The sequence below is a fragment of the Plecotus auritus genome, assembly GCF_963455305.1.
Source record: "Plecotus auritus genome assembly, chromosome: 2".
NCBI classification, from domain to species: Eukaryota; Metazoa; Chordata; class Mammalia; order Chiroptera; family Vespertilionidae; genus Plecotus; species Plecotus auritus.
Genome location: NC_137771.1, coordinates 189,356,730 through 189,413,955, shown reverse-complemented (window position 1 = coordinate 189,413,955; position 57,226 = coordinate 189,356,730). Strand labels below are relative to the sequence as shown.

Here is a 57,226-nt window from a genome sequence, read left to right as displayed (position 1 = left end):
ATATTAGCTTTTTATTATATAGGATGATAATAATAAAAGCATAATATGCTGATTAGACTGGACATCCTGGACGAAGCAGGGCTGCAAGGGAAGTCAGGGTCCCGGATGCCAGAGGAAGCCGGTGCTGGCAGCTGGGGGAAGGAAGGCCTATTCTTGCACGAATTTTGTGCATTGGGCCTCTAGTATTTAGATAAAGGAATTAAGGCTGAGCATGACATTGGGCTTGGAGTTTAGTTCTAAGACTTAATGTTAAAATCTAAATTTGACTTAAAATATGCCACATGAAATCTGGTTAAAGTACTTTATTGATTACAATATCAACTCACAGCCAACATTATTTCACAGAGCTACTGTACAAATAAAGGAATGAATCACTGTGCAAGAAAGATCCAAGAATACCGTTAAATCATGGAACAAATCCATCTTTTGTTTGGTTTAAAGCTCTTACAAGAACTTTAGTATGTTCACCTCCCCCATAGTTATACTGCTGACATCCCAAGTCAATTGGCTACAAGTGTGTAAAAAACCATTCTAAGTGGAAAAAAAATTTTTAATCAAACTTTAAAAACCCACTTAGATGTGAATGCCTTTGGATAAGAGTATGCAAATGCAGTGTTCAGATGCTTCTTTGTAAAGAAAAGGATAGAGCACCATTGTGTGACTCATCAAAGGCTGGCAATACCAAGTATATCTCCAAGGTTCTTTAAGAAATAAGTATTGTATGATTTTTTTTTGTCAGGCACATTGAACACCAGTTAGAACACAACCAGTTTTTTTCATAATACTGCATTATCTTTTACAGGGTAATTGGATTAAGAAAAAAAAAGACTGGAAATTTTATCAACATGCAAACAAATTTGCTAAATACAAGTTGTACCTTTACTCTTTAAAACAGTGCTAGCTAATACATTCAAATACAAACCATTTTCATGAGTACCTATGGTAACCAATATTTTTAAACTTAAGGCAACTCAGAATGAACAAGGGAAAAACTAGTAAGTATAAAGTACTTTACATTCTACTTAATCAAATTTAAAATGCCAATTTTATCATTTTGCTCCCTTTCCTCACAAGAAAAGACAGTTTAGCTTGTGGGTCTTAAAAATTCTAACATGATGAGAGAAAGTTTAAAATTTTGCTTTCCACAATGGCAAAAGGGGAACTAGAAGCTGAACATAGTAATTAACTTTAAAAAAAAAATTCTTTAAGCCTGACCCACACCCTAAAGACTCTAGAAAAGAAAAATTGTGGAAATTATTAAAATAAGCTTTTGGGAGGTTGTTTAATCAGTTTTCATACGTTTATATACAACAAATAAACCACAATTATTCAATTTTGTTAGTTTTTTAAAAATATATTTTGATTTCAGAGAGGGAGATAGAAACATCAATGATGAGAGAAAAATAGATTGGCTGCCTCCTGCACGCCCCCTACTGGGGGTTGAGCCCACAACCCAGGCATATGCCTGACCAGGAATCGAACTGTGACCTCCTGGTTCATAGGTCAGTGTTCAATCACTGAACCACACTGTCGGGGCTTGTTATAGTTTTATAAGGTGAGACATTCACAGTGTTCAAAGCATAAGCTTCCCTGAAGGTTTTCACTTTTAAAATGGTCAGTCGGTATTATTAAATCTAAGACCTCAAAAATGCTGGGTAAGGTCAATTATATAATATTACACATTATTTTTTTTAACAGTAATAAAATTTCAGTTTCTCACCTGGAGAAGGCAAGATCTATCAGGTTAACTTTTGTTTACCCCATACTCCAGAAGCACCTACATCCATTATGTCTAGCAGACTACACTTTTGTCACAAAGTATTCATCAGTTCAGCTGAATCTAAATTAAAAGAACTACTTGTTAGTCTCTTATAGTTGAAATATTAATCCCAAATCTTTGCCTCTATGAAGATGGAACTCAATATGGTGTGCGTAACCTTGGAGTCACAAGTGTAGAGGGACCTAGCTCATGGTAGCAAGAAGTCCTTTCCTGAGCAGGTTTTTGGGTGATTTAGTTAACCACATGGCAGGTCACTGTTTTAGAAAAGAATATATGTCTTTAAAATATTTTTAAAAAATTCTTGTCAGATCTCTAAAAACAACTTTATGAGGTGATTAGAGAGTCTACAAATAAAACCTGTTTCTTACAAGGTAAAAAAAATATAGGGTTTAGTTAACTCCAATATATTTTTTTTAATTCTCACCTGATTATATATTTCCCATTGATTTTTTAGAGAGGGGGTGTGAGAGAGACACCTTGATTGGTTGCCTCCCGCACATGTCCCAACAGGGGCCGAGACCAACCTGCAACCAAGTTATGTGCCCTAGTCCAGGAATCAAACGCGTGACCCTTCAGTTGGCGGGCTGACGCTCCAACCCCTGAGCCAAACCAGCCATGTTCTTTTTTTTAAAATATATTTTATTGATTTTTTACAGAGGAAGGGAGAGGGATAGTTAGAAACATCGATCAGCCGCCTCCTGCACACTCCCTACTGGGTCCATGTGCCTGCAACCAAGATACATGCCCTTGATCAGAATTGAACCTGGGACCCTTGAGTCCGCAGGCCGACGCTCTATCCCCTGAGCCAAACTGGCCAGGGCCATATTCTTGATGATACAAGTTCTTTAAAACTACATTTGGCCATTTTTTTAGGTCTTCAAAAACTAAGATTCAAACTACAGTGTTTCTACGAATTATATATTGTTCTTTTGGACATTAGGAAGTCTCATGAACAACAGAATTAATCAGCTGAACTTCAACTGCAAGTGAATATATTTACCAACTGGAAACCATATTACTAGAAAGCAAAAGTTTAGTAAGTAAATGTGGTAAGGAGGTTATGTGTAATTAGCCATAATCTTATGTTTCAGTTACCTGGTACATATTTAATTATGGAAATTGCTTTTCAACTATCCACATAAACTAACAGTAAAATAAATCATTTTTATCAACACGTTTAAGACCATAGAACTATAGTTTGTGTGCCTCTCACTAAAGTTCCTAGAATAACTTTTAAAGTAGAGGGGATCCGCTCTCTACACAAGGCTATTTTGCACATGGCAGAAGTGCTTTCTTAAGATTTTGGAATGAATTGCTGAATTACATGGCAAACCTTCACCCCCTTTTGGAAATGAATATATTGCTTTACAATACTCTTGCCTAATCTCAAAGAGCTGCTCTTTACGAAGTGATATAGTCCACAAATATTAATAGCAAAATGTTCATAGAAATCTGTGTATAAATGAATATACGTTCATGCCTGCCATCTACAAGTATGTTTTTTGGACCCATATCTTAATCTTCCTTTATTCATTTTATTCTCTTTTCAATATCAACTGATGTTAAAACTGACTTTATTATAGTTGGTGCACTTACTAGCACATTCACGATATAAAAATGAGAACTGACATAAAAAATGGGAGTATTTAGGATTCCAGGTGATCAAAAGTTAACAGAGACCTATCTCAACAGTAAGTGACAATTTATTGATTTAACAGTACACTTCTATAATGTATCAGGATAACCCATGACTTCACCATCAAGCAAGACTAACAATCTTCCCATGTCATTCATTTAGATTTATTTGTAGGAGAAATTCCAAGGGGGAGAGTATCTTTGTTTAAATCCAGGAGGGCTCATTCTAGTAATAGATATAATTTTATTATACCACTGACAAGCAGATGAATGAATTGCTTAGTATTTTCCTCTGACTCCTTTAATACTTACTCTTGGAATTTTCCTTTTGGCTTTAAAATGGAGTCACTTGGATCTAGCCATTCTTCAAAGCAGAGCCACACCACTAAAGAAACAAGTATTTTGTGTGAAGGAAAGAAATGTTACAGAAGAGCAGAGCTTAAATGTTTCCTTTTTAAAATGTGACAGTTTACATCAATTCTGATTTCATATGTGTGAATATGAATTCATAAAGCCACCCCGTCACAACTATAACTACTCAGATCTAGTGACTGGTTAGATTTTACACTTTTCAAAACAACGCTGTCCTATTTCCTTAGATCTAGATGCATACTGACAGAACACTGGGAAAGTTCTTCAGGTGCAAGAACAATCCAAGTGTTCATCCATGTCCTGGAAAAATGAGTATACTCTACAAACTCAGTTCTGGAATATGAAATCAACAGGAAGTCCAACTATTTAGAGGATTACCCAGGGTGTTATTATATCATAATCTGCTTTTTAAAATGCCAAGAATCATTTACATGAGATTATTGCTGTCTACCTATTAATAAAGTTTCTCACGTATGTCTAAAGTTTCAGAGTGAAATTTCTATCCCCTACCCTTCAGATTATCTTCCCCTCAAAAGACTGAAAATGAGCACTTATTTAAATTGATAGGATGGCAAAGGATGCACCAAGAAACTAATGATACTCAAAAGGGGCTCTCCACAGGCACCTACCTGTCAGCATTCTTAATACAGTAAGCAACCAGGATCTTTTAGATTAAAAAGGGAGGTCAGAATTCAAGGAGACTCTTCAAACCTAAGGACAGACACATGGTATTACCTCCATCTATTACTGTGCCTGGTGCCCCCATTGCAGACATAAAAAATGTGACATTTCTGGTGTATACGAAGTTTAAAATGAAAATAAATGAAAGCAATCAAACATGACAGGTTGCTATAATGTGTACATTTTGTTCTACACAAAGAAAACAATTAGACAGTGAAAGCAAAACTTCAAGGTTAAATGAGCTCAATGCACTGGTCCTTTTGATCTTAGCAAGCACCTTTGCCTTTTTTTTTTTTTCATCCTTTTCTGTTTTGTAGTTTACTGAAAGCTTCCTTTTGTATGTAGTAATCTCAATAGAAAAATTTTCAACAGCAAATATAAGACAGAATTTTTTTATCACAGCTATAGGCTGTAGCACTGATTTCTCCAGATATCAACAGAGAACAGCAAAATTGTATGCACTGTTAATTCCAGATTCTAAGAAAACTGTCCCAAGAGCCTGTTGCCACAGCCATGCCATCATCAGTTACACCCAGACAGCTGACGCGGTTGTCATGCCCAGCAAGAACACCTGAAAAACAAAGCCAGTAAATAGCAACGGCAAGTTTTAAATTCAAGCATATGTAGAAAACAAACACAGTTTTGTTTTGTTATGGATGCTAATTGATTCAACCCAGGCAAAACACCTAATACTTCCACAAAGTAATTGGCTTTGGGCAACAGAAAGCTCCAAAATGCAAACTGTGAACTTTTCTACAATGTCTTAAGAGAGGTTGTAGAAAATTATTCCTGGGAATGTGCATGTTGTACTTTTACTCCCTCAGAAACCTCAAGAACTGCTTAGGAATTTAAAAGGTTAAGGACAAAAGACAATGAGGGTATGAAAGCAGGCAATGGCCACAAAGCTGGATGGTGGGGGCTGACTTAGTGGACCCTAAAATGCTCAGTTCATAGCAAATGGTCTGGTAAGCCCAGAAACAAAATTACACTGCAGAACCTCCCAAAGGGGCAGGTCCTAGTGAGCCCAGGCACCTCGAACCAGGTGGCCGCAGAGCTGGGGTGAACTAAGATGCTAGAAAGTGTTCAGGAATCGGGCTTCCCAGGTGTCCTGCACTGCACTGACTCCAGCGTGCACCAAGACATGAGGCTGTAGAGACTTATTTGCTGCAGAGTAAAGAAGAATCTCTTCACTGGAAGAAAACAGGCCCAGTTGAGATTGGTGAAACTGCTGAAAATGGGGCATAAAGTTGACTTGCTAATTGTTTTACCACCCAGCTTTCCTCCTGAAATCAGCCCTAAACTGGCAGCCAGTTTATCCATTCCAGGGAGGAAAGTGGAAAATCCACCTCAGAGAACACGGCAACAATGACCATGAGTAAGAATAGCTGGGCTGCCATTCCCTAGATCCAGGGTATCCAGGAGCCTCCAACAACAGTCGGCAACCTTTCACGTTCCCTGACAAAACCCAAACGTAATGTAGACGTAGGTACTAACCTGCACGATCTCCTTTTAGTGTGTCCCACACGTTACAATTAAAGTCGTCATAACCAGCTAACAGGAGGCGCCCACTTTTTGAGAAGGCTACGGAGGTGATCCCACAGATAATATTGTCATGAGAATACAATAATAACTCTTGGTCTGCACGAAGGTCAAAGAGACGGCAAGTGGCATCATCGGAGCCAGTGGCAAAGGCATAGCCATTTGGAAAAAACTAGAAAGAAAAGCAACAAACATGTATTCCATGGACATGTACAAAAACCACGTGAGACAGTGTAATAACAGGCTCTGGGGTAAAACAGACCTAGATTCAAATTCCAACCTGGCTTCTTACCAGTGAGTGCTGTTGGGCACTAAAGATTCTTCAACACTTTGGGCCTTAGTTTCAGTTTTAGAGTGTGGGTTAAGATTGAATGAAATAACATATGCCGAGTACACAGCCTATTGTTTAACACATAGCAAGTAATTCAGTAAATATTAGCTCTGGTCCTCCATATGTCTTATTAAAATATTTAAGTGTAAATATTACTATTTAAAGAATCTATATAAGTGTACTCTATTTTTTTTAATATATTTTATTGATTTTTTTTTTACAGAGAGGGAGAGGGAGAGAGAGAGTTAGAAACATCGATGAGAGAGAAACATCAACCAGCTGCCTCCTGCACACCCCCCACTGGGGACGTGCCTGCAACCAAGGTACATGCCCTTGACCGGAACCAAAACTGGGATCCCCGAGTCCGCAGGCGGATGCTCTATCCACTGAGCCAAACTGGTTAGGGCTCTTTTTTATTTTTTTAATACTCACTCGAGGATGTGTTTTTACTGATTTTTAGAGAGAGGAAAGGACAGGGAGCAAAACATCGAGGTGAGGGCAGAACATCGATCAGCTGCCTCCTGCATGCTTCCTACCTGGTATCGAGCCCACAACCTGGGTGTATGTCCTGACTAGGAATTGAACCCACAACCTCTTGGTACACAAGATGCACCCAACCAACTGAGCCATACTGGCCAGGGCTGGTTTTTTCTTTTTTAAATCAAACCCTTACTATCAGGGAATTCAATGTCATAAGGGCCCATTTTTTATAAGAATTTATAATTTGTAAGAATCCTTGAAGGCAATGTGTTATGAAAATCATGCTACAGAGTTCGTACTTTAAATGCACAATAAATGTCCCTGAGAAATGCTATTCACTTACACTGACAGCATTAATATCTGACACATGTCCGGAGAAAGACTGTCTACACATTCCATCTCGAATATCCCATAACTTGGACGAGGCATCACAAGCACCAGAAACAAAAGTCCTCATGTCAGGACCCAGAGAAAGACTCATCACATCTCCAGAATGCCCAGTGAACGTGGTGGTCTGCTGGGCAGTTTCAATGTCCCACAGGGCACTGCAATGAAAAATGAATAAAAATAATGGCCATTATATCTTCTTACAGTAGTTCCTACTATCAACCTCAACACCCAAATCAGTGTTCTTCTGAAATAAACTTACCAATTTGTATCTCCTGAACTTGTAACAATTTGGCTGTCATCTAAAAAACGGCAGCAGGACAAGTAGCCTACAGGATAGAGAGTAACATTATTTTAGGTTATAATTGATTAAATAACCCAATTAGCATATGAAATATTAATAAACATACATAGTGAGAGAGAGAGGAACTTCAATTTGTTGTTCCACTTATTTATGCATTCATTGGTTGCTCCTTGCATGTGCCTTGGTGTATCAGGACAACACTCTTAACAACTGAGCTACCCAGCCAAGGACAAACACGAATATATATTGTTAAGTATATAATACCTGGACATTTTTTTAGTACATTCTACATTTCAAATTTTAATTACTTCAAACTATGCTATCTGAAACTAAATTTTATCAACTAACTCTTTCTTAGGTATTTACTGTGTCAATGACATCATGTTGGGCACTCACTAAAGTTACAACCTGAGTAAGACGAAGTCCCTCCCACCTACTGCAATGACCTGAGAGACATACTCCTCTCGAATGTCTACAATATATGGCAGGTGGGATTAAGTATCTTGCAGAAAGATTAAAAGTATTTTGAGAAATTAGAACTACCACCCCAGTGAAGGCTTCATGAAAAAGGTAGCATTTTAATGTTCAGAATTCACCAGTATTTCAAAATATGAAAATGGCAGGGAAATGCCATTGTAGAGATTTTGTAAAAAGCATGGTCAAATAGTATTGCAAGAAATTCAGAGAGGCAGAAACCCGATGAGTGGCCAAAAATCCTAATAAACACTGCTAACCAAATGCTGTACCACTGAATTATGGTTTCGTGAGCACTCTGAAGAATAAAGCAATATGCCTGTGGTCGGCAAACTGCGGCTTGCGAGCCACATATGCCTCTTTGGCCCCTTGAGTGTGTCTCGTCCACAAAATACCATGGCCTGGGCGAGTCTATTTTGAAGAAGTGGCATTAGAAGAAGTTTAAGTTTAAAAAATTTGGCTCTCAAAAGAAATTTCAATCGTTGTACTGTTGATATTTGGCTCTGTTGACTAATGAGTTTGCCAACCACTGCAATATGCTATCACAGTGAAAAACACTTTATAAATGTTATCTTATACTAGAGGCCCAGCACGCAACTGAAATTGCACGAGGAGGCACCCCGTGGGCTGCCACAGGAGTCAGGCAGGACCGGCGCCATGGGCAGCCGGGACCCACACCTGACTTCCGCCCCAGGCGCCCCCTGCCTGTGTCCACTCCAGGCCTCCGGAGCCAATGCGTCGGCTCGGGCAGGCCCCCCTGTCTCTGTCTCCATCTCCGCTCCGGGCCTCACCTGCGTGTGCAACCTCCTCCTGTCTGGTCATGACCCATTACGGCGTCCCGGCCTAATTTGCATATTACTTCTTTGTAGATATAGATAATAAACTAGAGGCCCAGTGCACAAAATTCGTGCATGGGGGGGGGTCCCCTCAGGACACCCTGTACTCTCTCCAATCCGGGACCCCTCGGGGGATGTCCGACTGCTGGTTTAGGCCTGATCCCTGGGATGGGGCCTAAACTGGCAGTCGGATATTCCTCTCACAATCCTGGACCACTGGCTCCTAATCACTCACCTGCCTGCCTGCCTAGTCACCCCTAACTGCACAGCCCTGCTGGCCTGATCGCCCCTCACTGCTCTGTGTGCCAGCCTGATCGACCCTAACTGCCCCCCCTGCCAGCTTGGTCGCCTCTAACTGCCCCTGCTGCTGGCCAGGTCACCCCCAACTGCCCCCTCCCTGCCGGCCTGGTCACTCCTAACTGCCCCTCTGCCGTCCTGGTCACCCCCAACTGCCCCACTCTGCCAACCTTGTTGCCCCTAACTGCCCTCCCCGCCAGCCTGGTTGCCCCTCACTGCTCCCGCTGCCAGCCTAATTGCCCCAACTGCCCCCCCCTGGCCTGGTCACCCCCAACTGCCCTCCCTGCCAGCCTGGTCGCCCCTCCTGGCCCCCCCACCAGCCTGCTGTTCAGTCGTTTGGTCGTCCCTCACTTAGCCCCCCTGCCGGCCTGCTCATAGGAAGCCATCTTGTGAGGCCATGAAGGTTAATTTGCATATTACCTCTTTATTATATAGGAAGCCAAATATGCTAAGTGTCTGGTTGACCGGTTGGTCATTCAACCAATCAAAGCGTAATATGTTAATGATATGCTAAGGCCGCTCAACAGCTCGCTATGATGTGCACTCAACAGCTCGCTATGACGCTCCGACCAGGTTAGCTTGCTGCTGAGGTCTGGCCGATCACGACTGAGTGAGATGGGCCGGACACACCCTGGAGCCCTCCTGTGGTCGCTCCCAGCTGGCCAACCTCCCGCATTCCCCCCCACCCCGTTCATGCATCGGTGGGGTCCCTTGGCCTGGCCTGCGCCCCCTTGCAATCCAGGACCCCTCAGGGGATGTCAGAAAGCCAGTTTTGGCCCGATCCCACAGGCCAGGCCGAGGGACCCCACTGGTGCACAAATTCCTGCACCAGGTCTCTAGTCTTAATATAGTCTTTCAGTTACATAATCAAGTATATATGCCAAAACCCTGTGATGTTATATAGTTGTACAGAATACAGAAAATAACATTTGCTTTCTTTTTATATTTTCATTATTGTGTGAGTTTTTTGCAATAAATTTATCACCTTTACAAAAATAATACCTTTTTAAGAAAAACAGGACAATATTCAGTGGAGCTCACCTATGTGACCCGGTAACTCTCGGCTCACTCTCACATTTCCCTCTCTGGTCTTTAAGTTATATATAGAGCAGATGTTGTCCAGTCCTCCACAAGCCACATAATTACCAGAGGGGGCGTAAGCACAGGTCATTACCCAGGAAGACCTCAAAGGAATGGCATGCATCTGCAGAACAAATGGAACGCATAAAATCTTTCACTAAGGAACAACAGTCATTCATCTTCCTACCTATTTACAAAGAAGCAAATATTATGAAAAATTAAATGCATGTAAAAATTAAGGTAAAATAAAGAATGCAATGGATTGAGATAGAGAATACTGAAAAATAAAATACTAATGCACACTGAAATACCTATTATTTTTTTCTGAATTATAAATAATTCAATTTAACTGCTCTTTTCAGAAATTATTATTTTAAGAGAAGCAACAACAAGGTTATTTTAATGTAATATAACAACTTAAAATATTAAATGTAAAATGTTAAAGATAAAAAATGTAATAAAATTCTTTGTTTTTGCAGTCCTGTGCAAAATAGGAATTTCCTCCGACATAACATTGAGTAATATAAGTATCAGAGTCTATTAAAATGGTTCTTCCATGAAGAGATGGTTCCTCTAATCATAGGGCTCAAATTTAAACAATAGGAAGAGTTTCCACGACCTACTCATACCACTGTCTGGTGCCTTCTTACCCAACACCAATCATCTGCAGGTCAGGCAGTAAAATCTAACGTGTATGGGACTTGAAAGGCTAAGTGGTCCATACAGAGAATCAACACATTGTGTGTGACTACTGTGCTCTCACTTAACTTAAAATAATATTTTCAATACACATTTTTGTTTTGTTTTAGGAAAATGTAATTGAAAGACCCATGCTTATTGTCTATTAATATAGAAGAACTGTTATATTGCAAATCTGTCTTGGCTACTTTTAAATTCTCAACAGTCTGAAGATACTGTTTACTTCACAAAGTAATACTTTTTAAACTTTAATAAAAGAGTACACAGAACCTAAAGGAATTTGACCTGTGAAAGTTTTCTGAAGCTTTTCCACTACCACTGAGCACCTGTGCATCAGGCATTCTTTCCAGTGGACACAGGAGGGGGACCTGCTGGCTTCCCTAGCAGGGGCTCTAAGCAAGTTGTCCACTGTCTCCTCCGAGCAGCCCAGACACACATCAATGCCTAGAGTGGACCAACAAAAAGCTTCCTTACCCACAGCTAGAAATGAGAATCTCAGGGTCGTGGTCTCACTGGGGAATGGGAATTTGTTTAGAAAATGATTTCTATGTAAAACACTCTTTTCTAATATTCAAATATGGAATATGAAAGTCTAGTAAAACACATTGAAAAATATTCCTGCAGTTGTCCTTGGGCATGAAAAGGGGGCTAAATATTAAAATAAAGCCTAAGCTTCAAGAGAGGATCTAGATTAAATAGAATAAATTTATCTTAGAAGAAAATTACAGTTGGAAGCAACAGAATAAAGGAAAGAGCTGATGAACATCAAATCAAATAATAGGTTACTTAAGAGAATGATTAAGAAATTCTACCTTATTTGTTGTATAGCTATCCCAAATAATTAATTTTCCATCTTGGGAAGCACTGACTAGTAGCCTAGAGGAACAAACAAAAATAATTTGACACTTAGAGGAAAAAAGTAGTTTAGATTAATTATGCATGGCATTAATATAGAACAGTTCAGAAAATATATATATATATATAATTTCTTGAATTAAAAACTTGATACCGGAAAACAGCCTTCCAACTTTAACAGAAATGTATCCTGCATGCCAAAATTTTCATCATAACATAAACATTTAGCAAAATTTAGACATTTTACTAAAAATGTCTGGTTATGATTCAACTTTTTCATGGTGATAGCATTCTGGATTCTTATTCAAGATTCTGGTAGGTATTAGCTGACTGTTTTGTGTTTAGTGATATAAATTTAATGACAATAGAGTACATGTAAGCCTAAAAACCATATTTCATTCAATCGAAAAGTATCAATTGAAATGTGAAGGTAGTGTTATGGGTACACACAGAAAATACTTCCTACCTTTGAGGCTTCCACTACCTGGTAGATAAGATATTTACACACATAAGAAATCAAGTAAGTGAAAACTGTCAGAAGAGTAGCATAAAACAAATGACAAACCAAAGTAAAAGATGGAAAAATAACTGCTATTTGAATTAACCAAGCAGTCTCACAAAAGAGAATGCATCTTGAAAAATGCAATTTGTAGATACATATGCATAACGATACATATGTACTTCCATCCTTTGTGAATTTAGGTAATAATTACAGCAATATCCAAGAACTTGTACATAGCAATATTCAACAATATTTGCTTATTAACTGAAATTGCAAGGTTAATATACAATAGAACTGCTTTTGGCATAGTAAACAACAGTATTAACACCCCACTGCAAAGAAAAGAAACCCTAAACAGTTTACCTGGATAATTTAATAATGGATATTTTTGAGAGATAAATTTATTTCCATAGTAAAGGTTTCTAAACTTTTAAAGTGTCACTGATTATTTTTAATGAAAGCAAAGTCTCATACTGGATGCATTTTCTGCAAACATTTCATAAATATAGTTTGTTTACAAACTGTAAAATTATTTGTTTTAAAGGAAATGCAAATGGAGATTCTTAATGAATATAATTCTGTGGATAGTTTGGAGATAGCATGTACAAACCTTGAGTCATAGCCCCAATGCATGGCATAGATTTTAGCGAGGTGCCCCCTCAGAGTACGTCTTGTTCGCATTTGTATCCGACCCACGGAATCCATATTTGATGTGATCTTTAGAAAGTGACATGAATGTTATTCTTTACCTTAAACATAGCTCGGAAAATAAAGTAAAAACAATTAATAGGCAAGAAATCAGGCATAAGAAGGGATAAAAAATGGCGGCAGAGTAGGAGGATGCTACATGGTCATGCTCCCAGCAACAAGCTGGAATTAAACTGAAATGCGGAAAGGCTTCCTGAATAATCAACGGAAAACTCACAGGAGAGGACCCTGATACCCAAGGACCAAAGGTGGAGACCGCACAGAGACTGGTAGGAGGGGCGGAGGCATGAAAGGGCTGGCCAGGCACTCACAGACGGCAACTGAAGCCCCAGAGAGATATTTCTTCTGTGGGGGGGTAGGGGGGTGCCACTGAGAACTCTGGGATCTAATCCCCAAGCTGGGCTCCCCAGCACAGAGCACCAAACTGAGGAGGTTACCCACATAACATCTAGCTGTGAAAAGCAGTGGGGTGCTGTCTGCCAGGGAGTGGCAGCTGAAAGTTCGTGTACCCCCTTAAAGGGCCAACACACTAAGTTCCCTCTGGAGCCACCCACCTTGTGCTCCAGCAGAGGGAGGGTGAAGTGGACTGGAGCTGTGAGAGCAGAACCCAGGACTGGGGACATGGGGGATAAAGCTAAGAAGGCAGACACCCCAAGTTTCCTGGGCTGAGTCATTCCCTCACACAGCGGAGGACATCTTTCCCACATAGACATCTGCCTTGCCTGGGGGGAAGACAGTCAACACACCCAATTGGAAAAGATCTTGCCCTGAGGCCACTTAAGAGATTAAAAGTAATAATTAACCTCCAGGCAGAAGCAGCTGCCCCACCCTGCTGAAAAAACTCTCACCACACCTGAGGATGAATGCCTGGGGGCAATTCAAGTCGGAATCCTATTAGTCTGTAAACAGAGGTGGTCTCTGGAGGCTTTGAGTCTTTGCCTGATCCAATTAGTCAGAAACAGCCTTTACACTGTCCTGCACTAGAGATTGAGAGTTGTAGAGGATCTATCTAAAACATAGTCACAAACCCAGACAGACAACCAAAATGAAGAAACAAAGAAACAACCCCCAAATGAAAGAACTAGTGAATTCTCCAGAAGAAGAGATAAATGAAGCAGAGATAAGAAATTTATCTGAAACAGAGTTCAGAGTAATGATGTTAAAAATGCTCAACAGTATGGAAAAAGATATAGGAACTATGAAAAAAGAATCTGAGATCAAGAATGACATAACACAAATAAAGAACACACTGGAAGGAATACACAGCAGATTAGGGGAAAATGAGGATCGAATCAGTGAATTTGAAGATAGAAGTAAAAATATCACTCAATTAGAGAACCAAAAAGAAAAAACAATTAAAAAAACAGGAGGACAGCTTAAGGGAGCTGTGGGACAATGTGAAACATAATAATATTAGAATAGTAGGTGTGCCAGAAGAGAGAAAAGGAGAAAGCAACAGAGAAGGTATTTAAGAAATAATGGTAGAAAACTTCCCTAACCTGGTAAAGGAAAAAGTCACACAAGTTCAGGAGGCACAGAGAACCCCAAACAAGAAGAACCCAAACAGACCCATGCCCAGACACATCATAATTAAAATGCCAAAAATTAAAGACAAAGAGAGAATCTTAAAGGCAGCAAGAGAAAAGAAAACTGTTACCTACAAAGGAGTTCCCATAGGCTGACACCTGATTTCTCATCAGAAACTCTACAGGTCAGAAGGGAATGGTATGAAGTACTCAAGGTAATGGAAAGCAAGGATCTGAGACCAAGATTACTATATCCAGCAAGGCTGTCATTCCAAATAGACAGTCAAATAAAGAGCTTCCCAGACAAAAAAAGGTTAAAGGAGTTAATCACCACCAAAGCCAGCATTACAAGAAATGCTAAAGGGATTGTTGTAAGGCAGTGGTCGGCAAACAGTCAACAGAGCCAAATATCAACAGTACAACGATTGAAATTTGAGAGCCAAATTTTTTAAACTTCTTCTAATGCCACTTCTTCAAAATAGACTCTCCCAGGCCATGGTATTTTGTGGAAGAGCCACACTCAAGGGGCCTAAGAGCCGCATATGGCTCGCGAGCCACAGTTTGCCAACCACAGTTGTAAGGGATTGCTGAGAAGAAGAGACACAGAGAGAAACCTAGCCATACAGAATTAAAATGGCTATAAATAAGTACCTCTTAATAATAACCCTAAATGCAAATGGATTAATTGCTCCAATCGAAAGGTGTAGGGTAGCTGAATGGATACAAAAACATGACCCCATTATATGCTGACTACAAGAGACCCACCTCAAAACAAAAGACACACACAGGATGAAAGTGAAGGGATGGGAAAAATTTTTCCATGCAAATGGAAAAGAAAAAAAAAAAGCTGGAGTAGCAATACTCACATCCAACAAAATAGACTTTAAAAGCATCATGCTAAGCAAGATAACCCAGTCAGAGAAAATAAATATCATATGATCGCACTCATTTGTGGAATATAATGAACAACACATAAACTGATGAGCAAAAATAGAGCCAGAGGGGAAAAAATATTCTAGAATAGAAGTAATCTTGTTATTTGCAGATTTTTTAATATTTCCTACAACTTTTGTGATATCATACTATGTTAGTAGAGTTTTGGTAATATTATTATACTTCAAATCCTTTTATTCTTGAAATATTAATGTTTATTGCATGTAATATTATTATATGTAAGATCATTTTTCTAGAATAATTGGTGTTTATTGCATGTAACATCATATTTAAAATCATTTTCTTGAAATATTAAGGTTTATTGCATGTAACATTATTATATTTAAAAGTTTTTCTTGAAATAAAAAAAACTAAAAAAAAAAAAAGAAATCAGGCATAAAACAAATTTAGAGCGATTGAAGGTAATTCAATATAAATAATTCCACAGAGTAATTATAGGATCAATATGTAGTTCAAGAAAAAGTATAACTGATTTAAAATTATGCTACATGCATGCTTTCTAATAAGAATATCTTCTGTAGACTATTAACTGAAAAGAATAGATATACCTCCCAACTTTAGGGAAAAAACCAGCCCAAATAAAAATCTAATGGTAGATGATCAAAGAGTAAAACATTTATAATTTTAACTGCCTATAAGAAAGCCAGTTTTATGTTTGTAAAGCACATAAAACATTTCTTAATGAAAATTACTAATATTAACCTAATAAAAAGCTTAATAGAGTACATCTAAAAGAATCAAGAAGCTCCCTAAAAAGAAACAAAAGAATCTACATATTTTGTAGTATTTATTTTCCACAGCCTTCTATTTTAACAAGTGTGCTTTTAAAAGCACTTGTACAGCATCTGACAAATTATGAAGTGTTTTTAGAGATATAATTTTTTCAATTAAATACTAATAGAAAAGAATCTGAATGTCATTTGCCTTGGTGCAAAGCTGGTTCATGTGAATTACTAAAGTAAATAGGCTGGGGGCTGGGAGCTGGGGCGGGGATGAAGACTTTACCTGAACAAGTGTTGCATCATTGCATGCTTTCCTGGCATCCTGAAGAAAAGAAAGAGGATGATAAAACATTTCGACATGGAAATCACTAGGTACAACTTAATATTTTCATTGCAAACGTAGGTTTGCAAATGTGTTCTTACTGTACCACATAATCTTTATTCAAAACAACGTTTATTGAGATAAAATTCACATAACACAAAGTTAACCATTTGAGTCATCTTGAAGGTGTATAATTGAGTGATTAGTATATTCACCATGACCACTACCTAATTCCAGAACATTTCCATCACTTCAAACCGAGAAACCCTCTTCCCTCATCCCTTGGTAATCACTAATTTACTTTTCTACCTCTATGGATTTGCCTATTCTGGATATTTTATAAAAATGGAATTGTACAATAGATGACCTTTTGTGTCTGGCTTCTTTCACTTAGTATAGTGGTTGGCAAACTGCGGCTCGCAAGCCACATGCGGCTCTTTGGCCCCTTGAGTGTGGCTCTTCCACAAAATACCACGGCCTGGGCGAGTCTATTTTGAAGAAGTGGCGTTAGAAGAAGTTTAAGTTTAAAAAATTTACTCTCAAAAGAAATTTCAATTGTTGTACTATTGATATTTGGCTCTGTTGACTAATGAGTTTGCTGACCACTGACTTAGTATAATGTTTTCAAGGTTCCATAGGGTGGCACATATCAGCACTTCATTTCTTCTTATGCCCAAGTAATAGTCCATTATATGGGTATATCACATTTGTTGATCCATTAATTAATTGATGGACATTTAAGTTATTTCCATTTTCTGGCTTTTATGCATAGCAATGCATTGAACATTCATGTACAAATTTTTGTTAACTTGAGAAACTGTCAAATTGTTCATCATAGCAGCTGCCCAACAGGGAGGCTCCAATGTCCTCACATCCTCACCAACACTGTTGCTGTCTTCTTTTTTTAATTTGTATTGTTACAGCCATCTTAGTGGAGGTGAAGTTTGTATCTAGCGGTTTTGATTTCACCAATGATTAGTGATATGAGCATCTTTTCATGTGGAGAATCTTTACATGTGCATACCTGCCATTTGTGTATCTTCTTTGGAGAACTGTTTATTCAAATCCTCTGTCCATTTTTAATACAGGTAGGGTTGTTTATTGCTGAGTTGTAGGGGTTCTAGTATTCTGGATACTAGGCCCTTATCAGGGTATGATTTACAAACTTTCTCACATTCTGTAGGCTGACTTTCCATTTTCTTGATAGTGTCCTCTGACATACAAGTTTTTAACTTTTTATGAAGTCTATTTTTTCTTTAGTTGCTTGTGCTTTTAGTGGCATATTAAACTGTTACCTAATCTAAGGTCACAAAGATTAACAACTATGTTTAACTTCTAAGAATTTTACACTTTTAGCTGTTATATTTGGGTACCATTTGAGTTCATTTTTATACACGGTGTGATGTAGGAGTCCAAATTCATTCTTTTGTGTGTGGATATCCTGTTGTACCAGCATCATTTTTAAAAGGGCTTATTCTTTCCCTACTGAATGGTCTTGTTACCCTTGTTGAAAAACCATATATCTGTAGCTAATTGACTTACTTATGGACTCCCTATTGTATTTCATTGTGCAAATATACACTGACTTTATGACTAAGAGATTTTTAATTGTATTTCCTGAGTAACAATGAACTAGGTTGATTTAATAAGGCCACAGTATCCACAGTTATATTTGTTACTAAGCTGCAGCAAAAGCAAGAGATCTGAGTTGCCCTTCTGTTTGTTCTGGCATCTAGAAGTCGAGGTGATAGGAATGATATTTATAGTATAACTCAGGTCATTTCAGGAAGGTGTTTAAAACTACATAGCACTTCTATGGAAATGATTTCCAATACACTGGATACAGATGCTATTAGAAATAAAATATTTTAGATTCAATATGAGAAAAAGACATGACATTTCAGGAAAAACAATGTTTATACAATAGCCACAGTTTATACTAAGTTGCACATCTATATATTTATATTAATAGCATTAATTAATAGCATGTAAGCTGGTGTTTATGCCTAAGCATTACAGGGTAGACTTTCAGAGATCTTAAACTTTTACACAAACTGAAGGGAATTATCAAAAGGAAGATAATGAAACAAATCAATATAGCAAAATAAGGAAAGAGCATATATATAATAAGCAAAAAATGTTTTAAACCAAGTGTAATAATAAATTTAGAGACTTCATATACATGGGAAAATCAGAAGTGCAATCAATTCTTTCTACTAGACGTGAAACATTTTCCCCTCAAGTATTAGGTAGTATCCTTTTCAACTTCGTTCTTCCCTCCTGTGCTTAGCGTGCTCGCGTAAAGAGGAAGCACACAGTATTTGCTGAATGAATGTGCCAGATGGACGTGTTCCGCAGCCCAGGGGAAAAGGCCTGCCTCCACCTGCAGCAAAGATCAGGTGGAATGCATAATCTTTCTGGCTGCCCTTTGCACCTATTTATAAACCCTTAGAATATTTCCATGTCAGGGTGTTCTAAGTAGTATACAAACATACGATTTGATTCTCTCATTCTTAGTCAAATTGTGGGTTAAGAAACTTCATTTGGCAAGGAATGAGTTAGCCCACTTTCCTGCAATGAAAAGAATTTCCAGAAATGACAGTGATGGCCTGAACCATGTTCCAAAAATGGTGGACTTGAAGACTAAATTCTAAAAAAAGGGCTCTCTGATTTTAAGTTTTTTGAAATGAACTATATCATTTAGGTCATCTTCTTAATCCAGTCATTCAATTAAAAAATCAGTTGCCACCCTGGCAGGTTTGCTCAGTGGTTAGAGTGTTGGTCTACAAACCAAAAGGTCATGGGTTCATTCCCAGTCAAGGGCACAAAACTGGATTGCAGGTTTGATCCCCAGCCCTGGTCAGGGCTTGTGTAGGAAGCAACCAATTGATGTGTCTCTCTCACACTGATGTTTCTCTCTCTCTCTCTCTCTCTCTCTCTCTCTCTCTCTCTCTCTCTCTCTCTCTCTCGCGTGTGTGTGTGCGCGCGCTCTCCCTCCCTTTCTCCCTTCCACTCTCTCTTAAAATCAGTGAGGACTAAATGAAATAAAATAAATCTGTTGCCCTGGCCAGTGTTTCTCAGTGGTTAGAGCGTTGACCCAAGCACCCAAGGGTTGCAAGTTCAATTCCCAATCAAGGGCAGGTAACCGAGTTGCAGGTTTGATCCCAATCCTGGTCGGATGCGTGCAGGGGGCAACCAATCAATGTTTCTCTCTCACATCTATGTTTCTCTCTCTCTCACTGAGGTTCAGTTTCCTCAACTACAAAATGTAGTAACACCATCTACCTCACAGGGTTGCTATGAGGATTAAATGAGATGGGCAAGTGGCCATGTGCTTGGCCAGTCATTCCAGACAAGAATAGCATAAGTCAATATCCCTGGATGAACATAGATGCGAAAAATCTCAACAAAATATTAGCAAATGGAATTCAACAATACATCAAAAGGATCATACAGCATGATCAAGTGGGATTTATTCCAGGGATGCAAGTATGGTTCAATATCTACAAATCAATGTGATACACCACATTAACAAAATGAAAAATAAAAATCATATGATCATCTCAATAGACTCAGAAAAAGCATTTGACAAAACCCAACATCAATATATAATAAAAAAATCTCTCAACAAAGTGGGCATAGAGGGAACATACCTCATAATATATATGACAAGCTCACAGGTTAACATCATACTCACTGGTGAAAAGCTGGAAGCTTTTCCTCTATGATCAGAAACTAAACAAGGATGTCCACTCTCTCACCACTTTTATTCAACATAGTACTAGAAGTCCTTGCAAAAGCAATGAGGCAAAAAAAAGAAGTAAAAGGCCTGGCCAGCATGGCTCATTGGTTGAGTGTCAACCTATGAACCAGGAGGTCACAATTTGATTGCCCATCAGGGCACATGCCTGGGTTTCAGGCTTGATCCCCTGTTGGGAGCCTGCAGGAGGCAACCGTTCAATTCTTCTCTTGCATCATAGATGTTTCTCTCTCTCTCTCCTTCTCCCTTCCTCTCTGAAATCAATGGAGGGAAAAAGGGAGAAAACAAAAATATCACTATTTGTAGATGACACAGTATGGAATATAGAAAATCCTAAAGACTCACCAAAAAAGCTGTTAGAACTAATAAATGGATTCAGTAAAGTTGCAGAATACAAAATCAATATACAGAAATCTGTTGTGTATCTATATACTAATAAAGAACTATCAAAAAGAGAAATTAAGAAAACAATCCCATTTATAATTGCATTAAAAAGCTAGCAATAAATTTAAACAAGGAGGTAAAAGATAAAACACTAAAAACTATAAAACATTGATAAGTGAAGATGCAAATAAATGAAAAGATATTTTATGCTCATGGATTGGAAGACCTAATATTATTTAAATGTCCATACTACCCAAAGCAATCTACAGATTCAATGTAATCACCGTAAAAGCCCATGGCATTTTTTAACAAAATAGAACAAATCCTAAAATTTGTATGGAACCACAAAAGACACTCAATTAACCAAAGAAATCTTGAGAAACAAAAAAAAAGCTGAAGACATCAGCTGCTCCCTGATTTTAAACTATATTCCAAAGCTACAGTAATCAAAACAGTACGGTATTGGCATAAAAACAAGCACATAGATCAATGGAACAGAAGACAGCCCACATATAAACCCAATACAACTCAACAATAAAGTCTGATTTTAAAAAATGGGTAGAGGATCTAAATAGACATTTTCCAAATAAATGTAAAAAAGTACATGAAAATGTGTTCAACATCACTAATAATCAGGATAATGCAAATCAAAACCACAATGCAATATCACCTCACATGTTATAATGGCTATTATAAAAGAAAAGAATAAATAACAAGTATTGGTGAGGATGTAGAGAAAGGGGAATCCTGGTGCCCTGTTGTTGGGGGGTGTACTATGGAATTGGTGCAGCCGCTTTGGAAAACAGAATGCAGGTTCCTCAAAATTTTTAAAATAAAACTACCATATGATTGAGCAATTCTACTTCTGAAGAATTGTATTTGTCTGAAGAAAATGAAAATACTAACTCAAAAAGATACAGACTTCCCATGTTCATTGCAGCATTATTTACAACAGCCCAAAATGGAGACAACCTAAGTGTCCATTGACGGATGAATGGATAAAGTAAAGGTGATACCTCTATATAATGGAATATTACTCAGCCATAAAAATGAATGAAATCTTGCCATTTGCAACAACATAGATGGACCCTGAGTGCATTATGCTAAGTGAAAAAGTCAGAGAGACAAATACCTTATGATCTCACTTATTTGTAAAATCTCCAATAAAAAAAAAGAAAGAAACTCATAAATACAGAGAAATTTTCTAAAAATAAGATGGGCATGTGACCATGTGCTTGGCTAATCAGTAGATTTTGCTCAGCACATGGAGCACATCACAAAAAGTAGAGAGAGAGGGAATCCTTTCTGGTGGTGGCAACAACATCTAATCCAGAGATTAGCCCATGGAGCCTTCCCTGTTCATTCCAGGCAAGATAAATCCCTCTTTGTTTTGTCAGCTTTGTTCAACACCTAAGGTATCAACTCCAAGTTCTTATTCACATCTAGATCTTTAACTTCTTTGCATTCCTGGCAATAAGACTGGTTATGATTTCAATCCACTGGTTATTTCAATCAGTCTTTGCCCATTCCTTGTTTTCCCTGCTCCTTTCCCTCTTTTCTTGTAATATCTTTGTAGAGAGCCTGTACTTGTTCCTTTTTTCTTACTCTTCACTTTCAAATGAGATGAGTTCTTCCAAAATACCTATAGCAAAAGCTCATATTGCAGAGGGCCACAGCAATAGTCCAAGTTATTAGAGATTCTCCCTGCTTCGTGCCAAAGGTCTTCATTTACATTTGTAAGTTGTTTTAGCCCTTACTTTTTCCCTGTGAAAAGAAGAAAGCAGCGCCAGGCTACCCACAATTAGTCTCTTTCCTCCACTCTTCAACGAGAGGCTTCCTAAAAGATGGCAAGTCTGTATCCTTTCATTTTTTTCTCTGCCTACCTTGATATTCCTCAGTCCAGAGAAGCATCTGTTCCCATTGTTCCAAAGAAAGGATTATTGGCGTTGTCCCTGAGGGAGTGCCACCGACTTTGTCTGAGATTCACAGCTATAGAAAACCCTCTCACAGCCTTGCCCCGCCCCCTGAACCATCACTATATTTGACAACTTTCCCATCCTATTATGAAGTTCCAAGTGTCTTTCAATTGTGTTAAAGATGGAGCTTGTATTTGTTTCTTATGCTCTTTACTGTTTTGAGTTGATTTCCAAGAGTAAAAGATGACACGTCTTTATTATGCCACTAATAATTTTTAATGTTTTCTGCAATGTAATGTTTTACAGATGAATAATTTTTAGTATATTACAATGTGATAATCTGCCTCATCGTATTGCACCAAAAAAATCAAACTATGATTCCAGGTTTGTGACTAAGAAGAGAATTATGCTTGTCTTTCAGGAAGGATTATGATATTCACTTCTTTGGGACACAGAGGCCATTAGTCCAACATATGTATTTGTTAGGAATGATTTTTAGTGAGTTCTTTAGAGATATGATAAAAACAAACTGACCATTTCTAGTCTCATAAATTACTTAACATCTCTAGACTGATGACCTAATAAACAAATCTGGTTCATTACTGGTACAAGATAAAAATGTTAAAAATGCTTTTGAGAAAATGAAAAGGATTGCTCTTACCTGGATCTGATTCCGTAGTTGTTCGGCTTCCTGCCTCAACTGTTCCAGTTCACTCATTTTTTGAAAATTTTTACTTCAAAATTAACAACACAAAGCAACTATAAAAAATAGAGAGAGATGAATTCAGTTCTCCATTTACATGTTAATGTACTTTAAAAATATTGACATATAGCTTCTTTTTATTCCTTCTGAAACACCAATGAGATAGACAATTATTACTAGAATGTAAAATTGCTTAGTAAATATAGATTGAGATTATTTATAAAGGGTATTATGGTGGAATGTGATTAGAGGATGGAAGCGAAATCTTGAGTTGTAGTTTTCAAGACTAAATTATAAAGAATTAGTACTGAAGATGGCGGCATAGGTAAACACCTAAACTGCTGCCTCGCACAACAATTTCAAAACTACAACTAAAAGACAGAACGGACACCATCCAGAACCGCAGGAAAGCTGACTGAGTGAAAATTCTACAACTAGAAGGATAGAGAAAAGCTCACAGAGAATTGGAGGTAGGGCAAAGGGTCTTTGTGCGCGCAGAGAGGAAGGGCGGCTGAGAGCCTGGCTGACTTTCTCTGGCGGAAGGGGGAAGGGAGCCCCCGACCGAACTGAACCCCGGTTCTGACTGCACTGAAACCCTGTTCCGGGCGAGCCCCTGGGGACCCACGCTTTTGTGGGGGGAGTCTGGACTCTCGGGCGGAGACTCAGGAGCCGGGGAAGGCGGAGGACTGAAAGTCCGCTCGTGCCAGTGCGCACAAAGGCTGCGGAGGCTGCCACAGGCATTCCCTAGCGGAAGGGAGTGAGAGGCTCCTGACGGCACTGAACCTCAGTTCTGACTGAAGTGAGCCCCAGTTCTGACTGCAGTGAACCCCAGTTCCAGGCGAGCCCCTGGGGACCCACGCTCTTGTGGGGGGAGTCTGGACTCTCGGGCGGAGACTCAGGAGCCGGGGAAGGTGGAGGACTGAAAGTCCGCGCGCGCGCGCGCGCGCGCCAGTGCGCACAAAGGCTGCGGAGGCTGCCACAGGCTTTCCCTAGCGGAAGGGAGTGAGAGGCTCCTGACGGCACTGAACCTCAGTTCTGACTGTAGTGAGCCCCAGTTCTGACTGCAGTGAACCCCAGTTCCAGGCGAGCCCCTGGGGACCCACGCTCTTGTGGGGGGAGTCTGGACTCTCGGGCGGAGAATCGGGAGCCGGGAAGGCAGAGGACTGAAGGCACACACGTGCACGCAAGGGCAAGGCTGACGGGAAGCCAAGACTGAGACTCCACCCCATCCAAGCTGAGCACAGAGGCTATTGCAATTTGGCAAGTCTAATCCTATAAGGCTGTCTCCAGCACCGGACTTCTCCCAGCATAGACACAGCTGATCCTTACAGCCAACTGGCCTGGAGGTCAATTCTTCCCAGTTACACCAACAACAATCAAGACTTAATTACAACAAGGCTGTACACACAGTCCACAAAGGGGTGCACCAAGAGTGTCCACCTCAGGTTAACTGGGGAGGCAGACCCACTAGGCCAAATTGGAAACCTAGCACACAAATCTACCAACCCAGGGAAGCAGTGAAAATGCGGCGTCTAAGAATCAGATCACAAACAAAAGAAATGGAGGAAAACAAACGACTGGACATAGAATTCAAAACCACAGTTATAAGGCTTTTTAAGAATATCCTAGAAAAGGCCGATAAATATAACGAGACCCTCGAAGAGATGAAAAAGGACCAACTAGAAATTAAACATACACTGACTGAAATAAAAAATATTATACAGAGACCCAAAAACAGACAAGAGGAACACAAAAATCAAGTCAAAGAATTGAAATACAAAGAAGCAAAAAACACTCAACCGAAAAAGCAAAAAGCAAAAAAAAAAATCCAAAAAGTTGAAGATAATGTAAGAAGACTCTGGGACAACTTCAAGCGTACCAACATCAGAATTATGGGGGTGCCAGAAGAAGAGAGAGAGCAAGATACTGAAAACCTATTTGAAGAAATAATGACCGAAAACTTCCCCCACCTGGTGAAAGAAATAGACTTACAAGTCCAGGAAGCCCACAGAACCCCAAACAAAAGGAATCCAAAGAGGACTACACCAAGACACATCATAATTAAAATGCCAAGAGCAAAAGACAAAGAGAGAATATTAAAAGCATCAAGAGAAAAACAGTTAATTACCTACAAGGGAGCACCCATACGACTGTCAGTTGACTTTTCAACAGAAACTATGCAGGCCAGACGGGAGTGGCAAGAAATTTTCAATGTGATGAGTAGCAAGAACCTACAACCAAGATTACTCTACCCAGCAAAGCTATCATTCAGAATTGAAGGGCAGATAAAGAGTTTCACAGACAAGAAAAAGCTAAAGGAGTTCATCACCACCAAACCAGTATTATATGAAATGCTGAAAGGTATTCTTAAAGAAGAGGAAGAAGAAAAAAGGAAAGATAAAAATTATGAACAACAAATACATATCTATCAACAAGTGAACCTAAAAATCAAGTAAATTAAAAACCTGAGGAACAGAATAATCTGGTGAATATAATAGAATCAGGGGCATAGAAAGGGAGTGGACTGATAATTCTCAGGGGGAAAGGGGTATGGGGGGGTTCATAAAGAGACTGGACAAAAATCATACACCTATGGATGAGGACAGTGGGGGGTAGGTAAGGGCAGAAGGTGGGGTGGGAAATGGGTGGAGGGGAGCTATGGGGGAAAAAAGGAGAAATAATTGTAATAATCTGAATAAAGATTTATTTAATTAAAAAAAAAAAGAATTAGTACTAGAATGGAGTCTCGTGAGAAACACTTCACAATAAGGCACAAACAGACATACACTTAAATGTCTAATAGACACCTCAAACTTACTACTTCAAAACTAACCCCACCCTACCCCCAAGTCTCCCCTATCTCAGTAGATGGTAATCCCATCCTTCCAATGGTTTAAGCCAGCCATGGGCAAACTACGGCCCGCGGGCCGGATGCGGCCCGTTCGGCTGTTCTATCCGGCCCACGGAGCCGAAAGAGCGGAGGGTTCTCTTGCTCTCCTCTCTGCTCCTTCACCAGCAGCAGTGTTAACAAGGCAACGTCGGGAAACACGGCCACAGCTCCTTCTTTTATATCCGCCCACTCAGAAGAAGGAACAACCTCTCAATCTTCCAGAGGCTCCTTGTAATGCCCGCGGACGCGTCCCCCGACATCACCCTGGGAATGCGTAGACACGTTATCGTGGTGATGTAGGGAGACACGTCCCTGGAGAGCACAGTATCAGAGCATTAGCTAAAAAGGAGACCAACAACACTGTTCCCACTGAAGTTGATGTTTTAAAGACCAAAAACCTTTCAACCCAGTCTACATTGCCATCTACATCTACATCCCGGGCATAATTTGGAAGTTGCACTAAAGAAAATGTTTAATTTACTGCTTACACATTTTGTTCTTTTCTATTTCTATTCTATTTAGTTTTAAATTATTTTATTATATTTAAGTTTAATTTGAAAGGCTTTTGTACCTTTCCTTTCCTTTGTTAGGCAATTTTATTTTGCCTTTGCCATCTTCAATATAAGGTATGTTATTCCTCCATTTTTTGAAATTTCAAATTATAATAATTAGTGTTTATATTCTTCTTGTTAAAATGTTTGAAATGAATAAAACTATTGAAATAAAAAAAAAAGACCGTACCCTTTTATGCAATGATGTTTACTTTGAATTTATATTTGTTCACACAAACACTCCATCCATGCTTTTGTTCCGGCCCTCCGGTCCAGTTTAAGAATCCATTGTGGCCCTCGAGTCAAAAAGTTTGCCCACCCCTGGTTTAAGCCAAAGACCTGAGAGTCATCCTTAACTTCTGTTCCCTTCACACCCTACACGTAAACCATCAGCAAAGCATTCCAGTCAGTCCTTCAAAAAAGTATCCAGGATTTGACCAACCCTGGTTATGTCCACTTTGAGCACCTTGGTCCAAGCCATCATCTCTCACCTGGTCTCCTTTCTATTGCTTTCAACCACTCTCCAATCTATTCTAAATTTAGCAACTAGTGATCCTTTCAAGCACAAGTCATTCTTCTGCTTTAAATCCTACCACAGTTTTCCACTCCACTGGGAGGAGAGACTTACTCATTATTTTGAATTACAGAGTCCTACCCAACTCTTACACACACCCCTCGGACCTCATCCATCACTCTCTCTCACTCTGACCCAGCCACTCTAAAGCTGTCTTGATGTTCCTTGAACACACTAAGTAGCTCTGGCCTCAGTGTCCTTACACTTGCTCTTCCCTCCACCTGAAATGCTCTTACACTCCCCCTCCCCCCACCCCAGGTCCTTTACTTCTGCTTTGATGTTACCTTTCGGGGGACCTTCCCTGCACTTATGCACCCACCTAGCCCCCTCACTCTCTCTCAATTAGGTCACCAAAGACTCAACGCCTGTTAGCATGTATCTCCTTATTTGTTGTTGTTTCTTTCTAGCAGAATATAAGCTCCTTAATGCAGGGACTTTGTTTGCTTTGTTCTTGGCTGTATCACTACCACCTATGACACTTCCTTCTTCAGGAAATAAGCTAACCTGAAATCGCTTAAGAAATAAAGGGAACTTTGTTCTAAAGATTTAGATGAGTCACAGAACCAAAAGGCATGACTCTTGCCACCTCAGGAGGAGACGAGAGGCTAAAAACTAGTCGTATTCGTTTTCTAACTGTCCTGCCTTTCTCTTCAGATCTTTGTTTTTTCCTTTTTCTACAGAGTAACTTCTTCTGCTTCTCTGAGCACAAGGCTCTGTTTATATGTGCTCAGGGCATGATTAGGACCCAAATTCCCGTAAGAATTTTTTTTAGGGTATCCATCCTTCATTCACTTCAACTCTGACGTGGTATTGAAATTGCTGAGTTAAATAATTTTAAACTAATAATTTAACAGAAACTAGTAACTGCTAGTTAAAATGCTCTTTCAATTACTGTAACTTCTTGACTAAGTTCTTTTTCCACATGAATATTTGACACAGTTTAGGTAACTATCATATAGTGAGAACATGTAAGTGGAGCAGAAAGCAGCATATCGGTTATATTTTAAAAGCCAGCTGTACCAGTTACAAATATCAAAAATACCAATGAGCCACTGTGTCCAAGCCAATTTATTAAACAAAATGGGAAATACAGTTGCATAATTCAAACTGCCTTCTCCCTCCACTTCTTCAAATATCCACAGAATTTTTAATAAAGCAAGGCATTATGTAGCTTGTACAATTATACTGCTGTGTTAGTGAACAGCTATTTTAATCATACGAGACAGAAATACAAGTAACTTAGCTACTAATAATTTTCATTCTGATCATGAAAGCACATAAAATGAAAATATAATTTCTACACTTTGTAAAATTCAAAAAACCCTAACCCCATAATGAATTAGGTAAGATATTTGAAAAGCTTTTATGATCATTCTCATCAAGGAATTTAAATACACTCTTGCCTACTCATCCCAAGTATTCTGTAAACGGATATTCCCATGTGGCTTTCTCTCTCAAGAAGTCAGCAAAAACTTACAGCAGCATGGGTGAATGGAAAATAGAGAAAAATAGAAGTTAGAGATGCTTAAACTGTAGCATAGGCATTAAGTTTTGATTTTTTATTCTGCTACTGAATTTCTCATTACATTGAATTTTTTTTCTTGGGTAGGGTGTGGGATTTTTTTTTAAATTTATTTTTTTTAATCCTCATCCAAGGGCATTTTTCCATTGATTTTTAGAGACAGTGGAAGAGAGAGGGAAACAGAGACAGAAATATCTATGTGAAAGAAACGCCCCAACCAGGGTCTAGACTGGGGAGGGGCCTGCAACCGAGGAATGTGCTCTTGACCAGAATCAAATCCGGGACCCTTTGGCCTGCAGTCCAACACTCTATCCACTGAGCCAAACCAGCTAGAGCTACACTGAGTATTTTCAAGTGCCCCGGAAGTAAACCAATTCAGCGTCTTGTAAACCGCAGGCAACCTGTGTTGTCCGTGTTTCAGAAACAAGGGCTGCTCCCAGGGTCAGCTTCGTTTCCCTTCACCTAACTGGTATTTTCTGGCATAGTTCGTTCTTCCACCAAATGTTGACTGAAGTTCTATTATGTGCCAAGAATCGGGGCTACGTGTGAGTAAGACACAGTCCCAGCTCTCCAGCACTTGGCAGTCTAAGAGGAAATGCAGATGTGTAAGCACACACTCTCACAGGTCCACAACCCATTACCCTATGCCCTAGGGCCAGATGCGTTTCAGAATTTGGAAGTTTCCAGATTTTAAAAAAGTGTATTCATTATATATCACATAATACCCCAAAGAGACCCTGGGGAAGGATGTCACATAATCAGGAAGGAGTGCTCCTGCAGCAAAATGTAAGCACATTCATAACGAGGTGGGGTAAATCGACTAGCAAGTGTCCTATTAGATCAGGTCAGGTTGTGGCACCAAATGAATTCAAATCACATAAGCTTTTTTAAAAAATACATTTTTATTTATTATATTTTTAGAGAGAGAAGAAGGGAAAGGGATAGAGCAATAGAAACATCAATGATGACAGAGAATCATTGATTGGCTGCCTCCTACACGCCCCCTACTGGGGATGTGCCCACAAACCCGGCATGTCCCCTGACCGGGAATTGAAACCGTGACCTCCTGGTTCATAGGTCAACACTCAACCACTGAGCCACAGCAGCTGGGCTACACTGGAAGCTTTAAATGAATAGATTTAGCTTTTTTCCGGTCAACATTTTGCGAAACTTTCAGAAAGATTTTTTCCTGCATTATTCCTGTTATTTTTATCTATAGGCCTAAAGTACAAAAAAAAAAAAAAATGAGCACTATCCTGACCTACCGTTAGTCCAGGTCATCATGTGACCCACTCTTCCACTCAACAAACATGTATTTAACACCTTCAACAACAGGCACAGGAATGGACCCACTCCACTCAGAAAAGCAGCTGAGTAATAATAATTACATCAAGATGCAAGTGCTACAATGAGCACATGTTAAAGGTTTATGTCACCAAAAACCAAATGTTTCATGAGAACGTAGCTGAACTCAATATACTGAAGATTTCCCTTAAACTTTATGCAATACATTTTGAAACCATTGTCGGTGTATCTGCTGAAACCATTTTAGTATGCTTATATTTTTAGCTGTACTACCTCAAAGTAACAAGTTCTATAAATTCACTCTCAGCTATGTCAAACAGCATAGTTGACAGTGAATTTATTTACCTTTTACTTAGCCATAAAACTACCTTCTCTAAGTCGAGACACCTCTAGATTTAGGATTTCTAAGTCTTTGTGAACTAAACATTAGGAAAATAAATCATGATTATGTAAATTACAAACCATAACCTTGACAGTCTATCTTTTCTCATATGACTACTCAAGAATTATCACCTTTTGGATTTTTTGATAGGACCATGTGAGGTTCATCTTGTATCACTAAGTCACATAGTCTTGTATCGCTTTAAAGTCACATAATTTTTGTTTAACCAGAAAAATAATCCTTAAGTTTATCAGACTTGGTTACATATTACTCTGTTATATAAAATTTTTTTAATGAATCTCACTGCTAAAGAATGAAAATATGACAACCATGGGTGAGAATTCCATCCAGCAAATGTTTGTGAGAGCCTAACAGGCATCATGATCTAGTTTACCTGCGGACTTGGCTTCACGGGACAAAATGTGACTTGTGCAATTAACATATTCATGGAAAGGTAGCTACAATTCCATGTGTTCACAGCTTTAACAAAAGTAAAATATTTAAAGTTACCAATAATAGCCCTGGCCCGTGTGGCTCAGTTGGTTGGAGCATCATCCATACACGGAAAGGTCTCAGGTTCCATTCCTGGTCAGGGCACATACCAAGGTTGCAGGGGACCCTGGTGGGAGCACCTGCCGAGGGCAACTGATTAATGGTACTCACACACCCATGTTTCTTCTCTCTTCTCTCTCTTTCTCTTTGTCTCTCCCCCCCCCCCCCCCCCACTGCCTCCTTATTACCAATAATAAGTTGCTGATCGTAATTAGCACTCTAGTGTTAATTAGTGTCTCTCCCAGTGCAGATTTCATTCTCTCTAACAGAAAGCCATAACACCTAGGGACAAGATAAGACCTTGGAGATTTTACTAATTAAAAAGCAAGTGTGTGACATTGGTCTGAGATGAACAGACATCCACCATTGCTACTTCAGCATCACACTTTATTTACCAAAATACCATACAATTGCTGTCAGGGGTTTAGACCAACGGCTAATGAGGAACTCAGGCAAGCTATCTGGGATTCCACTCCATCCCCAACTCCTTACCACTCACCACCAATGTTCTCAAAACCCATCAATCAAAGGGACCTTGAACAGTGAATTCATTTTGCCACATTTAGTTTTATTCTACTGCTCTGATTCTCCTGATGTTTGCATCCTGCAATACTTAGCATCACATATGCCAGCAGCCTTAAAAGGGAACACAGGTTACTCCTTATCCCTCATACCCTCATTATCACCTCTAACAACTTCACAAAGACATTCCCTCACTGAAAGATTAGTTAGCACATAACCATGGGTGAGATTTATACACCAACGTTTCTCCTCTTCTTTATATCTTAAGACATGGAGGAGTCTTTGTGTGTGTTTTTAAGTTTGTTTTTCTCCCTCAATTGTCTCCGTTAATGGCACATTAACAATTAATAAACATAATAAAATCCCTTGCTAATAAATTTTAATTCCCATTGATAAAGGTTAATACATAACCATGAAGACTAACATCTAAGTTTAAAAATCATTAAGTACCAACTGCTTTTGCTTTTTACACTGTAGGATAAGGAGACAACATTTTTCAGAGTTGACACTTCCCCTCCCCCTGCCAACAGCTTCCCTAGAGGCCCGTTTCATAAGTGATGCACATATTGACGAGCCCTTGACAAATTTCAATTTCCCTAAGTAATCAGCTGTCTACCATTTCCCATTTAAATAGATAATTTAATTTACAGAAGTCTAGAAAGTAAAAAGAAATATTTTTAATTATTTCCTTTTAATAGCTGGTCACTATAAGCCTTATTAACTATCCTGGATAAAATGTACCAGTATAATCTATGTCACATGCTAATTAGACAACAACGCCTCATTCAGCCTAAGCTGCATTACTGGGCCTTAATTTCACATGACCACATAGTTAAAACCCAGTTTTTGTACTTGAAACAATTCCTGGGTAAAGGTGCTTAGGTGGGGAACTCATACAAATTGAAGGGGGAAAAATGGAGTCAAGCCATTGCTAAATGTTACCATAACGAAAAATCAGACATTCCTCTGGAAGAGCCCAGAGATGATGAGCTCTTTGAGCACCAGGACCACTGTTCTCACCTTTGTCTCTCCCAAGGTAGCGTTCTCACTTTATGGTACAGTTTCCATCTAGTTCTCTACGGCTAAAATGTATTACAAGTTAGATGATGAAGAAATGGCGAGGCTTTTAAACACAAGATATTTTTGAATATATAAGAACTAGTGGCCCAGTGCACAAAATTCGTGCACATTAAAAGGGGATTAATTAGAGGAAATAATTTAATATTACTATTTGCCCTTTCTCTATAATAGAAGTGTCAGAGATGAAAGAAAATTAGTAAAATGTATATGAAAACCTTCCTTGTGTCAGAGTCTGGGGAGAACCACGGGACCCAGAGTCAAGTCCCTGACCACCCACATGCGCCTCAAAATTGCATGAGACCCAGACCCGGCCGCCCTCTGCCCCCATTGGGCTAGATCCAGACCCAGCCAGTCCCACCCTTGTCAAGCCCCGCTGGGCAGGGGACGTAGCCTTAGGTCCCTTGGCCCGGCGCCAGGACAGGGGGCATGGCCTGAGGTCCCCAAGCCCAGATGGGGGTGGGGGTGTGCCTTGAGGTCCCCCATCAAGCCCCGCTGGGTGGGGGGCATGGCCTGAGAAGCCCCATCAAGCCCTGCTGGGTGGGGGGCATGGCCTCGGGTCCCCCATCAAGCCCCACTGGCAGGGGGGGCGCAGCCTCAGGTCCCCCATCAAGCCCCGCTGGGCGGGGGCGCGGCCTGAGTTCCCCTGACCCAGCACTGGGGGTGCACCTTGAGGTCCCCTGTCAAGCCCTGCTGGGTGGGGGCATGGCCTGAAGTCCCCTGTCAAGCCTCACTGGGTGGGGGGCACAGCCTGAGGTCTCCTGTCAAGCCCTGCTGGTTGAGGGCATGGCCTGAGGTCCTCTGTCAAGCCCTGCTGGTTGATGGCATGGCCTGAGGTCTCCTGTCAAGCCCTGCTGGTTGAGGGCATGGCCTGAGGTCCTCTGTCAAGCCCTGCTGGTTGAGGGCATGGCCTGAGTTCCCCCGACCCAGCACTGGGGGTGCACCTTGAGGTCCCCTGTCAAGCCCCACTGGGTGGGGGGCACAGCCTGAGGTCCCCTGTTAAGCCCCGCTGGGTGGGGGGCACAGCCTGAGGTCCCTTGTCAAGCCCCACTGGGTGGGGGAGGGCGTAGCCTCAGGTCCCTGCTGATTGCTTGTTAAGGCTCCTTATGGGAACTTGGCCTCAGCTGTGAGGGCAGCCATCTTTGTGATGGAGTGATGGTCAATAAGCATATTCCCTCTTTATTACATAGGATGAATGTTTAAGGATAGTTATTGCCAAATCCTATATAATAAAAGAGTAATATGCAAATTAACCATCACTCTGCTACACCCACAAGCCACGCCCACCAGCCAATCAGGAGTGAATATGCAAATAAACCCAACCAAGATGGCTACAGCCACAGAGAGCAGGAGGGAGGCTTGGGTTTCCCTGGCAATGGAGGAAGCCAAGCTTTCCACCTGCCCTTGCCGGCCTAGGCCTCCACTCAAGGCTACAAAGTTTTAATGATAGAAGATACATAAACCGAAACAGAAATGGCGGCAGCCACAGAGCTGGAAAGAGCAGGAGGCTAGGGTTGCCCCCAGCGATAGAGGAAGCCAAGCTTTCCACACACCCTGGCCGGCCCAGGCCTCCACTCCAGGCTACAAAGTTTCAATTATAGAAGATACATAAATCCCCCCAAAATTGGCTGCTGCCACGGAGCAAGCAGAAGGCTTGGCTCCGCTCCAGGCTACAAAGTTTCAATTGTAGAAGATAAATAAACCCCAGCAGGGCCTCTGCTTGGGTCGCCAGGAGGCGTGGCCGGCCTGCAAACCACCACAGGCCCCTCACCCAGGCTGCCTCACGCCCCAAGGGAACCCCCACCCTGATCTGGGACACCCTTCAGGGCAAACCAGCTGGCCCCCATCCGTGCACCAGGCCTCTATCCTATCTAATAAAAGAGTAATATGCAGATTGACCATCACTCCAACACACAAGATGGCCACCATGTGGTCAAAGATCCTGCCCCCATGTGGTCAAAGATCCTGCCCCCATGTGGACACAAGATGGCCACCACAAGATGGTCAGCAAGGGAGGGCAGTTGGGAGGGACCAGGCCTGCAAGGGAGGGCAGTTGGGGGTTATCAAGCCTGCAGGGGAGGGCAGTTAGGGGTGACCAAGCTGGCAGAGGCGTGAAGTTGGGGGCGACCAGGCCTGCAGGGAAAGGTAGTTGGGAGGGACCCAGGCCTGCAGGGGAGAGCAGTTGGGGGGACCAGGCCTGCAGGGGAGGGCAGTTAGGGGTGACCAGGCCTGCAGGGGAGGGCAATTAGGGGCAAACAGGCTGGCAGGGGAGCAGTTAGGCATCCATCAGGCTGACAGGGGAGTGGTTAGGGGGTGATCAGGCTGGCAGGCAGAAGCAGTTAGGGGCAATCAGGAAGGCAGGCAGGTGAGCAGTTGGGAGCCAGCAGTCCTGGATTGTAAGAGGGATGTCCCAGATTGGAGAGGGTGCAGGCTGGGCTGAGGGAGACCCCCCTCCCCCGTGCACGAATTTCGTGCACCGGGCCTCTAATGTTTATATAACAAAAAATCCTACATAATAAAAGGCTAATAAACAAATCAACCAAATGGAGGAACGACCGGTCGCTATGATGCCCACTGACCACTTGGGGGCAGACGCTCAATGCAGGAGCTGCCCCCTGGTGGTCAGTGCACTCCCACAGGGGGAGCGCCACTCACCCAGAGGCCCTGAGTCAGGCTCACAGCTGGCGAGCGCAGCAGCAGTGGCGGGAGCGTCTCCTGCCTCCGCGGCAGTGCTAAGGATGTCCAACTGCCACCTTAAACCGTCAGTCGGACATTCCCCGAGGAAGCAGGCCGGGCTGAGGGACCCCCACAATTTTGTGTACCGGGCCTCTAATTACAAATATAAATCAACAGGAGAGCTGATAGGAAATATTATGTGGCTATTAAGAAGAGAATGTTAGCCGAAACTGGTTTGGCTCAGTGGATAGAGCGTCGGCCTGCAGACTCAAAGGTCCCGGGTTCGATTCCGGTCAAGGGCATGTACCTTGGTTGCGGGCACATCCTCAGTGGGAGGTGTGCAGGAGGCAGCTGATCGATGTTTCTCTCTCATCGATGTTTCTAGCTCTCTATCCCTCTCCTTTCCTCTCTGTGAAATATCAATAAAATATATTAAAAAAAAAAAAAAGAAGAGAATGTTAGAGCTCTAAGTACTTGCAAAGATGCCTACACTATAATGCTCTCTGAACAAATGCTCCCTTTTGGGGCTCCAACTGTAAGCAGATAAGCATCCTGATGGGAGGAGTTTGCCCTTACCCAGCAGAGTATAAACTGAGTTTTCTTGGTGATAACTGCCACAACCAAAATTGGGGAGGTGACATATATTGTCACCTAATATATGGTGACAAAAGATTTGACTTTGGGTAGTGGGCACATGGTGCAATAGAGACCCACACCTTTTCTTGTAACATAGAAATCCACACCTGAAACCTATATGATCATGTTGACCAATGTCACCCTAATAAATTTAATAATAAATAAATAAATAAATAAATATGAAATGTGGACATTAAGAGAAATTTTAATATTATTTTAGGTCATTAGCACATTAGTATTGAAATCATTTCATACTTCTTAAAAAATGTATTATGGTTGATTTCAGAGAGGAAGGGAGAGGGAGAGAGAAATAGAAACATCAATGATGAGAGAGAATCATTGATTGGCTGCTTTCTGCATATCCCCCACTGGGGATCAAGCCCCCAACCCAGGCATATGCCCTGACCAGGAATCAAACCATGACCTCCTGGTTCATAGGTCAATGCTCAACCACTGAGCCACATCAGCCAGTAGGGCCATTATATCATATTTTAAAACATTAAATAAGATACAGTTCCCAGCAATTCGAGAAGAAAAGGCTCTCAGTAATGCATCCTAGAAAAATGGTATTGAGGAACAGGTGGTACTGAGGAACTTATCATGCACTTTCTGACATAACTATTGCACCAAAGGAAATTCTTTGGTACCTGTACCATCCTTTGGACATTAGGAAGGTAGTGAAACATAATAATCAAGAGTGCTGCCTCCTGCCTGGCCAGTGTGGTTCAGTGGTTGAGTGTCAACCTATGAACCAGGAGGTCATGGTTCCATTCCCAGTCGGGGCACAAGCCCGGGTTGCGTGCTGAATCCCCAATAGGGGGGCGTGGAGGAGGCAGCCTATCTATGATTCTCTCATCATTGATGTTTCTATCTCCCTCTCCCTTCCTCTCTGCAAGCAGTAAAAATATATAAAACATAAATAAAATGAAGAGCAGAGTCTGAATTTGGAAAAAAAAAAAAGAGCGCTGCCCCTAGTACCCAGCTGTTAGGGTTTGAACGCTGGCTTCTCCACTGGTGTATGTTAACTGACATGTAGAAGTCAACAAAGGTTAACCGAAATTCTTATTACAGTTGAGAAAAAGGTGCCTTTAAATTAAATATGGAAAAATATTTGAAGTATTTTAATGGAAAGAATTCTTTTTAAGCAGACATAATAATAATAATAATAATAATAATAATAATAATAATTATTATTATTATTATTTAGAGAGAGAGAGAGAAATATCGATGTGAGACCGGAGACCGAACCCGCAGCCCAAGTATGTGCCCTTGACTGGGAATTGAACTTGAGACTCTTTGGTGCTCGGGCCAACACTCTAACTGCTGAGCCACACTGAACAGGGCAAGGTTCTTCCATTTTTGTTTCTTCCTACCAACCTACTCTATTCATCTGCTGCTTATTATGATCACTCCCACCAGAGGGCAGACAAAAGAAAGATGAAGCTATAGAAAACAAAGTTGGCAACTTGTTAGCTTCCAGAGAAGCTGTAGCAGTGTCACCAAAAAACTTTAACAGCACTAACATTATAAGATTCTCTGAGACAGTGTCACTTGAAAATAGGATTAGGTAAAACACAGCAAAAAAAGTCAGCCAACATTAATTCATATATCTATTCGTTTATTTAAATATCTGAGTTCCAAACATATGCCGGGCACATTCCAGGCTCTAGGGATTCAAAAGTCATCAAAACAAGCAAAAGTTCCTGTTGTCATGGAGCCTTATTCTACTAGTATATCTGTCTAGGAGACAGATAATAAAGCACAGAAATAAGTAACAATTTCAAGTACAGATAAATACTACACAGGGAAAAATACTGTAAGAAATTAGAGGGTGACAAGGAAGGCTATTTTTAAATAAATTAATCTAAGTAAAGACCTGAATGAGTTATGCCTTAAATGGGGTAGAGCAGCCCAGGCAGAAGAAACAGTAAATGCAAAGGCCGAGCGGCAGAAACCAAGCTGGTGTGCTGCTGAATCAAGAGCAGAGAGGATAGTGAGGCTGGAGGGAAGTGAGCAAAGCAGAAGAGATTAGGGAGACCATCGGGAGGAACCCAACCATGTGATCAAGGAGGCCTCCTGACCATAGTGAAAACTTCAGATTTTATCTAACCCGAATGGGTTCAGATGACTGAGAGACATCTGACTCGTTTGACATTTTTTAAAGTTCGTGCAGGCTGCTTGGGGACAGAGATTGGAAGTGGAAAGACCAGTTAGCTGCCGCAACAGTTCAGGCCCGGAAAGAGGGTGGTTTGACACAAAAGTAGTGGTATTAGAGATGATGGAATAATTTTTAAGTTAGAGCCCATAATACTTGCAATGGAAGAATAGATATCCAGTGAGTGAAACAGGGGAATTGAGGGCAATTCTAACCACTGAGCAAAAACAGCCAAACCAGCCAGGGCTACGGTGTATCTTCTAAGAACAAGGATATTCTCTTATATAATCCCAGTACCATCAAATTCAGGATGCTTAACATTGATACACCTCCATAATTTAATATGCAGGACATATTCAAATTTTATAATGTTCTTGAGCAACTGGATCCTCCCTCTCTCCCTCCGTCTTCTTCCCTCCCTCCCTCCCTCCCTCCCTCCCTCCCTCCCTCCCTCCCTCCTTCCCTCCCTCCCTTTTCCTTCTTTCCCCTTCCTTCCTTCTTTCCTTCCTTCCTTCCTTCCTTCCTTCCTTCCTTCCTTCCTTCCTGCCTGCCTGCCTGCAACTGAATTTTCAATCCAAGATTCAATCCAGGATTATCCATTGCATTTCACTGCCAGGTATCATGAACTTCCTTTAATCTGCAATAGTTCCTTTTGCCTTTCTTTGTCTTTCAGGACATTAACATACGGGAAGACTACAACCAGTTACTTTGTAGAACAATCCTCAATTAAGGTTCCTCAGTTGTTTACTCATGATTAGATTTTGGTTATGCATTTTAGAAACACTACATAAAAGTAATGATGTCCCTAGTTTAAGCACATCAAGAAGAGTATGTTTATCCCACTACCAGTGATATTAACTTTGATCACTTGGTTGAAGTGGTGTCTGTCAGATTTCTCCACTGCGAAGTTGTTTTTCCCTTGGTCGTTAACTTGTAGAGAGATCACTGGAAATTGTATTATATCATTTTCCCTACCAAACTTTCTCCATTAGTAGCACTTGCCTGAATTACTATTACCATGATAATTGCAAATTGTTGACTTCTATCATTCTTCTACATTTTTAAAAAATGTTTTTATTGATTTCAGAGAGGAAGGGAGAGAGAGAGAGAAACATCAATGATGAGAGAGAATCATTGATTGGCTGCCTCCTGCATACTCCCTAATGAAGATCAAGCCTGCAACCTGGGCATGTGCCCTGACTGGGGAGTCGAACCGTGACCTCCTGGTTTATAGAGTGATGCTAAATCACTGAGCCACACTGGCCAGGCTCTTACACATTTTTTATTGGCAATCTATCTGACAGATCTTTCCCCTTTTCCTTATTTTATTTATTTACTAGCAGCCCAGTGCATGAATTTGTGCACCTGTGGGGTCCCTCGGCCTGGCCTATGGGATCGGGCTGAAACCGGCTCTCTGACCTGAAGGGTCCCGTATTGCAAGAGGGTGCAGGCTAGGCCGAGGGACCCCACCAGTGCACAATCGGGGCTAGGGAATGACGGGGGAGGTTGGCCAGCCTGGGAGGGACTGCAGGAGGGCTCCAGGGCGTGTCCGGCCTGTCCCACTCAGTGCCGATCTGCTGGACCCCAGCAGCAAGCTAACCTACCAGTTGGAATGTCTGGCCCCTGGTGGTCAGTGCACGTCATAGTGAGCAGTGAGCAGCCTTAGCATATCATTAGTGTATTATGCTTTGATTGGTTGAATGGATGACTGGATGACCGGACACTTAGCATATTAGGTCTTTATTATATAGGATTATAGATTTGTGAACTCTTATTTTAGTCAATAGGTTATAATCCATTATTATCGTTAATTCATTTTTTAAAAATATATTTTATTGATTTTTTATAGAAAGGAAGGGAGAGGGATAAGAGTTAGAAACATCAATGAGAGAGAAACATCGATCAGCTGCCTCCTACACACCCCCTACTGGGGATGTGCCCGCAACCAAGGTATATGCCCTTGACCGGAATCGAACATGGGACCCTTGAGTCCACAGGCCGACGCTCTATCCACTGAGCCAAACCCGTCAGGGCTTGTTAATTCATTTTGATGCTCAAATTTTCCCAGAGTTGGCCATTCAAGCTAGTTTCTATGTCCTTTTCACATGCCCCATCAATTTTTTTTGAACACTTCTTTACTTTGTGTTCTAGGCTCATCCTATACTTCCCCTGCCCCAGGTCTGGAACCAGCTATCTAGATCTGGGCACTGGTTGTGTTCACTGCTATTAGGATGTCATTGTTTCTAGGCCCTTTTGTTAGGCAGGAGGAGGAAATATATGCGTATAAACATATGAATGTATGTATATTTTAACCACAAGTTCATATTGATAAGTCTAATTCCAATCTAACACCAAGGAGTTCTTCATTGCCTTTTTCCATTTCATTTTTTATTTCCTTTCTCCCACAGTTAAAACCCCAGATCCCCAAATATCAATAAATTTACTCATGGGCCCAAACCTACTATATACACAAATCTATTTCAGGATTGCTATGTCTCATCTCTACCACTATAAATAATAGCCTACTATACAGGGTTCAAGATTTTTCTGGCAGTTCTTTTTACCTTTATATTAAAGGTATATAGTCAAAGTCCTATGTTCAAAACATACTTGGGAGCCAAATATATGGTGATGGAAGATGATGTGACTTTTGGTGGGGGGCACATAATGCAATATACAGATCATGTATCATAGATATGTACACTTGAAACTTATATGATCCTATTAACCAATGGGACCCCAATAAGTTTAATAAAAATTTAAAAAAATAAAACATACTTGGATTCATTTTTTTCCCCTCTGAGAGTTGATGTTATTCATTGAAATACAATTAGTTCAGTTATTGCTGTTTGTATTCAATTTTGGAGGTTTTGTCCACCCAACCTCGTTAATTTTATTTTTGAACATATAAAACATTAACAAGTTTCCTAAACTCAAAACTATACAAAAAGGTATAATCAGAGCATTCCCTCCATTATCCCTTTTACTCAGTTCCTACTCACCACCCACCCCCTATAGGTAACTAATTAACTTCTGGTTATCTCTCCAAATATTTGTTTTTGTTCTACCAAAAAATTATGCTTTCTATATTTAGAGCAGAGATGGGGCAGAATACTGGATTGAGAATTTTATTTAAGACTAGAGGCCCAGTGCACGACATTTGTGCACTCGGGCGGGGGGGCATCCCTCAGCCCGGCCTGTGCCCTCTCACAGACCAGGACCCCTCGGGGGATGTCTGCCTGCCAGCTTAGGCCTGCTCCCTGCGGATAGTTGGACATCCCTCGAGGTGGCCCTAGTGCTGCCTCAGAGGCAAGAGAAGCTCCCGCCACGGCTGCTGAGTTCGCCAGCCTTGAGCCAGGTTTCTGACTGAGTTGTGCTCCCCCTGTGGGAGCGCACTGACCACCAGGGAGCAGCTTCTGCATTGAGCATCTGCCCCCTGGTGGTCAGTGCGCATCATAGGAACCAGTCATTCCACTGTTCAGTCAATTTGCATATCAGGGTTTTATTATATAGGATGGCACACATAACAGAATGTTTGTATAATAATTAAATGTTCCACAGAAACTGAAATTGAAGCTGTAGGAGGGATAGGATAATTACAGGGGGAAATATCTATCAAAATGTCTTCTGGTTTAGACCTGGCTGAGTGATTCAGTTGGTTGGAGCATTGTCTGGTACACCAAAAAGGTGGCAGGTTCAATTCCCCATCAAGGCACATGCCTAGGTTGTGGGTTCAATTCCCTGTCAGGGCACATACAGGAGGCAACCAATCTCTCTCCCTCTCTACCTTCCTGTCTCTCTACAAATCAAGAAAAACTTATTCTTGGCTGAGGATTGAAAATAATATATATATATATATATATATATATATATATATATATACACACACACACACACACATAATCTTCTAGTTTAATTTGAGGGATATCAAAAGGTTACCATATTTCAAAATAGGTTGCCATCCTGTTTGTAACCTTCCAAATTAGTTAATATCTATGGCTTTAGAGAACCCACATTAAAATGGGGTTATTATTTTAGAAGGACAACTAAGCTGTCACTACCTATTAATGTCAATAGAAGAAATTCTGCCATAGCAAGAGATAGGTTTTGAACTCTGAGCTAGACATTTGATCAGGAATAGACAGGTGTGAAGAGAATGGCTCATGTGAGGCTCTGTGTAATAACACAAACGAACAATAACGATCATACTGGAAAAACAGACCACAACTCTAACGTATTTTGGGAAAGTTACAAATATGCTAATAATGTATGCTAGTAATTGAGGATCATTCCTCGTGCCCTGGCTCTAAGTCAACGTGGCACGAGAACATGGACTTTAGAGACGGAGAGGTTTGACCTTGAATCCCAGCTGAGTTACTGGACTACATGATCACTGGCACATCTCAGAGGTGGTTTCCTTAACTGTAGAACTGGATAATGCCTCCTTTGCCAAGTTAATGTGAGATATAAATAGAATAATATATAACACTGCCCCTGACCCAGAACAGATGTTTAATAAACAGATGTCCCTATAATAAATGCAGATTAAACTAGTCAGCAAGGTAAAGAAACTAATCACACAGTGTACCTCAACAACATGCCTGAAAGAAATCAGAGAAATCACACCATCTCAGGCAGTATTTGGTAAGGGCAGAAAAATGTACAACACTTACTTGCAATTCTCAATCTTCAAAATGTCCCAGACTCTATTTTTAAAGTGTAAAAATATGTGCTGACATACTAAAGTGCCAATGATTTAAAAGAAACCATTCTGGAGAGATGTCGATCAAATGGTACAAACTTCCAGTTATAAGTGAGTAAGTCCTGGAATCTTATGTACAGCATGGTGACTATGGATAACTATCCCATTGCACACTTGAAAGTTGCTAAGAGAAATCTTAAATGCCCTCATACACCCTGTCCCCACAAAAGTAATTATGTGAGGTAATGGGTGTGTTTAACTAACCTTATTGTGGTAATCATTTTGCAATATATGTATATCAAATCATCACACTGTACATCTTAACAATGTTATATGTCAATTTTATCTCAATAAAGCTGGAGAAATACTGAAAGAAGCAATTCTATTAAGTTATTCTGAGAAATGACTCAGAATAACCTAAATAATGCCTATGGCTCACAAAGAGATAAACCTAAATATATCATAAGCCATACTAAACAATTTTTTAATTTTATAAATGTGGACACACAAGAGAATTAACCATGCTCAGAAAACAACATTTTGGCCCTAGCTGGTTTGGCTTAGTGGATAGAGCATCGGCCTGTGGACTGAAGGGTCCTGGGTTCGATTCCCATCAAGGGCACATGCCCGGGTTGCAGACTCAATCCCCAGTAGGGGCATAGTGGAGGCAGCTGATCAGTGATTCTCTCTCATCATTGATGTTTCTAATCTCTCGCTCTCTCACTCCCTCTTCCTTCCTCTCTGAAATCAATAAAAATATATTTTTAAAAAAACACACAAAAAAACCACACTTAAAAAAAGAAAACATGCCGAAACCGGTTTGGCTCAGTGGATAGAGCGTCAGCCTGCGGACTGAAGGGTCCCAGGTTCGATTCCGGTCAAGGGCATGTACCTGGGTTGCGGGCACATCCCCAGTAGGGGGTGTGCAGGAGGCAGCTGATCGATGTTTCTCTCTCATCGATGTTTCTAACTCTCTATCCCTCTCCCTTCCTCTCTGTAAAAAATCAATAAAATACATTTAAAAAAAAAAAAAGAAAACATTTTATAAAAGTTTCTATTTCAGTTTCAAATTTGTCTACAAACCAAACTGCAACAAGGGAAATCTTAAAGTGAACTTTAACCAAATACTGAAATATATGATAAACCTTCAGAGCAGTGGACCAAAAAAAGGGGGGGCGGGGGCTCAGTAATAAACCTATCCAAAAGTAACCTCATGGAGTGATCTGATCAGAAATCCCTATCTGGGCAGGTTACAGTGGGTAGTTACACCTCAGGCCTGTAACTGCCCTAGTAAAAGGTTATCTTTATCTTAAGTAACCCCGTCCATTGTTTTCTGTGCTTCTAGGTTAACACACCTTTGAAATGTCCCTTTTTGAGACCCCCTGGAGAGAGCATATAACCTTGTTAAGTATCCTGCAATCCAGCGATTTTTAACTGGTGTACTGAGGGAGGCCCACTGGTGTGCCGCAAGCATTTTTAAAACGTGCAATAGCTGACCTCTTCCTCTTAGATTGTCAAATTAAGAAGGACAACAGCCAACACAACAATAGCTGTCCATTGTGAATGAATGAATCAAAGTTATATTTTAGGTCAGATTGGCCAAAAATATGTATTTTTGGTGTGCTACAGAATTTTAGTAATTATGTGTGCCATGAGATGAAAAGGGTTTTTTTAAATTGCTGCTGTAATCCAATCGACCAGTGACTTCCTTGCCTTGCCTTTTCCTATGGGTTCATACAATGTTCCTTATGTTCCCTCCTTAATTCCAAATGTGTAAAAAAAAACACAAACAAACCAAAAAACTGTACTTCTCCAGGAGCATTTGACGTCTTGCATCCCCAAATGTAGTCAGTTTGGCTCAAATAAACTCTTCTAACAATTCTCTACAGCTTTGGAAGGCTCTTACCTCCACAGAGCCGAGGGTCGGTAATAACCAGAAAGCCCCATACTTCAAGAGTCTTAAAATATGCAATGGCAGACACTCCGCGCATGCCATCTTGTGTACACAGACCTTTGTTTTCCTCCTGAGTAGGAACGACTTCTCTTTCATCTTAAATAAGCAGTGTGTGCTCTATCACTACTCTACAAGATGTACTTAAAGCTCCCCATCTCAGTTTACAACGCTAAAATGGGCTGATAGCACAGTGATCTAATCAACAATTAAATGCCTTAAGAGAACTTCCCAGCAGGGTGCCAATCCACAAGCGGAGCTGTTTTGCCAATGGCAGACAGATGCATCCAAAGCCTTCACTAAAAGAGAAATTGAAGGAGTGGAAAAAGGGGAAGAGAGAGGATGCAAAATAACAACGCACTGCTTCTATAAACAAATGAAAGTCTGTTTTTAAGCTTTTGGAAAGTCCATCTTCCCTTAGCGAAGAGCAATAAATATCAAAACACACGGCTATCATTTGCGTTTTGCAAAGAAAAAGGATGTGGAGAGTAAAGGAAAACATTTTACCATGTACTGAACTTACAAGTGTTCGAAATCCATTAATTTCCCCCACCCCGCCTCCAAAATGCTGGGCATCATATCATCTCCAAAGTAAATTTAACACGAAACCGCTGGGCTCATTTTTAGCACTCAGCAGAGAACTTTTATGAGCTTTCCCAGCGCTCTCCACCCAATAACCCTTCTGGGCATTTCCCAATAACCGCTATTTTCAAGGCAAACACGAGCTCTCGCTCTGCCCCAGGCGGGCTCGGGGCGCGGAGAGGAACCCAGGGGTCCCGAGGCCAGGGATACGGACCGTCCTCCCGCTTCCCAGGAAGTGCCCAAGGCGGAGGCCCAGCGGCCGGTCTCCGCGCGGGAGCAGAGAGTGACTGAGACGCGCCCGCCCCGTCCCTCTCCCGCGGGGTCTGCCGCCCGGAGTCCCTGGTCCCCGAGTCAGGAGGCACCCAGCCGGCCCAGCGCCGCCAACGGGCCGGGTTCAGTCGGAGCGGCCCCGCGGCGCCCCACGCCCCCTGCGGGAAGCCCGGGAGCCCCCTGCGGGGCGCACCGACGAGCCGCACTCGCGCGATCGCCGCCTACCTGGAGGAGCTCGGGCCCGCGTCGACCGGGCGCCGCCTGCGTCCGTGGGGTTCTCAGCAGCCCCACGCGCGCCCAGCTGGCCAGCAGAGCGCAGAGCACCGCCGAGACCAGCGCCGCCGAGATCCGTCGGCCACACCCAGGCCCGCGCCTCCTCGCTGCCAACTCCGCGACGCGCCGGGCCGGGGCGTGGACGTGGCCGCAGGCGTGAGGCGCGAGGCACGAGGCACGAGGCGCGCGGAGCCGGCGGGGACGCGCTGCGGGCGCGTGCAGACCCTGGAGCGCGCGCGCGGCCTGGGCGGGGGGCGCAGGGAGCGGGCAGCTTCTGCTTCCTATTTTCTGTCTCGTTTCCTGCCAGAAGAAGAAAAACATTAATTCCCGGGCAGTTTCGTTTTCTTGTCGGCGTGGCGCCTGGACGCCGGCGCATACTTCTGAGGAGCGCCCAAGTGGTGTGGCCGGTTTCCTTCCTGGCACCGCAGAAGCCTCAGTGCGCTCGTGGGCAGGATAGCGGGGCCGACTTAGAAGACCCCAAGGTCCCGTTTAGATTGAACATTATAAAATTCTAAAGTAAGAAGTAAACTGAAGCACAGAGTTACAGAAAATTGCACTGCGATCCCAGCGCTACCATCGCTAGTGGTGCGACTGTACCGTCTGAGGGCCTTGTTTTCGTCGTTGGAAAATAGGGAGGATGATACCTGCCCCAGAAAGGTGCTAAAATGTGAAATGAGATAACGTTTACCCAGAGCCTGCCTCTAAATAAATGATCAATACTTGGAAGGTATCCTTACGACTGTCGCTAATGAAGGCCTTCCAGATAACCCTGTATGTCAAGTCGCTCTTCTCTGCATGAGTTAAAGATCATAGGCATCGCAAGCGACTTTTTTCTTTCATTCCTCTGGGTGTTTGATGTTTAAAATGTCATAAAGTGAATGCAACTACCCAATTTAGTTGCTCTGAAGTCAGTACCCGCCCGGGAGCAGTTTTCCTTTCTCCACCCCCCATCTTTCTTCTGAGTTAATTTCAGTTTGACAGACTGTTGCTATAGCATTCCTTCTCTGACGTCAAACAATTTAAAGAAATAGCCCTGGGTAAGGAAAACTGCAGAGGAGTTCTCTGTGGAGTTTCTGTGCCTGAGAAAGATTTCAACAGTATCATGAGCCTCACCTCCGCAGCCTGCCATTCCTTCTTCAGCAGCTTCCCATTATCATCTGGAAAAAATCTCTTAGTACCTTAAAAGCAGCGATGCCATGATAAGCACACCCTGATAGCCACTGTGAGAAACATGTGACCGTTTCGTATAAAAGCCAGACCATGACAAAAGTGGAAAGATTCGTGGGGCAAAGGATGATGACATTAGAGGTGGTTTTAGCTCAAATTTTCATTTTCACTAAGGTGGGGTGCTACTTCCCATTAAGAAGAAAGGGGAGAAATGCCAAATCCTCCACATATCAAAGTGTCAGGAAAGTTGATTAGGACCTGTGTGGTTTGCAACTGTAACTTTTTAAATGTTTTAATGATTAAATCCTGAGCCTTATTATCCTTTTCAGAAGTAAAGGAAAATTGTTATTTAAGGAGAGCCTATTAAGTTCCAGGCTCTCTGCTTTTTCAAATCATACTTAATTCTCATAATGGTCTTACAATGTGTGTCGTATCCCCACTTTACAGATATGGAAACTGAGGCTCAGTTAGATTAAGTAATTTATCTGGAGTCTCACAGGGAGTGGCAGAGCTTTATGTGGAACCCAAGTTGGACTGACTCCAAAGTCCACCACGATTCATTCTGTCTTGTTCTTGGGCACTGACACTTAACAGGCTTTATAGGGTTTTGGGAAGTGATTAGGTTAAGATTATCAGGTGAAAAACAAGTTGCTGGTATTTAGGAAAATCCAGTGGGAAGTACTGAGGTATTTTATTCCAGAAAAGATTAGGGGGCATACAAAACAATAGCTTCTAAGCCCAGAAACCTGAAAAGATTTTACTGATCTTTGAAGATTTGAGAATAAATTACACAAAATGATGAATTTAACCTTCTTGAAAATTTTATATGGACAGAAAAATTACTAGAAGAATAAAGTCCAAGTACAAAAAAGGAAAGTTTAATTATTATCCAAACGAGACCACTTCCAAGAATATTCCATTTCTGTTTTGCCACATCTGCTGAATATTTTTCTGAAAAGAACACTTACTTGTTAAAGGACAAGCCTGTACTACAAATCTGAAAGTGGAGCTAATGAAAAGAATTTCATTACCACGAATAATTTCCTAAGAGCACAGTAATGCATCTAAGTGATCCAGCAATTAGTTATTTTTCAAATGATAATGTAATCAATTTAGGGAAAAAAAGGGAGAGAGAAAGAAGGACATGCTATTAATATTTTCGAAGACTGCTAATTTGTGTAGACAATTGTGGTGATATATCCTGCTTCTAACGGTGAAACCCAAGGGTCTCGTGTTTGGGTGCCATTGGACGATATTTAGATTTCTAAGTCCTTAGGCCCATGTTCTCAAATCCTACTTTATTTTTTTTAAATTGATTTTTTTAGAGAGAGGAAGAGGAGAGGGAGAGAAAATCGCTGTGAGGGAAACATCAATGTGAGAGAGAAACATGGATTAGTTGCCTCCCACTGGGAATGGAACCCATAACCTGGGTATGTGCCCTGACAGGGAATCAAATCTGCATCTTTTGGCTTATGGGGTGATGCTCCAACCAACTGAGCCATACTGGCCAGGGCTCAAATCTTACTCTGTTAAGAGAGGATGGTGGCATTCCTGCTAGAGAACCCGTGAAGACAAATTCCCTGCCTGTTACATCTTAGTATTCCCAGTAGTTTTTAACAGAATACTTTGCACATATTAGCTACTCAGTGAATGAACAAATGAATGAATGAATGAATGAATCCATGTGGCTACTTATTTTACTCAAAGAACCTCCAATACCTAACCCCCATACCCTACTCAGAATCCTAGAAAGAGGAGAACAATCATTATTTAGTTACAGTTGCTACTGCAGAGTGTTTTGCTCTCCTATGATGAGTTCAGAGAAGTTATGCTCTTGGTCCTATATTAGATGAGTTACCCTAAAGTCCACGATGCCATAAGTCAGTAAACTCTGCTTTTAAATCATATTCCAGAAATCGTCTAATTTTTTAGCCTACTTTGCTCTCAGACAATATCAAGTGCATTATAAAGAACAGAACCATCAACGTGTACAATTTTCCAGCACTGTCCTATTGTATATATTGTATGCATTCCAATTCTATTGTATTTGGGATGAGGCCAGATTATATACATGCAACATTAGAACTAAAGTAAAGGTTTTCTTCCACTACAAAAAAAAATAACTTTAAAATATTAAATGGAACTTGTCTAATAGGATCTACGGCAGAGTTCCCTAAGGATATGGTAATGGATTCCTAAGTAGATTCTTGTAAGAAATAAGTTTATGAGTTTTTTTCAGACAACTTGATCCTGAGCAGCCATGTCTAAAGCCTCCCGTCTTGCTCAGGCACAATGAATTTTGATATTAAATCATTTTACAGCTTATATTTTGAGCTGTCCACCTTTGCTGTGTGCTTCTGACACTTCTGATAGCAAATCAGTGATAGCATCTTTCTTGCATTTTCCTATTCAGGGTCTCTAATTGTAATTTGGGCCCATGGTCTACACATCAGTGACCTTAGGAGAGTGCTGTATTTAACTAATGATGTATGTCACAGGCATTGGGGGTGGGGTGAGGAGTAGAAAGACCCAGGTATATACTTGCTCTTCTAAGTCCGGTGATTCAGGTCTCTGGAATCTGTTATTGGGAAAGGACAAGCAAAGTGAAAAGAATACTAAACTGCATGTCAGAAGATCTGATTTAGAGCATTAGCTTTGGTTCTAAATATTTGCATGATCTTGAGCACAACTCCCCTGAATTCTGTCTTATTCAACCGTTAAAAGGAAAGCTCTGGGTTCTAACAGGATTGGCAAATATCACTAATCCCACCAGTCAGTACTATGCCCAATGTGTAACTTCACTAATCCATCACGTATCTTTCCCTCTAAGACTCATCCCGTCCCAGGAATTCTTTCGAACACCACACACCAGGAAGGCACTCTGATTTTAATGTTGATAAGTGAGTAAAAGCACTACATGAGTTATCCATTGCTGTGTGACACACCACCCCAAATCTAATAGTAGATTAGAACAACAGCATCCATTTCCTTATTCATTTCCTTCGCTCATAATAGCCAGCTTCAGCAGGGCTTGGCAGACACACACTTTTCTGCTCCAGGCAGTGTCGGCTAGTTTGACGCTTATTTCAAGATGGCTCGCTGAGATGGCTGGCGAGTGGTACTGGATTTCTGTGGGAAGATCAGCCAGGGCTGTGGACAGAGACCTCCATGCCCCTTCACATAGGCCTCTCCATGGTGTCTTGGAATGTCTCCTACTACAGTGGCTGGGTTCCAAAGCAAGTGTTCTAAGAGAACAAGGAGGAAGTGCATTGTGTTTTCTTGGTTTAGCCTCAGGAAGCCCATATTGTAGCTTCCGCCATACTCTCTCGGTCTAGGTCTAGGCAGTCACACATTCAAATGATAGGGACGCTGACCTCTTAATAGAGGAATAGCAAGGTTCTAGAAGAGCATGGCCTGGCTGGTGTGGCTATGAACTAGGAGGTCACAGTTCCATTCCCAGTCAGGGCATATGCCTGGGTTGTGGGCTTAATCCCCAGTGTGGGGTGTGCAGGAGGTAGCCGGTCAATGATTCTCTCTCATCATTGATGCTTCTATCTCTCTCTCCCTCTCCCTTCCTCTCTGAAATCAATAAAACTATATTTGGGAAAAAAAGAGAATATTATATAAATGGAATCATACTGCATGAAGTCTTTTGAGACGGGAAAATTTCACTCAGCATAATGCCTTGTTCCTTCTTATTGCTGAGTAGTGCTCTATGATACAGAGGTACCACACTTTGTTTATCCACTCACCCACTCAAAAACTTTTGGGATGTTTTCCATTTGGAGACAATTATGAATAGAGTTTCTATAAACACTCATGCATAGGTTTTTATGTTAACATATATTTTCCTTTCTCGAGGGTAGATAACTATGACTAGGATTTTTTGGGTTATATGGTCTGTGTATGTTTAACCTTATGAGAAACTGCCAAATCATTTTCCAGAGTAGCTGGTACATTTTTATTTTATTTTATTTTTTACAGAGAGAGTGGAAGGGAGGGAGGGATGAGAGAAGAGAGAGGGCAAGAGAGAGGAAAGAGAGGAGAGAGGAGAAAGAGGGAGAGAGAGAGAGAGAGAGAGATGTGAGAGAGACACATCTATGGGTTGCCTCCTGCAGATCCTTCAGTGTGCAGGGTGATTCTAACCACTTAGCCAAACCGGCAGCAACATATGGGAGTTTCAGTTGCTCTGAGTCCTCACCGGCACTTGATATTATCAGTATACTAGAGGCCCGGCACACGAAATTCATGCGCAGGTATGGTTTTTAGTCCTGGCCTGTGATCAGGGCCATCTTCCCTGGCTGCCTGCAGCCCGCCCTGCCCCCCGCCACCACCCACCCACGGTACCCCATTTGCCATCAGGCGATCAGAGCCTGACAGCTGGCGGGGAGAGGGACCGAGAAGTCAGCCATTCTACCTGCTCCCTGGCCCTGCCCCCCACCGCCACTCACCCCAGTTCCCCATTTGCCATCGGACGATTGGAGCCTGCGGGCCAGGGAAAGAGACCAAGAGGTGGTCAATGCACCTCATAGTGACTGGTCCAGCAGTCGTTCTAGTTGTTCTGCCATTAGAGTCAATTTGCATATTACCCTTTTATTATATAGGATTATTATATAGGATATTTTCTAATGTCTGCCATTCAAATAGCTATGTAGTGGTATCTCATAATGTGCTTAATTTTAAATCTTCTTTAGCATCACACATGCATGTTACCTCTTACCTTTCCCTGCCCTGAACCAGTCCATGCATTTCTGTTAAATGGATTTTCCTAAACCACAGCACTTATGAGATCCCTTTTGGCTTAAAAACCTACAATGGTTTCCAATTTTTCACTGAAGTGAGTACACCTGCCTTGCCCTGACATGCAAGGCCTTACATAATCTGGCTCCAAACTACCCTTCCAGGTTCATCTTTTACTATTTTACTGTATTTTTTACTCCACCTAGTTCTTTTGCTTCTCTGAGAGTAGGTTCTTTGCCTTCTCTGTCAGTGCTGTTCCAAAAACTGGCTCCTCTGTCCTTCCTTCTGTATCAAAAGCCAACAACTTGAGGAGACTGTCCTTGACCTTCTGTGCCTGGAAAACCACCATGAAATTCTATGCAGTCTTTCCCAGACACTTCCCAGGCTCTGAGAGCACCTTCTTGGACAAATCAGCAAATCCAGGACCCGGCTGGCAACCAGCTGGGAAGTAAGTCTCCTTTGCTTATAGAGACCAAGAACTTTCCAAGTGATTCTACTGGGCTGCCCCCACTTGGAGAAGAGAAGGGAGCTAAGATAAGGGGCTAGCCCAGGGGTGGGCAAACTTTTTGACTCGAGGGTCACAATGGGTTCTTAAACTGGACCGGAGGGCCGGAACAAAAGCATGGATGGAGTGTTTGTGTGAACTAATATAAATTCAAAGTAAAGGAGTGGAGGGGAGAGCAAGAGAACTGGATAGAACAGCCAGATCCAGCCCACGGCTGGGCTAGCCTCTCTTCAGGGACACTGCATTCCCCCAGGGAACATTTCCTTCCCCAAGCCCCTTTCTCCTTTAACCAGTGTCTGAATGTTAGAAGGCAGAGTGCATATATAGCAATAGTATTATCTTATGTCTGTCTTAGAAGTTCTCTCAGAGGTTTTTGAAACTTTTTTTTTTTGAGATTTGAGTTTAATGATATGGTAATTTTTCAAATGCGTTTCCAATAAAGCATGAAGAAGAGCTCTAATAGCTGTCAACGGTATGTCACTTCCCTTCAGCAGTGAAAGCTGAGAGAGAATGTTTGAATAACAGTAATAATTTCCTGATGGAAACTATTGCTTTGATCTGATACCAAGCCACTTAGCCTGGTCTTCAGACTCCACTTAGAAGATTAAAGGGGGGAGGGTAGGGCGATATGGTAAACAACTATTATGCTAAACATTTTTATTTGGTGGTAGAAACACCATTCTCAGTATCAGTAACAACAAACTTGTTCTTTAGTACAAACCTCTAAGAATAAGGGAATAATTGTTGTTGCTGTTGTTGTTGTTAATCTTCATCCGAGGATATTTTTTCCATTGACTTTTAGAGGGAGTGGAAGGGAAGAGGAAAGACAGAGAGAAACATCAATGTGAGAGAGACACATTGATTGGTTGCCTCCCCCACGCACCCAGACCAGGGCTGGAGATTGAGACTGCAACTGAGGTATGTGCCCTTGACCGGAAATCAAACCCAGGACCCTTCAGTCTAGGGGCCAATGCTCTATCCACTGAGCCAATCCGGGTAGGGCTAAGGGAATGATTTTAAACGCCCATGCTTGCTCAAAGGAATATTTAAGAAAAAAAAAAAAAAATGAGCTGAGCTCAGCCTTCCTTAGCCCCCTTCTCTAAGTGGGCCAGGATATTTTAATCATGTTTCCGAAAGCCCATATAAATTCCAAGAAAGTCAAGTGACATTGTTAATAATAGCAAATTCAATTCTGGTCAAGTGTGTGATGTATTCAAGTTACATTCTAGATAGCTTTCTTCTTGTATAATTATGTCCATAATGACAGTGTTTAAAACATACTATTTTGTGTAATCTAGAGGTTTACCATTGCATGACTATTTTATGCCAAAAATCTCACTCCTCGGGGACTCATGTCTTATCACAATACCCACAGTGTCAGTGCAGAACCTATACATAGTAGGGATCTAACAGTGTTTGTTTAATAAATGAATGAATGAATGCAGAACTCTCAGGAAAGGTCACCACTAGTCACTCCATTTATTCAGTCATTCATTTGTAAGTATTTAATGAGTTCTCAGACAGAAAGATATCTTTTCTAATTAATTTTTTTTTTTTTTTTTTTAGTTTTCAAATTACAGCTGGCGTAGCTTTTGTCAGTGTGGCTCAGTTGGTTGAAGCATTGCCCCATACACCAGGAGATGGTGGGTTTGATTTCCAGGCAGGGCACATGTAGGAGGCAACTGATCAATGTTTCTCTCTCATCTTTCTCTCTCTCTCTCTCTCTCTCTCTCACTCTCATCAATGGAAAAAAAAACAGCTGGTGTACAATTGTATATTAGTTTTAGGTGTACAACCCAGTGATTAGACTTTTATATAATTTATGAAGTGATCGCCCCAATAAATTTAGTACCCACCTGACACCATATATAGTTATTAAAATATTACTGACTATATTTCCTATTCTGTTCTTTACTTCCCCATGACTATTCTATAACTACCCATTTGTACTTTTAAATCCCTTCACCTTTTCCATCCACCCCCCACCCCCCCTGCCATCTTGAAACTGTCAAAATATACTCTGTAACTATGGTTTGTTTTGTTTTTTAGATTCCACATGTAAGTGAAACCATCTGACATTTGTCTTTCTCTGTCTGACTATTTCACTTAGCACAAAACCCTCCAGGTCTGTCTGTGTTGTTGTAGATGGAAAGATTTCATTCTTTTTTATGGCTGAGTCATATTCCATTGCGTATATATGTACCACTTCTTTATCCATTCATCTGTTGATGAACAGCCAGACTGCTTCCATATCTTGGCCATTGTAAATATTGCTGCAATAAACCTATGGATATATGTCTTTTCGATTTAGTGTTTTGGGCTTTTTTTGGATAAGTACCCAGCAATAGAATTGCTAGGTCCTTCTTTGTCTCTTGCTAGAGCTTTGTTTCAAAGTATATTTTATGTGGTATAAGTATTGCTACCCCAGCCTTTTGTTTGTTTGTTTTGGTTCCATTTTCATGAAACACTTTTTCCATCCCTTTACTTTCAGTCTATGTGTGTCTTTCAATCTGAAGTGAGTCTCTTGTAGACAGGATATGTAAGGATATTGTTTTGTTATTGATTCAATCACTGTATGTCTTTTGATTGGAGTATTTTATCCATTTACATTTAAAGTAATTGATGATAGATATGCATTTATTGCCATTTTATTACTGACATTTTTTACCTTTTTTCCCCCTTCTTCTTAAAGAAGATTCTTTAATATCTATATATATAAAAAGCCTTAACGCCAGAAGGACCAAAGATCGGCACGGGTGGGTGGGGCCACACAATTTCACGCGCTGGGCTTCTAGTTTCTTATGATACTGGTTTGAAGTTGATGAACTCTAGCTTTTTTATTTTTGTCTAGGAAGCCCTTTATCTGCCCTTTGATTCTAAATGATAGCTTTGCTGGGAAGAGTAATCTTGGTTATAGGTCCTTACTTTTCATCATTTTGATTATTTTGGTGCCAATTCCTTCTAGCCTACAAAGTTTCTGTTGAGAAATCAGCTGACAGTCTTATGGGGGCTCCCTTGTAACTGTCTGTTGCTGCTTTTAAGAGTCTTTTTTTGTCTTTAACATTTTACATTTTAATTATAATGTGTCTTGGTGTGGGCCTTCTTGGGTTCATCTTGTTTGGTACTCTCTGCTCTTCCTGTACTTGTATGTCTCTTTTCTTCACCAAGTTAGGGAAGTTTTTTGTCATTATTTTTTCAGATAGGTTTTTAATTTCTTGCTCTCTCTCTTCTCCTTCTGGTACACCTATGATGTGAATGTTGATATTCTTAATTTTGTCCCAGAGGCTCCTTGCTCTATCCTCATTTTTTAAAATTCTTTTTTCTTTTTGCTGTTCTGATTAGGTGTTTTCTGCTTCCTTATCTTCCAAATCACTGATTTGATCCTCTGTTTCATCTACTTTACTGTTGATTCCCTGTAATGTATTCTTTATTTCAGTTAGTGTATTCTTTATTTCTGACTGATTCTTTTTTATGGTTTCCATTTTTGTTTTTATGCTGTTGAAGTTCTCACTATGTTCCTTGAACATCCTTATAACCAGTGTTTTGAATTCTGTATCTGGTAGTTTGCTTGCCTCCATTTCATTCAGTTCTTTTTCTGGAGATTTCTCTTGTTCTTTCATTTGTGACCTGTTCCTTTGTCTCCTCATTTTGGCTGCCAGCCTGTGTTTGTTTCTATGTATTAGGTAGAGCTGCTATGTTCCCCTACATAAGGGTTCTTATGTAGTAGGTATCCTATGGGTTCCAATGGCACAGCCTCCCCACTCATCTGAGATGGGCACTCCAGGTGTGCCTACTGTGTGGGTTGTGTGCACCCTCTTGCTGCAGCTAAGCCTTGATTGCTGTTAGCACATCACTGGGAGGGATTGACCCCCAGGCTGACTGGCTTTGAGAATGAGCTGCAAGTACAACAGAGGAGCTGCTGTGCAGGAGCAAATCCCTTGGAGCAGGACTTCAGAGGGGATTTGGTGCCTGCCAAGACTGCCCCTTGAGGATGTTGCTCATGGAGGCGATGGGTTGTAATCCAGCATGGTCTGAAGCTGTCCATCAGGTGCACTGTCTCTGGGGCCTCCCAGAAAGTGCAGTCCACGGTCAGCCCCTGTCTGTGCCCTGCCTGGGGCTACCACCTGACATGAGCTACAGAGCATTTGCAGATGGTTGCTACTTGTGCTGGGCTTGGAGGTGCCCAGGAAAGGCCAAGCTGCAAACCAAGGCTGGATGCCACTTGTGCCAGGCCTGGGGCCACGTGGCAAGAGGTGGGGGATACACAGAGGCCTGATGTTGCTTGTTTGAGAGACTTTAGGAAGGTCTAGATCTTTAGCTAAGAGAGGCCATTTGTATGAAAGCCATTGGAAATGGCTCAGATGGGCACAAAAGTTGGGTGGGCTGGGATCTCAGGGCAGGGCAAACAGTGTAAGCCAGGTTGATGGGGACACAGACATGGAACCTGCCTGCCTGCTCTGTATGGGAGGGCTCAGCGAAGGAACAATGTCCTTTGCCAGCACCTCTGTCTGGGAGAAAGCTCCCTCTCCAGTTCTGGTCCTGAAGCCAGACACATCCTCCCCATGTATCCCTGGTGCCCTTCAAGCTGCTGCACCACACTGGAACTCAGAGGGAGTGAGTCTTAGTAAGTCCTTGTGTGAGACTCCAGCGGCCCCTGTCTCAGCCACAGTCTCCACTGGTATTTACAGCCGGAAGTCATGGGGCCTTCTCTTCCCAGCACTGGAACCTAGGCTGCGTATTTTGGTGTGGAGCTGGGACCCCTGGATATTCTGGAGGGTCCTCCAGGGCCCAGATATCACTCCCAATTTTTAACTGTCCCCCATGTGGGACCAGCCTGTTTTGTGTCCTTGCCCCTCCTACCAGCTTCATGTGGCTTTTTCTTTATATCTTTAGTTATAGGACTTCCATTCAGTTTGATTTCAGGTGGTTCTGAATGATGTTTGTTCT

General features: G+C 41.4%; 1 protein-coding gene across 1 annotated transcript; it reads right to left on the bottom strand.

Moving 5' to 3' along the window:
- Positions 1 to 2,409: 2,409 nt before the first annotated feature.
- On the bottom strand, positions 2,410 to 46,160 carry GNB4 (G protein subunit beta 4). Its single transcript, XM_080657769.1, has 10 exons — positions 45,820 to 46,160; positions 23,206 to 23,303; positions 16,446 to 16,484; positions 12,863 to 12,969; positions 11,708 to 11,771; positions 10,158 to 10,320; positions 7,468 to 7,534; positions 7,162 to 7,363; positions 5,963 to 6,179; positions 2,410 to 5,039 (listed from the first exon to the last, which is right to left on the bottom strand). Exons 2-10 carry the CDS (start codon positions 23,260 to 23,262, stop codon positions 4,933 to 4,935), a joined length of 1,023 nt encoding a protein of 340 aa, XP_080513895.1. The 5' UTR covers positions 23,263 to 23,303; positions 45,820 to 46,160; the 3' UTR covers positions 2,410 to 4,932.
- Between the last annotated feature and the right edge of the window lie 11,066 nt (positions 46,161 to 57,226).

Bases quoted from the DNA above. Each gene is read 5' to 3' on its own strand.
- GNB4 (XM_080657769.1), bottom strand. From the start codon at position 23,262: ATGAGTGAACTGGAACAGTTGAGGCAGGAAGCCGAACAACTACGGAAT. The intron at 7,535-10,157 runs GTGAGCTCCACT...TCTATCCTGTAG, and splicing joins AGAGTTACCGGGTCACATAG to GCTACTTGTCCTGCTGCCGT. The intron at 7,364-7,467 runs GTAAGTTTATTT...TTTTCATTGCAG, and splicing joins AGTTCAGGAGATACAAATTG to TGCCCTGTGGGACATTGAAA.